Consider the following 72,089-nt stretch of genomic DNA (forward strand, 5'->3'; position numbering starts at 1 on the left):
CACCGTGTAACCGAAGAACAAACACTGAGAAAAGTCAACCTCACTAAAAGAAAAAAAAAAAAAAAAAACTACAAATGTGCAACATGACAGAACACCTTCCTTCAAGCTCTCCTTCTGGAGAAACTGCGAGGACCAGTGTTGGTAGGTGTAAGCAGGAACTGTGGGCTGGTGGTAGCTTTTCAGAAGGGATGTGACTAATGCCTTAAAAGCATCAAATTCTTTGAATTAATTATTCCCCTCCAGAAAAAAATAACTTTAAACGTTAAAATATGCCATGCACAAACACTTATCTGGTAACATTAGTTTTAATCGTGGAATACTGGGGGAAAAGTGAATATTCAACAGTAAAGGAATGGTTAAATAAATGGTTCTATCCCAGGATAGAACTGTATACAGTGACAAAGATGCTTTCCTTGACCAAATGCTAGTCAGGTTCCTCCGACTCTGTTTAGACTCGGTCTCATCCATGGACGTATCCTCAAAAAGCCCAGTTTTAGCAAGAACCCTGTTAAGTCAGTTTAGACAGACTCCTCCCTCAATATCTGATCCCCTTCTCATCCCCCTCCGCCCCCCAAGTGATGTCTGGTGACCCTGGCTGCCTCCAGCAAGGGTCCTGTTAGGTCAGAGTAGCCAGAATAACCCTAACCTCTCAGTAAAGCTCTACCCACCAACACTCCCGCCCCACTTTGCTCAATGGCTATAGATCACCAATTTTCCTGCTTGGATTCAGAGTTGAGCCCAATCTCTTCTCTGCTGCAAAACCTCCCTGTGGTAACCTCTACACCTATCGTAAAAATCCTGAATAAACTCTGCTTTGCTATGTTAACAAGTGTCATGAATAATTTCTTCTTTAATAATAGCCATTAAAATAGCATTTATGAAGATTATAAAAATAAATGAAAACTTTCTACTTATGTCAAACCTAAGGAGAAAAAGAGTGTGCACAGTTTGACAGTTACCATAAAAATGTTTGCATTTAGATAAAGACTGAAAATTAATATTGTGAGATATTAGCAGTGGTCTTGTTTTCATGGTAAAATCATGACACTTTTTTTCTTCCTTCTACTTGTTCATATTTTCCCATTTAACAAATATGTTATCACTTTTAATCATCCCACAAAATAAGACTATAGAATTTCTGCCAACATATCTTCTTTTCCCTTCTTACCCTTCAATGCACAATGGCCAGAGAAAACATAAGATTTATAAAGCAGGGGGGCTTGCTTCTGGAATAAGAAGCTAGAGGAAAAATATACATAAAATTTAAACAGTTGATCCATAGCTCTTTTCAAGAAGGAAATGTAGCATCAAGTTTTCAGATAAGATGGTTGAGAAGGGCCCAAGATCACTAAGATCCCTGCTGCCCTGAAACAATCCAATAATAAGACTGCATTAAGGAACCTTTTGGATTTCAGATACATACAAGGTTATGATAGGCACACTCCACCACCTAAGGTCAGTTTGGAAAATTCCTTAGCAGGTCGTGTGCTGCATCTGTGGAACAATCACCTAGACAAGAGTTAGGAGACCTGCTTTTCCTACGACCGTAACTGACCAGCCAGATGTAAGATTTACTCCTTTGGTGGTTTTGCTTCCTCATTTTTAAGGTGAACTCTCTACCTTGTTGTATTATTTTCAAGATTTACTCAGCCGCTCATGCTGAAGTCACCTTACATGTAGGGTATTCTATGTTTTATTTTTGGCCAACCAGATTTTGAGCCTTCGGCCTAGGTTTGGAGAATTCCCTTTGTAATTAATCCAGGTGGAAAGATGCAGAAAATGACACGCTCTGTCTTTCACTGTCTCCCTTGCTAGATGCAGGTATTGACCTGGGCCACTCAAACATATGCAGCCCAGACTTTGAACCTGGAGCAAAGGAGTCACAAACAGGGGGTAGAGACCAGGGACCTTTGTCTGAGGGGCACCTGGGCCAGCAGACACCAGCGGCACTACTGGTAACTCCAGCCTCGTGCCCTGGTGACACGGGTGGTAAAGAAAGACTGGCGTTTGCAGCTTAGTGGGGCAGCAGCTACTACGGTATGTCCTTTAGAGCAATTCTACGGCATGATTTGGGCGTGTGTTCCTCTGCCTGATTCTTTAACCTCCTGGAGCTCGTGTAACCTACCCAATATTCTTATAAATAATATTGCCTTTTTTTTTTTGAAAATGCCAGATTTGAGTACATTGCCTGTAACTGAAAAATGATGGCTGATGCAAATGACAGATAACTAGTATTTTTCTTGTAAAATGAAATATTAGTAGAAAAACCTTTTTTTAAAAAAATTATTCTTTCAAGATCTCATACTTTCAAACACATGCTTAGACAGATTAGCTATAAAATATGAATTCAAGAGATAATGCCACCCTGGTTTCAACCTAAACTTATAATCTAAGCTCCTTCACTAAAATAAGTATTTTGTTAATATTAAAGAATCAGTAATAAATATAACTAAGATCAGTTAGAATGATTTGATTTCATTTCAATTGAGGAAATTTTGAACACTGTTGATTTTTTAACATTATTGACTTCTTAACAATAAAAGACAATTCTGTTGACTAGATATTAAAAGCCCAGAATTTTAATATATAGGGTTAAGAAAAGTTCATGAGCTAATGTCCAAATTACTTGATATTCAACAAAATTCTAATAACAATGTTTTAGCAGGAAAGAAGGGTTTTTCAGTCTCTGAGTAGCAAATGACGGTTTGTATAATCTTATTGCCTAAGTCAATAAATTGCCTAAATTATGTAAATTAAATAAGGTTAAAATTTCTACTCAAACATGTCTACTAGACTCATACTTCTGGGTTTTGAATAATGAATCAGCGTATATCTCTGGGAAAATCAGTAAATAACTCTGCTAGGAATGTAAGATGTACATTACTGTGGGGACAGAGCCAGGAGTGCAGTTTCCAGGCTCTCAACCTCACAGGGAAAGGTGTTGGCTCAGGTAGTAAATGGCCATCAACTGTGATCGGATGGCCATCAGCTGTAACCAGTGAGCCATTGGCCACTAACATAACTGCCATGGCTACGCTAGCAGCAGATGGTGGCTGGCAAGCGCGGATTGTAGTTAGCAAGGGGTTGGTTGGTTGGCAGAGAAGCTGACGGCAGGTTGTGGATCGTGTGGCTCCTGCCTCATGTGTCTCCAACCCAGCCACCAGCGAGAATATAGTGGTATGACTCCCCTATCTATGGCTCCGTGGGTGTTCCTTTTCGGCCTCACCATGTCCTGCGTTCATATGTGGGGAGTGGCACCAGAGACCCCACCTGACACCCCCATGACACATGGCGCAGCGAGCAGAGTATGGTGCCGGCCAAAGCTCTCCGAAGGGCGGTGGAGCAGTTTGTACCTATGAACACTCAGTCTCAGGAAGATGAGGAGGAGGAGCTGCTGGAGAGCTGGACCCCTGCGGAGGGGCAGAAGGACTTGGACGGTTCCCCAACCAGCATAGGCCGGAGAAAGCGAAGGTCACTGCTACCCTATGGGCTGGGAAGTGCTTGCTGAGGCCCTCACCAACAGGTTGGGGAGGACTTGAAGCCCTTGCCCTGTGGAAAGGGCACACATTGTGGGGCCAGTGCACAGTCCTGGCGAATGACTGTGGACTATGGGGAATGGGCTCCATCCCTAATTTAATGAACCGCTTGACTCTTTGCTTGGGAACGTACCACCATGTGGTGGAACTGGCGGGTGTTTGCTTTTGTGTCTCGACCGGCTGCCGTCGAGAATGTGTGAGAGCCCTGGCTGAATCCAGGAAGTCTGGCTGTGCCCAGAGAGAGTGGCAGTGCCCTGAGAGCCCTGGCTAAGTCCAGGAAGTCTGGCTGAGCCCAGAGAGAGTGGCAGTGCCCTGAGAGGCCCTGGCTGTGCCTGGGAGGACTGGTGGTACCCTAAGAAGCCCAGGAAATCTGGCCATGCCCAGAAGGACTGGTGGTGCCCTGAGAAACCCTGGCTGTGCCCAGAGAGCCTGGCTGTGTCCAGGATATTGCATTCACCTCCCGGCTCCTCATACAGAGCCCCTGGTGGAAGATGCTTGTCATGTAGATTTTGAGGCGAGACCTTGTAGGGGTGAAGTGTGGGGACAGAGCCAAGAGGGTAGTTTCCAGGCTCTCTGCCTCAGTGGAAAGGTGCTCACTTGGGTAGTAAATGGCCATCAACTGTGATTGGATGGCCATCAGCTGTGGCTAGTTGGCTGTCAGCTGTGACCATTGGCCAGTGAGCCATTGGCCACTAATATAACTGCCGTGGCTACACTAGCAGAAAATGGGGGCTAGCAAGAAGATGGTGGCTGAGCTAGCAAGAGCGGATTGCAGTTAGCATGACGGATTGCAGTTAGCAGGGAGGGTTGCAGCCAGCAAGTGGGGTTGGTTCGTTGGCAGAGAAGCGGACGACAGGTTGCAGATCGTGTGGCTCCTGCTTCCTGTGTCTCCAACCCAGCCGCCAGCGAGACTATAGTGGTATGACTCCCTTATCTATGGCTCCGTGGGTGTTCCCTTTTGGCCTCACCATGTCCTGCGTTCATATATGGGAGCAGGAGCAGATATCCTACATGACATCCTGCATGACAATTACCATACTTGCAAGACTTGAAATATGAAAATATGTTTTCTTAAAAAACAAGTCAAACCAGAGTAATCTGAGAAGTCAAGGTACAAACTCATGTAGGTTGAGTGGCATGAAAAGAACGTTATCCACGCCATTTCGGAGTCTGGTGAAAGGAGCTTTTCCCCCCCCAGTATTGATAGAATCATGGGTACAATCACCTGAACATACAAGTACTTACTATAATATTGTGATTTATAATAAGAAATACATATTTGGTCTTCATCCATGTTCCTGGCTCTGGAACTCCTAAAACCCTGGGAATTTCCCAAGCGACAAGAGCCATAGGTGAAAACAGAGTTTTTGCTACTCATAACCAGCCTCTTTCAACCACTCCTGAGTTTATATTAATGAGGGGATTTTTGGAAAGCCCCCAGGTAATCACAGATGGGAGCTGGTTGCCAGAATCAATCTTGTGACTAGAGAGGGGAAACTTCCAGCCCCACCCCTCACCTTCCTGGAGAGGCGAGGCGCTGGAGGTTGGATTAACTAACCATCAGTGGCCAATGATTTAATTCATCACGCCTAGTAATGATACCTCCATTAAAATCCTGGAACTACAGATTAGAAGAGCTTCCAGGTTGGTGAAAATGGGCAGGCGCTGAGAGGTGGGAGCACCAGGAGAGGGCATGGAGGCCCCTAGTCCCTTCCCAGATACCTCGCCCTGGGCAGCTCTTCTATCTGGCTGTTCCCCGGTTAGATCCTGTGCAATAAATTGCTGACCTAGTAAGTAAACTGATTCCCTGAGCTCTGTGAGTTGCTCTAGCAAATTAATGGAACACAAAGAGGGCATCACAGGAAAGAAGTTATAGCCAGTAGGTCAGAAGCAGGGTGACAATCTGAACTTTCCACTGGCATCTGAAGTAAGGAGGGGGCAATCATGTAGTACTGGATCTTAAACTGTGGGCTCCGATGGCATGTCAGGTAGGTAGTGTCAGATTTGAACTAGTTTGTAAGACATCCAGCTGCTGTTGCAGAATTGCTTGGTGCGTGGAAAATGCATAGATTTGGAATGGAGTATTCTGTGATTAGACAGAAAACAGAGTTCTTCCAGACACATATGAGATCAGACAATTAAGATCGTGAACTTGTTGCAATGATGTTGCCAAACTTTTTTGATATTAGAGGGATTATTCATTATGAATTTGTACCAACTGGACAAACGGTTAACCAAGTCTACTATTTGGAAGTGCCGAAAAGGCTGCGTGAAAAAGTTAGATGACCTGAACTTTTCACGAACTATTCACGGCTCCTGCATCACGACAATGCACCAGCTCACACAGCACTGTCTGTGAGGGAGTTTTTATCCAGTAAACAAATAACTGTATTGGAACACCCTCCCTACTCACCTGATCTGGCCCCCAGTGACTTCTTTCTTTACCCAAAGATAAAGGAAATCTTGAATAGAAGACATTTTGATGACATTCAGGACATCAAGGGTAATACAATGACAGCTCTGATGGCCATTCCAGAAAAAGAGTTCCACAATTGCTTTGAAGGGTGGACTAGGCGCTGGCATCAGTGCATAGCTTCCCAAAGGGAGGACTTCGAAGGTGACCGTAGTGATATTCAGCAATGAGGTACGTAGTGCTTTTCTAGGACGAGTTCACACATTTCATTGTCTGACGAAATATACACACAGACACTCACATACATACCACACCCCGCATACCAACAGGCACATAAATGATTGCATTTGCAAGCTCACATAGCCATTGATAGCACATAAATTAATCAAAAACAGACACCACTGTCATTCACACTGAGTCCCCAATAAAACAAACTTTAAAATGTGTACCTTAATTAAGAAAAGAATCATCTAGAGGTTACCTAGTCTATTCATCAGCTTCCATATGGATGCATAATTATTTGTACCAAAATGCATATACTCATATTATATACCTTCATTATATACTTTCACTTTTATATTTTCACTAAAAAACAAACACAAAAGTCCCAAGAATTATTACGTTCTTCAGCTTGAATGTGGATCCGAGAGAATGAAGAAGAATTCAGAAATAATATAATGGTGGTGATTCAAGTTTGCTTTTCTCTCCTCTTGCAGAGTTTTGACTGGCCCGGGAGGTCAGAGCAGGGGGCCCCTGGAGCCCCGATGCCCACGCTCACTCTGGTGGCCAGTGCAACGCCGTTGGCAATCTGATCTGAAGGAACTGGAGACAGTGCCCGGTGGGACAGACGAACGCGGAACGTGTGCTGCATGGTTATTCCACCCTACCCTCACGCAAAACGAAGCCCAGCACTTGTTTAATTAAGCTTGTTGTCTCTCAGGGCCAGGACAAAGTGCGACGCTTTAGCAGAAATTTCCCTGAAATTCCCGCAGCTGCTGCTGGGTAACTCATGGGTTTGAGCTGAGGGGGCCATGGAGATGCCCCAGGGCAAGAAATGTGTGTGTGAGCGTGTGTGTGTGTGTGTGTGTGTGTGTGTGTGTGAACATACGTACGTGTGCAGGCATCTGAGGATGTGGGAGCATCCTGGCCAAACCTACTCTGTGAACACGTGGGCGGGAAGGCGGGCATACAGCAGGCCTGTGAGGGGATGAAAGCCAAGGCCGTGACTCCATGTACGGTCACATGCCGTGACCCACCATGGCAGGAACCTCTTCACAATGACACGGCACTTCAGGGTATTCACATTCCGGCCCTGTCGTCCTCTGTCGTCCTCAGTTCCAGCTGTGCCCCCACCTAAGCCCTGTTTGTACCCACTGTTTTCTATAGGATCATATAACCACTGATTCTCCTACCAAAAGTCATGGTCATTTCTTAAAATTCTCTTGGCTTCTCATTCCTCCACCTTCATCCTTAGAAAGAGCAACACAGTCTATCCCACAAATACGCCACAGGTACTAAAACAGACTAATGTAGTCCCTGACTCGTAACTACAGCACCAAACCACTTTCTTGTACTTCTCCCATCTCCCCCTGCCCCGGAAACGGCCACATGCTGCTGCCCCAGCCACTGGTGCATCATATCTTTCTCCCTTGAAACCTGGACCAGAGCTCATGACCAGCCACATTGCTACCTAAATCTCAGCCACCAGACTAGACCAGCGGGCCTCAAATGTGATTTGGGAGCCCTGGGGATCCCCAAAACTTGCCAAGGGGTTTGCCAGGACAAAGCTATCCACACAGTAACACTAAGGTGACATTTACTTTTCTCACTTTTTATCTCACCGGTATGCAGTGGAGTTTTCCAGAGGCTCCCTGGCATACAATATTCCAAAAGTTTGAATGTGGAAGCAGAAAGGAAAATCTAGCTCATTTCTATCAAGCCAGATAGACGTTAAAGAAAAAATAAATGTAAAACAAGCCACTTTTCTTACTATATCTGTTTGTGTGTGGGGAAAGATAGTTATTTTCATAAAAAATGGGTTTTATGTTAACATGTAGTAGGCTTATTACTGGTATTTTTAAATGAGTTAATAAATGTTTTAAATATCTCTGTCTTAATTTTGAATATGTTAAACATGGTTAGATGTAACCCACATTAACAAAAGCTCGGTGGGGTCCTCACTAGTTTTCCAGGCGTTCTGAGACGCTCCGGACTAGAACAGGCCACAGCCCCCCCGTCAGTACTGCACCCACTGCCTGCAGCACAGCTCTTTGCTTCACCAGTGAAAAGAGGAGGGCTCAGCTCATGTGAAATCCAGTGACTTCTGTGCCCACAACACTGCATGGCTGGAGCAGGCCGGGTGCTGGGCTGATTCCTGCCCTGCCATCATCATCCAGGGTTTGCTGGAAGAAGCAGAGCCACTGGGATGACACGTAACAAGGATTTGCTGTAGAGGCCCGAGCTCAAGCAGCCATGGGAGCTGGTTAAACAATCTATGTGAGGACGTTGCTCTGTCTGGTGCTGGAGCCTGATGTCATCAGGGCAGGCTGGCCACAAGGAAAACCAGGCTTGAAGTGGGGGAGCAGGGACAAGCTGGAACCCTGAGAATGGGCTGCAGCCTACTTCAGTCGCCCACCAGCCCCAGGCCTGCGTCTGGACGATGCTCGTGACCTCAGGAAAAGCTGACATCTGTCACCATGGAGCCGGCACGCACCTGGCCAGCAGTAAAGGCTCTCAGGACCAGATTGCTTCCAGTTCCCCTGCTGACCCACCTGGGCCAGCTGAGCCAAGAGATAAGCAACCCTAGATTCACAGCAGAACCGCACACCCTTTATTGATCTTCCAACATAAAGCATGAGACCAAGGCTTCACTTTCCCGCCCAAATCTCAGGTAAACCTCTCCTTCGACAGATGCAAACATGAGACTGTGTGAGGAAGGAAACTTGGAAACACAGCACCACGTCAGCAGACACTGCAAACCACCTCACTGCTGCTGGTTGGCATCCTGTCCAAACACGCCAACCTTCCAGAAGGATGTCAGTCTCCAACAATCAACCGAACATCCACCTGAGACTCTTTGTCCATCGTTTTCAGTTCCTCTGATTGCTCCCAATACCTCGCTCTCTCCATCAGTTCTCCTGGTAGTTGGTCTAGTGATCCTTTCCAGGGAAATCAAAGCCGTCCAGTAGGAGCACCCCATGCACCAAGAAGATCTCCCAATCCCATTTTTATCCTGCCCCCTATCTTGCTGTCTGGCACATAGTAGAATCTGAATAAATACTACTGAATTAAACAATTGATCAATGGCACTGGGTCTTCTGGATTCTGAGAGGCACCAAATCCCCCTGCCACATCAGTTATCCCTCTCACCTTCATTCAGTCATCAAACCTTCTTTTGTTTCTTTAAACATATTAAACACAATCATTTATACTGTTTTTAATAATTGCATTATCTAAAGTCTTATGGGTCTGATTCTGCTGTCTCTCATTTCCACTCTCACTCATAGTGACCTGTTTCTTTTTCTTTTTTAACTGTAAGCTCAGATGCCTTGGAAATTTATCTTTGGAAATTCACTGAGGCCAGAGTTGGAAATGGGCTCTGTATAGATATTCTGAATTTACTTCTGCCGTGCATCTGGAGGCACATGAACCTAAGACCAACTGAGGTGTGATGACCACTGATGTAGCATGCTTGGGGGCTGTTTATACACGTAAGAGCCAGTCTGTAGTTATAAATTCATCCCTGGAGGATCTTTCACTTCTACTGAATAGCGAGACTTCAGACATGCAAAACTGCTTGCTCAGCCTTGCATTGAGGGTAGAGCACTGTGTGATGTCACGGTTAGTCACTGGCCCCTCTTTAGACTTTGTCCTCAGGTGGGCCTAGGCTTCAGTTCCTGTTCCAGGTGTCACGTCACCACTGTCCATAAAAGGAACAGCCCAATCACGTAAGTTTGTCAGCTGCTCCCCGGGCAATAGTTGGCTTCATTGCTCTGATAATCTCTCTGAATTCTCAATTTTCTTATTATTTTTGGCTTCTAGGATTCATTATTTCCCCAAAAGGATATAATTTTTTTTGTCGTTTCTGTATTTCTTATCCAGAAATTCCAGTTGTTTTTGAGTGGGAGGATCAGTCAAGTTATCCAATTATCAGTCTGCTATAAATGTAGATTTTCATTCATTTGTTTATTTCAGTAAACATTTTAAACATCTATTTTTTGGAATGCAATTATAAGTACTACATAGAAACATAAATATGATATACTGTCTACCCCCAAGGAATTTAGAGAAAAGTGAGAGGCATAAAAATAAATCAATAATACAATAATGAACAATACAATATCATATAATTGGTGCTATACAGATATGAGCATGGGGACTCAGGGAGTACAAAGAAGGAGTGTTTTCTTCTTTTGGTTGGGAGTGGGCACAAGGAAGGTATATCAGTCAGCTAACAGGAAATATCATAGTGACCTAAAACCATAAGCATTTATTTCTCACTCACACAGTGATGGTTAAGCTGGGTTCAGCTCAACTTGTCAAACTGGTCAATCCCAGGATTGACTGAGCTTGGTTCCAAGGGTATAGTTTCTATATAAGTTTGCTCCACATGTCTCTTACTCTCCTGGGACCATGTCTTTCTCATGCTAGAAGCTCAAACTTCTCAGCACAGTAAGTAGAGACACACCATGCCCCATGGTTGTAGAGACACACCATGCCCCATGGTTGTGGAGACACACCATGCCCCATGGTTGTAGAGACACGCCATGCCCCATGGTTGTAGAGACACGCCATGCCCCATGGTTGTAGAGACACGCCATGCCCCATGGTTGTAGACACGCCATGCCCCTGGTTGTAGAGACACGCCATGCCCCATGATTGTAGAGACACGCCATGCCCCATGGTTGTAGAGACACGCCATGCCCCATGGTTGTAGAGACACGCCTTGCCACATGGTTGTAGAGACACACCATGCCCCATGATGCACATCATGGTTGTAGGCTCCAAACACACACGGTCACTTCTGCCCGCCTTCTATGGTCAAAGCAAGTCACCTGACCAAGCTCAGCATCAGTGGGATGAGGAAATACACCCCTCCCATGGAAGTGGGGTTTAGTGGCTGAGAGGGGTGAATATTTGGTGAAGAATAGTCTAATCTGACAAAAAAGGATTTGAGGATTCATGTTTAGTTTTAAAAGGGATTGGAAATTCAGTAGACAATTCCAGGAAAAAAGGAAGAGGAAATGTAAGAAAAGTAAAGTGTTTAGCAGTGTCTGGTATAAAATAAGTTCTCACCAAATTTAGTCCTCACTAAACAGATTCATGAGCTGGGTTAACAAAGTCAATAAGGCTGTACCCCACACCCACATAAAGGTAGCATTCTGCTATTGAAGAAGTACACAAGAGTCAGTGAAGAGCATTGTGTATGTGTTTGTTTGTTTTTTCAATTACAGTTACCATTCAACATTATTTTATATTAGTTTCAGGTGTACAGTGTAGTGGTTAAAAATTTTTATAACTTACGAAGTGATCACACCGAGGAGTCCAGTACCCACCTGGCACCACACAAGCCATCACAATACCATTGACTACATTCCTTGTGCTGCACTCCACTTCACTGTGCATGGTGTGTATTAATAAGCTTTATTCTCTACATAGCAAGAAGCCATTGAAAGGTTTCAAGCCAGAAGGATATAATCAGATTGGCCTTTTTATTGAGATCATGCTGAAATTTCATTAGATAAATTAATACTGCAGACAGGAGTGTATTTAAAAGATCCAGATTTAAAAAAAAAAAAAAGGATGAGAGGTTGAGTGAAGTCTATGGTAGTAAGAATAATAATAAAGCAAGGCTGAAATCAAGAGCTACTTAGGAGTCAGATCACTAAGCGAATAAAAGTAAAGTGTTTAGCAGTGTCTGATACAAAACAAGTTGTCACTAAATAACAGAAGTTACTATTAATAACAGCAATAAGACTCGATAACAAATTGTGTGAGGAGGTAGGGTGGTAAGATGAGAACGAGAGAGGAACGTAAGATGCTTTTCAAGTATCTTTCTCAAATAACCAGATCAACTATGTATGTCATTTATTGTCATTTGGACCAGATGAGGAAGACTAAGTTTGTAAAGAGAAAGATGATAAATTTGGTGTTGGAAGAAAAGACACAGAAGAAAAATCTCAAAAGTGACTGGAGAAATTTCAAATGAGCAACAATAAGATTGGCAGCTGACTTTGCAGCAGGAGTAATGGAAGTCAGAAAAAGATAATGGAATCTTATCTTCCAGGCGCTAAAGAACACCAAGACCTGCCACTCTAGAATTCTATACCCAGCAAAATTATACTTCAAGAATTCAGGCAAAATAAGGTACAATTCTGTTCACACTTGCATTATTCAAAATTATCCAAACCAAAACAGCCAAAAGATTTATCAACAAAAGAATGAATAATTAATTTATGGCATTTGAGTATGATAGAATACTACGTAGCTGTGGTTCTCAAAGTGCGGTGCCCACAACAATAGTGTCAGTATCACCTGCGGACTTGTACTAAAGCATATCCTCAGACCCCACTCCAGAATTTACTAAATCTGAGACTCCGCGGGTGTGAGCCAGCAATGTGTGATTTAACAAGGGTAAACATGGACAAACTAAAAATTCATATAACAACATAACTGAATACTCAAAGCATAATACTGAAAGAAAGGGGCCAGAATTATAGAACTCAAAACTGTATATTCCATTTATACAATGATAAAAAAGAGATGGAATGCAACTAAATTGTTTAGAGATACCAACTTGAGAGTAAAACTATAATGAAAAAAAGGAAGTGTTTAACATAAAACTTGAAATAGTAATTATCTCTTGGGAAAGGATTAAGGTGTTTAGATTAGGAAAGAATACTTAGGAAGATTCTGGATGTTGACAATATTCTACTTCTTAACTTGGGTTGTGATTACACAGCTGTCCACATTACAATAATTTATAATACATATAATTTTGTATACAACATATGTGTAATATGTATGTATATATATTTATTTTAAGAGTATGGAATATTGCATATCTCTTTAACCTTCACCCAAGTGTTTTATATTTTACAATAAAAAGTTCTTTTTTTAAAAAAAAAGCTAATAGGGATGTTAATAACAAGTAGAATCAAATCCAGGGAAATTTATATGAAAACAATCCAGAGTGGATCAAAGCTGTGAGAAATGGGGCAAAAAGGAATACAGCATTAAAATTGTAAATTGCATTTTAGAGATGTGTGTCTATTTTGTTCCCATTGCATATCTAGTGCCTAGAACACTGCCTGGCACATATAAGGCACTAAGGAAATGTTTGTTGAATGAACAGCTGAAAGCAGGAAAACAGGGTCTGACATCTGGCTGAAAATAAAGCAGAATTTCCCTCTATAAAACAGAGATATAAAGGTGTTTGGAGGCGGGGGAGGAAACCCAGATAACCAACGCACCTTGGCGAGAAAGAGCCAAGGAAGCAAATGGATCATCCCCTTGGTAGAAGATATGCCATCCATAATGACCCAAACAGGCAAAGGAGGTCCTCCAGCCCACAGGCTCAGAGAATCAGGAGAGCATGTCCCACCCACCATCCATGCAGTGAGAGCACTAGAACTTCCATAGCTGATGGGGGTGGGTGGGGGGCGGTGGCACAGAGCTTCAGGAAGCAGACTGTGTACTCCTTGTGAACTGCTGGGAAGAGAGGGAGGGGACGAGGGCAGATGGGAAGAAGCTATAGGGTGAACGCGCAGAATGACTTAAGATGAAATCAGGGACACCCCATTATTTAAAGAGTGGATGGAGAAAGTGGAGCATGAAGAGACCTTTCTCGTAGATCATATCACTGCCTCTTTAAGTCCTCACTTTCCAGTGGCCCCAGGCTTTCAAGAGTCATCATGGCCAGGTCACTCCCAGCACGGACTCACTTATAATCTCTAGCCATAGGCCAACCTCCTTCCTTTCACAGCATGGACCTCTGAGAACTTCCTGAGAACTCATTGATACCTTTGCATTTTCGGAGAGACACACATTTAATAAGATTCTCCCAAAGATCCTTGTTCTATCAAATCCTCTTATACAATAATGTTGAAGTGTGAACTACTTGTATTTTCTTGGACTTGACCAGCTTGCTCAGAGTACGCAGGGTACTCATGGTTCTCTGATCGTCTTCTCATCATCAAAACACCGTGATCCAGCAGCACACTACTCTATCAATGTGCCCTTTGTGGTCCTCACTCATGTGGCTGTACCTAAGGAGCCCCAGCTCTCCCCAGCACAGTAGGCGACTAGAAAATCTGCATGTTGACTCCAGAACTCACTTCTCAGCAGCAGTCTACCCACACAGTGCTTTGAACTGAATTTAACTCAAAATGAACACGCCAAAGACAGAGCAGGTCAGTTTCTTCCCCAACTCTCTTCCACATGCAGTTTTATTTTGGGGTTTTTTCATTTGTTTGTTTTTTCGTATACTTGAACAAAGCTCACACATCTCCAGTCTATAAATCCTGTGCTCCACCAGGATTAGCAAGGACTTTCTGGATACACAGGTTTTTGCCTAAGGTGACTGTGTGACCTCAACCAAAAGGGGACATATCTGATGTTTTGCAGGGTCTCATTATGAAAAAATTAGGAAGTGCTTCCCTAGGGTTTTTAGTTAGAAAGATCTATTTTGAAAGATTCTATTGGCTTTAGATTTATAGTTCATCTTCTCTGGGGATTTTTGTTCAGTTGAATTTGCTTCCCCAGACAGGCTGGAATGTTTCTATATGAGCCAATAAATGGAACTTCAGGGCCCATTAGGGGTGTTTAAAACGGGACAGAAGAGATTAGTTCCAAATATTCCCACGTAACTATCCCAGCGGGTAGACACACCGCTTCAAGCCTCATTGAGGGTTGCTTTAGAGCTTGTTCTGTGGTTTCGTGCCATCACAAAGCCATAGATTTATCTCCACTGTACGCGTCCCAAATTGGTTAACTCATGTAGAGTCCAGGCATGAAATGTTTGGTGATTCTCTCTGTTACATGGCCAAGCACAGAGCCACACGAAAGAAAATGCTTCTGAGGAGGTGAGGAGGAGAAGAAGGGACACGGCGGCATTATGTCGCCTGTGTCCTAAGAAGGGGCATCTGACCAACTGCTGCTTCTGTCTCTGTCCATTCCTCTCCCCTCCTCCAAATCTTCCCGTTCTTCTTGTCCTGACTTCTAAATTCTGCAAGCCTCTCAAAGGGCCCCACTGCGAGGTCTCCTTCCATGACACAGGAGCCTAGAACTCTCAGCATTCATTGTCCCGGGAGAGCCTGGGCCGCAGACAATAAAGAAGAAAAGAAAAACACTTATAACAAAGCACTTAAGTGGATTCCTGCTTCCAGTCCCCAAGCCCATCACCAGACATAAGTCAGATGCCCTGCAGCACTTTTATTGTTTCCCAGGGGTTTATGTGGTCCTGTTGGAAAAACCACCTTAAAATGCTCACATTTTAACTTACAGGAGCTACTGTGAAAGCTCTGTACAGAACACTACAGTCACAGCTGCCTCTTGAATCACCGCTCTGCTCCCCACATCCTTCTATGCCCCAGGGAACGGTTCCAAGGAGGAGCAAAAGCCTTCGAAACCCAAAGGGAACTAAATGGCCTGACCTACTCCTGTCTTATCTGCCCGAGCAAACAAAATCTTTGACTTTTCTGTTATGATAATCTTTAATGATGTTACATCCCCAAACCGTGACACTGACAACACTACCCAAGGGTTCCAGGGCCCCGCTAAGGCACTGATTAGTAACTTGCAGAGCGAAACAAACTAAGATGGGGCAGGGAGTCAGCGGGATTCCACGAGGCACTGATGCCACCTCCAACCTCTTGGGGAATTCATCCCATTGCAACGTATTATCCTCATCCTCGCCTGCCCAGAACATAGCATCTCAACCTGCAAACACAGCCCTGCTGAAATAACCACAAGGTTTTTATGTGTTTCATTGAGCTACAGAATTTCCCAGGAGATCAGCTTCTGTGTTTTGTTTGTTTGTTTGTTTCATTTTTTGTTTTGGGGGGGGAGTTTGTTTGTTTGTTTGGTTGTTTTCTTTGTTTCTTTGTGTGTTTTTTTTTTTGCTTTTGTTTTTCTTTCTTTCTTTCTTTTTTTTTTTAAACACAGTCTTTCTACAAATTGGGAATCAGGAACCTCCCGAATCCACCCTGTGCTAATTTGCTCTTCAGTCATGAATGGCACTTAAACAAAAACAACAATGCACTTTTCATTGAAAAGCCATTTGGTTTCGGGATTTTGGCAAGCGCTTTGGAAAACCCTCATGCTTCGTTCCCAAAACATAAATCTCAATCCTGCAGCCATGTGTTTTGGTCAAAAGAGGAGGGAAAGGGGCAGGAGCCGAGTTTCGTTAACGTGCTGCGTTTGGGTGATTCAGCTGCATCCTTTCATCCAACCTTTTTCTCATGTGGTTCAAGTTCATAATCAGAGGGAAAATTGTTCCAAAATGCAAATAGAGTGTCTGATAAAGGGGACTGCTGTGGGGAAAGCCTCTATGAGAAACACTACCTTTGTAAAAATACAGTAAGCATGTTTTCTCAGGACAGCCCCAGCTCATTGTCCCTTTGAAAGATTCAGAACACCCAGAACCAGTATATCTTTGTTAGAAAAACAGCTTGTTCAGTTAGACCGCTTGGCTTTAAGTCACGAGTGGCATCAACGCCAAGACTGGATGGTCCCAAACGGAGACATAAGTTGCGTAATAAACAAGAGCGTGGAACAACTCATGTGGGAATTGTCCACCAGCTAGACACGGGGTTGCTTCGGGAGAGCATTGCTTTGGAGTTAAGATGGCTGTAAAGTAAAGGAAGTTGCCCTGAAATTACTCCACACTCGTTTCACAGTGCCACTGATATTCTGTGGACGCAGATATTCTTTTGAATCAAGAGTGTCCTCTGTGATCTGGTGGTGTGCAATTCTCTGGTGTGTTCTCTTCATCCCATCTTCTCTCCCTCCTTTGCCACCACTGGTGACAGTAAATTTATCAAAAATGCACTCGTGTGACCATGCTCTTCCTTCTCTCTATGGAATTCCTACTTAGACTTAGGATTCAACCCGCATGCCACCTTCCACACCACCTCCTAACCCAGGAATCCACAACTGGGAGCCAGGGCTCCAATGAGGCTGGAGAGTTAGTCATTAAGAGGTTGGCAGGGAGCTTCCCCTAGACACGTCTACAATTGGAATTCTAACGAACTTGTCTCGCCAGTTACACACAAGTGGCCATCCCCTTGACAAAGGGAACAATCTTTATAGAAGGTTTTGAGGGAAATAACAAGGATGCAAAACCAGATGGTGGTAGATGGAAAGACAAGATGAGGGAATGGACTTCTGACTCTCAGAGGGTAGAACTGCCAAGATGAGGAAAAGGAATGACAGTCCCGGTGCACTGGGTATGCAAGAGAGAAGAGGCCCAGATTTTGATTTGGGGAACTGGGTCCCTGGCCCTATGAGTCTCTAAGAAAAGGGACAGAGTTGGTGGGGGAAATAAGGAGTTTTATTGTATTCAAAGTCTTTGTTTTACTGGAATTCTACTTTCAATTCTCAGAAGAACGAGGCTATAAATCACTTTTTAAATTAAAAATAACAATAAAGAGATGGCACCATTGTATATGAACCAGTCGTCATCCCTGACAGGTGGAGAAACCATTCTTTGAGAACAGGCACCTTCTCCGACTCCACTTTCTCTCTGTCTTGCAAACCAGCATCAGAAGGCGAAACTGGGAGGCCAGGGGCAGAATGCTGCTTTGGAAATCTGCGGTGGAAGCATTTCTTTCTCCGCCTGTTCCCTTTGCTCTGGCTGTCACAGGTGCCATGTGCTCTTCCAACAGCACAGCCTACTTTCTGAAACTACACAGATTAAAAAGAAAGACCCGTTGGCATCTTCCAAGACTCACACCAGCTCTTCTGACACCGCTGCTCTCCAGTCATTCTGTATCTTGCGCTTCAAATTATTTCAGAGCGCTCCTTCTGAAAACCATCACCTCATCTGTTTCTCTCAGCTTGCAACTTCCAGGACTTGCTCTTTGGTTCGTTTGGCGGGTGGCGGCAGGCTTTTCTTTAAGAATCTGAGTTACGACACCACTCTCGAGCTATGGCCCCCAAAGAAACTGACTGGGTGATTGCATTCAACTCTGCTCTCACCTGATGGTGGCTGCTCACAGCCGGCATGAGTGGGCATGTGGCTTTCCCACCAGTCAGTACACAGGAACGGATTCCTCCCCAAACGCCCAATACAGAACGTAGGGTGTGAGGCCCAGCCTGCACTCTGCGGGAAGGGACGATGGGTAGGTTTGCTGTAGCAGTCTGGATTTAAAAACTTGAACTCTCAGATCAGACACACCAGGTGTGTCTGAATCCCCAACTACTCAGTTGTGTCAACGTGGACAGGTAACTTGTCTCCATTTACTCTCACACCTGAGAAACGGATATTAAGCACAGCATCGGCCCCAGTTTTGGTGTGAACAAAAATCAATGGTGAGTGTAACGTGCTTACAGTGATCAGCACGATATGGGCTCCATTAACAACAGTCGTTAACCTAAATTCCTGTACCAGAAGGTATGTCACAACGGAAAACCCACTTGCATACACACACAAAATACATCCATTGGTCCCCTGATGTGACAGTGTATGTTTCACTTCATTTCAATGACTAAATTATGTCCTATCTGAAAAACTCCAGCCTGAGTTTGAAACAGCTAGTGAGGAATGACTGAAACGGGTTGAGCTGGTATTTTTCCTCACCTACATATATATCCATAGAACGTTCTCTGCCCATCCGTGTTGTCTCTTCTCCCTCTCTGAACTCTGTAGTACTGAGACCAGAACGGGCTTGAAGGACAGAAAAACAAATCAGGGATACATGCAATGAGCCTGACACATGAGAGCCAATTTTCTGGAGCTCTGAGCATCTGACCTCACTGGACGGTAGTGAGGGCAGCTACAAAATCATCTCTACGTCCTCCCCCAGTGTCACGTTCTACCATTTCAAGAAGACAGGTTTGGATTGTAAGTCGTAGAGAGTGGTTCTCAAACTTTTGTTGGACAATTCATCTGAGGAGTTTATTTAAATACAAATCCTATGACCCCATAACCAATGTGGACTCTGAAGGATTAATGCCACATCTGTCCAAAGTTCTTAGCACCTGAAATGCTTTCTCGCAGGTGCCTCCTGCTCAGCTGTCACCTCTTAAGCCCTGTCTGTATCGCTACCTCCCACTCTGCCACCTGCTTCTGTCCTAGTCGTGCCTTTTCTTTTTCCTTTTTCCTTTTTTTTTTTTTTTGCAGTTACTAAAATAAGCTACAGAATTAGAAATAGGTGTGTTACTTCAACTAGTAATTACTTTTCTGAAAATGAAAACTAGTGGGTCTATTCTAGAAGTTAATGAGCTGACAGAGGAACAAAAGTCACCCTACGGTGCATTTCAAACTGCATTTCAGAAAAGTAAAAGCATGCCAGGGCCAGGAGACTTGTGAAAACAGAGGGTGACCCTGGCCGCCATCTCACAGCGCCATCCGTGGTCACCAGAGACTGGAGCAGACCTTTCTCGTGGAGAGTAATGATAATTTTTTAGAAGGTTTTCTTTCACTTCATGACTCTGCTAAATTGGTTTTCTCTCACTCAGTGCCACAGGAGAAGTGGACAGCCAACCACGGAGAATGCAGGATCCACTCCATGTAATGAGGGAGCGCAAGTCTCCTTCCGTGAGGAGTAGAGGGGCTGATCTCAGGGCTGCAGTCTGCAAAAGCCCAGGTCCTGACATGTCATCTTATCAAAGACTGTCTCTTGGGTTTAGCCCTCCCGGGTGACATTGCAGCAGCTGCCCCACTCGTGGCTGAGGTCTTTGTTATCCCCTTCCACTGGGGGACCAAGGAACTCGAGGGATGCTCAACCGCCCCACCCCACCCCCTTTGAGTGAACAGAGCTTCTGTAATGGGGGCTGAGGCTGAGGGCACGCATCCCCGCTGCTGATCCAATCAAGTGGCCACCGCAGTGCTGGGAACGGCCAGCACCACTGTCTACTGCATACAGACCTGCAGTAGGAGCGGGCTGCTGTCATGATTTCAATGACAAGGGGCCAGCTACCACCTGCTCCACCGTGATGGCACCGTGATGGCACCGTGATGTGCAGGGTCAAGATACAAGTCGCTGGGCATCCCCCGTACAACAGCCTGTCTCTTAACTGGGATCAGGTCCTGGCTTCCTGGAGGTCTGTAGCCAACTTTCGAGCCCAGATTGCACTGTTTCATTAGAAGCAGCACATACAAAATAATATCGAATGTCAACTATAGTTGACAAATAAAATTAAGTAATTAAAATAAATCAAAATTACTTATTTAATTTTTAAAAAGAAGCATCTCTTTTGGCACTAGGCTGGATAATTTCTCATTAAATTTCAACATAATTCTGAAAGCGAACCTTTTGTGTGTCCCTACCAGACAGGAAGGTACCAGGTGGGCAGGTAGTTGGTCCAGCTGCACAGATAACCGGTCAGTCCACACAGAAGGCAGAGCAGGGCTAAGCCCAACACAAAACCCGAGCGCCCATTCCCAGCTCCAGCCTAGCTCAGAGGCCGTCAGCTCTCTAGATGCCGCAGCCAAGCACTGGGGACCTGAAGGAATCACCATGCCCTCTCTGGGCCTCAGTTTCCTCTTTTGTGAAAATCAGAGGATTGCTACTCAGTGTGATTGGCGGACCAGTGTTCACAGACTGTATTCAATTTCTTGTCCCATCGCCAGACAGGATGTCATCCTCTCTGAGCTTTAGGTTCCTCACCTGTAAAATGGGGATATTGCCATATCTTAGATTTGGGGTGAAAATTAATGAGACAATATATGCCTAGTGCCTGGTAGAGTAAGCTATGCATTCTCAGTCAGAGGACCAAATCTAATGTCCATAGTCTTCACCTTAGACTTTGGGCTCTAGAGCATGTCACAAATGGCATCAATAATGGGACATGGTCTCACCAATGCAGGGAACCTTCCCTTCACCCTGATACATCCCCAGACGTAATCTGCTTAGAGTTGGTCTCTGTAATCAACAGAAGACACCACCCCAGGTTTGAGCAACTCAAACACAATGCAGGAATTTTCTCTTTGTTCAGAGACTTGGGTTATTGAAGCCGACTGTCTTCCCCCCCATGGGACGCCCTTATTCATGCGGTGGCACTGACCCAGCAGCCATCACTGTGGGGTGGCAGCAAGCCCCGCTGTGTGACCCCTGAGCAGCTGTTGCTCCAGGTATGGCAGCCCAGCTCCCTCTCGCAGTTCCCATAGGATCTCCAGGGCTGGTCGCTCCCTCCAACAGCCCCTGGGGTCCTGGAACACTCGTACCTTCCTCCCAGCATGAACTCTAAGGACAGTGGCCCCAAACGGTGGCCTGTCTGAACTACACCACCATCACCAACAAGGGCAAAGATTATGCAGACCCCTGGAACGGCATTGGCAGAGCCATCCCAGGAATGTCACACAATTGGCACCCCTCACTGCCCACCTTCCGAATGGTTCACCTCCTAAAGCACAGGCAGCTCTCCAGAGCTGGAGCAGGTGCACCGATGCTCAGCTTGAGAACTTGAACTCTGCCCCCACGTGGTTCTGAGGCACCTAACTTCTTCACCTGGAATACCAGTGCCATCCCCAGAAGGCCACGTGACCACGTGGACAAGCACCGGCGCTGGAGTCGGAAATACTTAGATTTGAGTCCTGACTGCATCCACTAATAGGTGGATATTTTTAGGTCAGTTACTTATTTGTTTTCTCAGCTGTGAAACAGGGATGACAGTGATCACCTCACAGGGTAATTTTAATTAATAAGTGAGACTATATAAATGTAGTGGTATATAAAAATGTAAATAACTCCACACTAGAATACAAGTGTATCTACAAACTAATATATGCATAATCTAGAGAGAAATATATTTCATGTATACTGTATTTATATATACACAAATATTAAATATTGCATCATAAATATATATTACATAATATTTCTTCATATATGTAATATATAATGATATAATACTCTGTGATACATGAGAGAGACAGAGAAAGAGAGAGAGCGAGAGAAGGCAGTTGGCCCTTGGAAAACATACAAGCAATGCTAGTGATTACCATAATTACTCAGGAAAGCACCAGAGCAAATTTGTAATATTGACCTAGCTACATGCTAAAAAATTATTATTTTTTTTTTTTTGCAATTTTCAGTTTTAGATCTAGACCAGCCTATTAGTCACACCATGACTGGGCAGGAGGAAGTCAGTCAGGGATACAGGACATGTGCAGCACACAACTTTCCCCAGCTCTCACAAGTGAAGTCCGCTCAAGGAAATTCTAAAAGCAGCCTTTTCTTTAAGAAAGAAAATCACAGAAGAGACGCTGTGTTTGGGTGACAGGAGTGGAGCCACAGCAGGTCCCGTTTCGAGGTGACCCAGTGCGGCTTGGGGAAAGGGCTGCGCGTGGGCACGGAACTCGGTCGTGTTTATCGGCCCCTGGCGGACCTTCGCATCCCGCCTCCGCCCAGACGGAATCCAGTCTGAAGTCTGAGTCCACACAAAGCGCCAGAGGCTCCTTGCCATCAGGAACAAGAAGCTGGTGTCCTAAAGTCCGCCTTGAGGTTTGGCCAGGGAGCTCTCCAGAAGCATCCACCCTTCTAGCCCATCCAACAGAAATCAGCTCCTACTTTTATCTAAAAGAATTAATAATGAAAGAACCCAAACTCAATGGACACTATTTCTAAAATCTTTAGATTATGAAATCTAGTAACTTAATTCATTGGGAAAAAAAACCAAAACACTGAGCACATGCCGAACCAGCGGGAGGTGGACATAGTAACCCAGACCTCCAGAAGATGACAAGTCAGTGAGGAAGAAAAACACATTTTCTCACCACGCGCATCAATAGAGTAAAATAAATGCATATTTAGAGGAGCGAAATTGTACGATGGAAACATTGAGAAAAGATTCCTTCAAATTGTATTTCAGTGAACCTACTGCGTGCCACGTTCTGTGCTTTACAACAGGAAGGAGACATGAATCCGATTTTATCTTCACCTCTGAGGTCGTTTAATGTCTCTGCGAAGACAGATGTGCAATAAATTATAAGCCAATGTGATTACAGTAAAGAAGTGTTCAGAAACTAGGAGGAGTCGGGAAGTGGGTTCAGAGCATCTGTGAGAGCAGGGAGGGGTCCTGGAAAAAGTAGAAACAGAGGTGAAGGAAAACCCACCAGCTGCTGACCTTGGGCACCTTAAACCCAAGAGGAGATGAAGGCATCCTAACGCTGTTGGCTACGGCAGCCCAAAAATGGGTCAGTTCTTCAGAGTTCGGTTTATTGGAGTCTCTTTATTCAACACCCCTGATAATTAGGCTTGGTTCTCTGCACTGATTTTATCCTCTGTGGGCACATAAATGTAAAGGTTAATATGATTCCCTCTCATCCCCACTCTGTTCTCAGAAGCAATACCTGATACTTACTTTTTACAAATCAAGTCCACGAAACTTAAGCAGATGCCATTGTTTTATGGGCTACTGCAAGGCCATCAACCTTGGAACACACTTTTCTAATGAAGATGAAAAGTGTGAAAGGACAGTGCCAATACCCCCATTCTTGTCAAAACAAGTAGATCGGAGTGGAATAAATTGGCTTTAAATGTCATCTGTCACATGGCCGCCCAGCACAAGCTGCCTGTATGACAGCTATAACGAGGGAAGACTGAAGCAGCAGATCAGAAAAAGACAGAAATCGTTCTCTTTGAAAGGGCTTTCTTTATGAACATTGCTATTGAATCTGAAGGTAGTTCTTTCAACTTTGTTTATAAGTAGAAGACAGCTTCCTGCGTTGACGTTATAAAGTGCTGCGCAGCAAGTGAAATAAACCTCTAGCCTCCCTTATCTTCCCTTGACAGTTTTTACTTTTGCGTCAACAAATGCCTGTTCTCACCGATCCATTTCCATGCAAAACGCTTCACTTGTAAAAGTCCATATTGATAATTCTTTTCTCAATATGACATAGAAAGTAAAGAAACGTTAGCCACTGACTGGAGTGTAAGTCCTTGCAGAAATGATTTGTTTTGTTTTATTATTATTGGATGGCTGTTTTTCATTTTTTCAATTGTTTTCCCAACCTTTTTTTTTCATTAATTTCAGGTGTACAAAACAATGTAACTATAATTTAATATACATACAGTCATAGGATGTGGAGTACAGCATAGGAAATAGAGTCAATGGAGTTGTAACAGCTGTATACGATGTCAGAGGGGTAGTAGATTGGGAAGGTGGGGGTTATCACTTTGTGAGGGGTATAAATGTCTAACTATTACATTGATTTGTTTTGTTTTGGGTTTTGTTTTGTTGTGGATTTCTTTTCAATGTGCCAAATATTCTTTTTATTATCTTCCCTGTTTGAATACTAATCCTTTTCACTTTAAAATGAAGCACTGTATATATTTTAATTACAAAAGCATTGCATGTTTACTGTCAATTATCATTTCCTACAAAAAGAAGAAAAAGAACAGAAATCAGATGCTATGCAGAAATGACTAATTCCTGGGCTGGGTGAGGGAAGGTAAAGATGAGACTGGGACACACTGTCATCCCAGAAAGTTAGAAAATGCTCAAAATAATGATGAGAACACACCAAAATGATACTGAAACCAGCAGGAAGGGCTCCCACTGACCAAATCTGAGAATCTGAGCAAGAACATAATGACGCTGTTGCATAAAATCGGAGTCCATGAGCCTGTGCTGATCGGAGTAAATGAACAGTAAGTGGAGAGAGGAGACTGGTTTTCTTACTCCCTCTGCAGTACACAACTGATGAATGTGGACGTGACCGTTGTTGTAGCACCTCAGCCAGGGAATGCCAAGTGATGTGGGGCCTGTGGATGAAAGTTAAAGAGAAGTGCAATATTCTCTACTCTCAACACACCTTCCCACAATAAATGTAACTTTCTAAGAGAGAAACTGAGCAGAAACTTCCTTCATCGAGTGATTACCGTTACCTTCGCCAGTCATGGGACACATTGCAAGTACCTGTCCTGTGATAAGATGCAAGGAGAAGAACATACTGCCACATCAACGACATTACTGCCAAAATTGCATAACCTGAATCTAATCATCAGACCCACGCTGAGGATCATTTTTCAAGGTAACTGACCTATAATCTATAAAAATGTGAAGGCCATGAACGTGAAGAAAAGATAGAAGACTTCCAGCCAGAAAGAGCCTGAAGAGATAGGACAACTAAATTTGACATGTGAAACTGGATTGGATCCTTGTGCTCCAGAAGACACTATTACAACAACTGAGAAACGTGAATGGAGTCTGTAGGTCAGAATATAGTACAATATTAATGTTGATTTCCTGATTGAGATTCTGTAGGAGAAAAGCCTAGTTTGTAGGAAAGATCACTAAAATATTGTGGTTGAGATGTCATTTAGGATTAGATTCCTATTGTAACTTACTCCCAAATTGCTCAGAAATAAAACTCTTTGTACTAATCCAGCATCATTTCGGCAAGCAGGATATTATTTCAAAACAAAACCAAAAAAGTGAGAGAGAGAGAGAGAGAGAGAGAGAGAGAGAGAGAGAGAGAGAGAGAGAGAGAGAGAGAGAAAACGTAAGCTGGCAGAGCTGATGAGGGAAATTAAGGAAAAAATTAAAATTGTGTTATAAATTTCAAAACCGTATCTGTCACAGAATACAAAATTGATGCCGTTTAAAATTAAGTCAATGATGTTACTTAATTTTAAAAAGTCAAATACATGAAATAACTAAAAAAAAAAAATGTATGGAGGGCAAACAATAGAGACCCAATATGTTCAAAATTGTTTCTGGAAAAGAAAATATAAAAAAGGTAAAAGAGGGGTGGCCAGTTAGCTCAGTTGGTTAGAGCATGGTGCTGATAACACCAAGGTTGCTGGTTCGATCCCCGCATGAGCCAGTGTGAGCTGCGCCCTCCTCAAAAAAAAAGGTAACAGAGAAAGCATTCAGTTATATGAAAATTTTCCAGAAACAAAGGACACATGAATCTGTAGACAAAAAAGACATCCTATATTCCCACTAGAATTGATAAATAATTAACTGCTCAATTCAAGGAGAAAGAAGAATCCTTAAGCATATTGACATAATAACAAATCACCAGCTATTCAGGGAAAATCTCAGCCTCAGGTGTCTCAACAGGAATGGATTCCACAGAGAAGAAAATATGATTTACACTACGGTAATTTTTTAAAAAGTGATTTGCAAGTATCCTCTGGCAATTTAAAAGTTCTCATTTATTTGTAAAGGAAAAAGAAAGTATTCTCATATATTTAAGCACTGGGGGTCTACAAGTTTCTTAGACTTCATAGGGAATATATATTTGCAGACTGTACCAGAGTCTGCATGTTTTTGCCCCAACATAAAAATGTCCCCTCTTTCTTAGTGATGGGGTCCCTAATTTCAGCCAGGCACATAACCATCCAAATTAAAAACCACACTTTCCAACTTCCCTTCCATCCAGCTGTGGCCATGTTGACCAAATGTTGGCCAAAAGCATGAAAGAAGTGTTCAGTGCTGCTTCTGGGGGGAGCGCCCTTGGGTGGCAGGGGTGGGGCATGCCCTTTTGTCCCCTTCTTCTTGCCAGGAGTAGAGTGCCAGCAGCCTGGAGCACTGAGGACGTCACCAAGTGACTCTCTTAGCCCTGGCCTGACTACCTCCAGGCTTCTTCTGAGAGAGAGACATGCATTCCTCTCTTGATTAAGCCTCTGTTGTTTTTTTACTTCAAACACCTGCAATGAATCTAATCCTAAATGACAACAATAGACACTAAAGGCAAATAAAAGATTAAACCACAAATAAGGGAATCATTTGTGAAACAAAAATTGCAGTAAACATTAAATTCAATTAAACATAGTATAAGTCAAAACAGTTGGGGTAGAGTTAAAATGCCACTGCATGCTGTTATAATTCTTGAAATAAAAGATAAATAATGTTGTGTACATACTTTGGTGATGGTGGATTGGGACAAAATCCAGACTCTGGCAACAAACAGATATAGCAAATATATGCACAAGGGTAAGAAAGAAGTGGGTAAGTAAAATGGGCTGATGTGTTCTTCTTTCACATAAAATGAAGCTGGAGATGGGTAGCCCAGACTAATATGGTTACTTCAATTTGGCATAAGTAATAGAGACTGATTATGACTTTCTGCTTTTCTATCTTTGGCATGTGGTGTCCATTTCAAGACTGCCTCACGTTCGTAAGATGGTTATTGGAGTTCCAGCCATCATATCTTCTTCCAGGCAGAAACAATGGAGGGGAAAGGAAAGAAATGCTCACTTAAGTTGTCTCATATCCTATTTCCCATACCTAAGTTAAAGAGAAGATGGAAAATATAGTCTTTAAGCCAAGCATATTTTTGCCCATCAATAAAAAGAGGGTTCTGTTCAGAAGAGGAAGATGAAGAGGGATAGAGATGACTAGGAGTCTCTGACTTAGAAGTAAGTACGACAACTTGTGTGATGACTGTATATTCACGAAATTAATAAAAGAGAAAAACAAACCCAGGAGGCTCTTTAGCAAAGTGCTAATCTATAATACTTCTAGTTGTTACATAACATTAAGAAGAAAATGCACTGCGGGGTGTCACGGGTTAAATCACGGTCCCACAAAACTTCCTATGTCGATGTCCTTACCCCCAGTACCTCGGAACAAAACTTTATTTGGAAATAGAGCTTTTCCAGAAGTAATTAGTTAAGATGAGGTCACACTGGAATAGTGCAGGCCTCTAATCCATTATGAATGGTGTCCTTATAAAAATGGGAAGTTGAGACACACGTGCACAGAGGGCCAATGCATGTACAGACAAAGGCAGAGATGCAGTGATGCTTCTAGAAGCCAGGAACGCCACAGCTGTCCAGCAAACCACCCGGAGCGGGCGGGGCCTGGAGCATTTCCTTCCTCACAGCCACAAAAGCAGGCCTATCAACACCCTGATCTCGGACTTCCGGCCTTCAGGACTGTGACAAAATACATTTCCATTGTTTGCGCCCCGCCCCCCTTTCACCCTCCACCCCCGCCCCAGTCTGGGGTGCTTTGTTGCAGAAGGCTGAGCAGACTAATATATTGGGGATAACTGTTTTTTCCTTTACAAATTTTTTGCTTGGTATGACTAGCTTTAAAGGATTATTTATATATTTTATAAGGAGAATAAACAATAAAGATTTTTCTTGTCATTTGCAACAATATTGATGGATCTTGAAATTATTATGATAAGTGAAATAAGTCAGACAGAAAAAGTCGTAAACCATATGATTTCACTGATATGTGGGATATAAAACTAAAAACAACAAAGGAGTAAGACAAACAAATAAACATAAATTCATACACACAGACAATAGTTTAGTGGTTACCAGAGGGTAAGGGGGAGGAGGGTGGTAGATGAGGGTAAACGGAGTCAAATATATGGTGATGGAAGGAGAACCGAGTCTGGGTGGTGAACACACAATGTGATATATAGATGATGTGTTACAGAATTGTACACCTGAAACCTATGTAACTTTACCAACCATTGTCACCCCAATAAACTTTAATTAAAAAAAAGAGTTTTCTATAAATAAAATGAATGAGGCAATTTCTAGTTTTTGTTCTATTCTGCAATTTTACACATAATAGGAATGATTGCTTTTAAATTTCTGAACAAAATTTAACAGTAAAGCTACCTGGACCTGAAACTTTTTAGAGAGGCACTTTTTTAGTACCTTGCAGTTCTGTCCCAGGGCCCTAGTCAAGTTTTGTTTTTAAGTTTCAGCAAATCATGATCATTTATATTTTCCTAAGGAAAAACAATCAATTAAAAGATGGTGGTGATGATGCCTATATTTTGATCTTCCCAAAATCCACAGATAAAAGCAGAGCAATCAATTATCAAAGCTCTATAGTCAATGTTCACAACAAAATTATATTATAAAGCAAAATGAACAAAGTAAAAAATATTTCAAGTGAAAATACTGAAGATAGGCAATAAAGAATTAATATATGTTTTAAAAGAGTCCCTAAAGAAGAAAATCAAAGAAAGGGAACATAACAACACAAAGTGTAATTCAAAAGAACTTTTCTAAAATTAAAAAATCATTTGAAACTATATATTGAAAGAATATAAAGTATCCATAAATATCAACACAAAATAACCAACACCAAGACATTTACTATTAACAGTACTTCATCTAACCAAAAAAAAGAAAAAAAAATCCATTGAGCATCTAGGTAAAAAAATTACTTAACTTATAAATAGGAAAAAATATAGATCATCATCAGATTTTTTCGCACTGATACTTTATACCTAAAGAGAGAATTAAAATACTAGTTAAGATTGTCAAGAAAGAAAATGTGAGCCCAGAATTTTACACCCAGCAAATCTGATCTCCAAGTATAACATATACTTGAATAATCCAGGGACCACTGCTTCCGTAATAACCTCCCAGAGAATTACAGAATACATTTCAGACAAAGAAAATGACTCAGATGATGGCACGAGCCCTGGTGGTTAGGTTGAATATCCAGTTACTTGAAGAAACGAAATTAAATGAGAATTGAAAGGGAGAAATTATAGTATAAAATGGCTATATGATCTGACAATATAGCTATAGAACAAGCATGTAAAACAATGCGGGGTGGGGGCAGCATATTTAAATATTGTTATTTTCAGGAAACCGTAATTCAGGGTAGTCGTATTAGTATTGAATCTGACATGTCTCTGTAAAGTGGGATAAAGCAAATGATTACACAATGTTTTAATTATTTTCCTCCTATATCAGGAGTCCACAAACGATGACACGTGGGCCAGCTGCATATTTTTGTAAGTAAAGTTTTATTGGAACACAGCCAACACCCACTTGTTTACCTTTTGTCTGTGGCTGCTTTGCCATGACAAAGGCAGAGCTGAAATTTGCCAGAGATGGTATGGTCAGCAGGCTTGAAACATTCAGCTTAAAAAATCTAGCCCTTAAGAAAAAGTTCTCTGATGTTTGCCCTACATCCTTGAAAACCAAAATTCTCCATGCAAAAGAAAGGAGATACAGATGTAATGTAAGTGGTCAAACAGAGAGATTACTGCCCCAAATTTGAATTGTAAATGTCAACGGAAACTCCTAGGTGCTTCATTGTTTAATTCAAATGTGGGTCTGTCCTCTGAAAGGGCCTAAAGCCAATTATTGGCAGCAGCAAGGGGCATCCCTAGCACCCGGATGCCACTTAAAATGCCATTTCCCAGTTAAAACAAAACAGGGGCTGCTTAGAAGATGTGGCTGATTCCGGGGCTGGGGCGGGAGGTGTACGAGATGGGTGTCCGCATTGTACGGAATTGACTTTTCCACAACAGAAATTTTTTTAACTTTAATGAAGCCCAGCTTATCGATTCTTTCTTTCGTGGACCAGGCCTCTGTTGTTGGATCTGAAAAGTCATATTGGCTCTCTTTTCATGGACACCAATAATCCATAAATTGGATTACCTTTCTGGTCGCCCACATCATAATTTTTCACTGCCTTGGTCTCAGGTTTCTTTATTTGCTTTTTGGGTAAAACCTCAAAGCTTCCAAGTCCTCAGGATGTCTCTTTCTCATGCTGTTTATTTTTTCTTTGGAATCTTTGGGGAATTAGTCATAATCTTTGACTGACAGACAACACACTCAACATTCGTCCATGCACAGCTCATTTTATGTATGTATGTGTGTATCATTTCATATATGTATGTAATTGATCAGGTATTTTTAATAATACATCAAACATGTATAAATCCACTACTCAAAGTAAAAGCTAGGACATTGCTAAATGCTTTTATCTTTCATATACTTCCCACCACTGTTCCATCCCCTATGCCTCTTCCCAAAGTAATTCAGCATCCTGTTTTTATTATTCCCTTCTTTCCCTTTTGTATGTTTTTATTGCATCCATATCTACTTTGTTATTTGTATAAGCTTTTCAGCCCCTGCGTTATCATCTTCAAGTGAAAAATATGTGCTGACAGTCCCTGATTCTAAAGCATCATAAGGCACAAACATCTCTAAAGTGCTCATTAAGAAAGACAGGATAATTATATTTCAGTTATTGAGTTGACATGAAATTACTTGGAACTCAGACTGTGTACACACACACACACACACACACACACACACACACACACCAGTACACACACAGATTCACGATTGGGCACATAGGAAATGGCTAATGGCATACATTATTGAGGAATTTAACACAGGTCCCCAAGCTGGAAAGGGTCCAACTATATTGGAATTTAACTCCAGTGTCATATAAGCTCCAAAATAATGGCTCCAAATTTCTTTTTAAATGCTACTTACAGAAGAGTTACTCTGTTGAAATTTTGTATTATGCATTCTTTTTTCAGTTATTTTTTTTTAGCTCATCGTATTATCCTCTTATTCCTTGAAGCCCATGATGCTACAAAAGGAATATACTTCTGCCCTTTGTTCATTTAGAAATTAGGCGGCTGGCTATCCACTGTAGCTTTCTGGAGAGCTAGCTGCCCATGCAATATTCTGGGAGGCACACCGAAAAAAAACCTGTCACCCATACTCTCCTGCCTCTTTGGGTGGTGGGGTCAGAAAGTTTCATCTTTACAGTAGACTTGTTTTGGCATTTTGGGATGGCTTCAAATATCAAAGTCTGCTTTTAAAACTGCACATAACCTCAGGTAGCACTGCATCATAAAGTCACACCGAAGTTCTAGCCGTCCCCATCCCCACACCATGCATTTCATGTTCATTCTGTCTGCTCTCCTAAACAGCCCTCGTCAGTGCTCTGACGGCAAAACCTCTCCCATCTTTCCAGCCAGCTTGAATGTAACGTCGTCCTCTGCAAAGCTTCTCCCACCTTCCCCTAACTGAATCCATCAGTACCCTCTCTTTCACACTAACACATAGGACCTGTGGGGGTATCACTAAGTTATAACAGGACAACAGGACATACGTACATCCCTTATATACTTGGTGACTTCCTCATGGTCCCAGCTTTGAATGCCTGACTCCTTTGTTTGCATCTCAACACTCTAAATGCCTCATCCTGCCTCTTACAGTCAGACGCAACCAGGAGACACCCACTGCTTTAAATGCCCTCCTCCCACTGCTCCATCTGGAAAGCTACGACTTGTCCTTTACAATTGAGAGTAAAGTGTTACCTGCTCTTAGATCCCCTCCCTTCCACCTCCACCGCTCTCACCCGTTGGCATGGGCTCCATCCCTGTGACTCCCTATGGCTGAGAGCAGGGATTCTATTTCTGTTTCTCCCACTAGAGTCTCAGCCCACCTAGTGAAACCTCAATAAATATGCATCCAATGAAGATTTTTGCAAACAGTGCCTCCGACAAGAGGCTAATATCCAAAATATAAAAGGAACTCATGCAACTGAACAACAAAAAAACAAACAACCCAATTGAAAAATGGGCAGAGGACCTGAAGAGACATTTCTCCAAAGAGGACATACAAATGGCAAATAGACATATGAAAAAATGCTCAACATCACTAATCATCAGAGAAATGCAAATAAAAACCACAATGAGATATCATCTCACCCCAGTTAGAATGGCTATCATCAACAAGACAAATAGTAACAAGTGTTGGAGAGGCTGTGGAGAAAAAGGAACCCTCATACACTGTTGGTGGGAATGCAGACTGGTGCAGCCGTTATGGAAGGCAGTGTGGAGGTGCCTCAAAAAATTAACACTAGAATTACCATATGATCCAGCAATCCCTCTCCTGGGTATCTACCCAAAAATCTGAAAACATTTATCCATAAAGACCAGTGTGCTCCAATGTTCATTGCAGCTTTATTTACGGTGGCCAAGACATGGAAACAACCAAAATGCCCTTCGATAGTGAATGGATAAAGAAGTTGTGGTATATATACACAATGGAATACTATTCGGCGGTAAGAAAAGATGAAATAGGACCATTTGTGACAACATGGATGGATCTTGAGATTATAATGCTAAGCGAAATAAGTCAGACAGAAAAAGCAGAGAACCACATGATTTCACTGATATGTAGTATATAAACCAAAAACAACAAAAGAACAAGACAAACAAATGAGAAACAAAAACTCATAGACACAGACAATAGTTTAGTGGTTACCAGAGGGTAAGGGGGGTGGGGGTGGGAGATGAGGGTAAAGGGGATCAAATATATGGTGATGGAAGGAGAACTGACTCTGGGTGGTGAACACACAATGTGATATACAGATGATGTAATACAGAATTGTACACCTGAAATCTATGTAACTTTACTAATAATTGTCACCCCAATAAACTTTAATTAAAAACAAATATGCATCCAATGACAAACATAGATGAACTGAGGAATTGGTGACTTTGGCATCACAGAGAAGACGATTCAAATCTTCTGCAAGTTATGCAATCTATGTGAGATTCAGTCTTCTCACCTATAAAACATGGCCCAAAAAACACCCACCCTTCAAGGGTTTTGAAAACAAACATAACTCGTGCATAAACTATCTTGGACATAGTGGTCAATTCATATTTATGAGTTTTCTTCATGCTTCAGAAAATTATTTGATCAATGAAGCTGATTGGAGGTGACCCAGCAGCCACTGGAGGGCAAAGCCATATGTCACCACCCATGGACACGCACTGGGCTGGGGGACTGAGAGGTTCAAGATGGGAGCAGGCGGGAGAATGAAGAACTTGCTCCTTCCTGTGAGCAAACTCAAATACACATGTGTACAGGCAACAGTCACTCCTGAGAGACAACTGAGGGCTGAACAGCTTCTGACAACAAACAAGAGAAGGAGACTCAATAGGGGAGGCTGTGGAGCCCTGGGGGCCCCCTGGGAGCTGCAGGAACTGTCAGGGCGGAGGAGGCGGTGAGCACCGTTGCTTATGCCCCTCCCCACTTCCACAGGTGGCGGGAGCTCTACTGGGGGCTTGGTCACCACAGCCGGCATGTTCACAGCTACATCATCTGAAGCCTTTTGCTCCCAAACAAAGGAGCAGAGACAACAGCGCATCACCAGAGCCACCAGGCCTCCTGGCAGAGAGCTACCCCAGGCCAGGCAGGCCAGTGCCCCAGGTGCCATAAGTGCCTGCTGGGCTCCAACCTGCTTCCCCACACTACCTGGCACACTGAGCCTGCACAGAGGTCAGCTCTACATGGAACCATTTTGGGTAAAACAGACCAGAGAGAGACCAGACAAAGAAGGCTGGAGACTGCGGGAATTCTCCAGGGTCAGTGAGCACCATCGTTTACGTCCCCTCCATGTCCATGGGGTCGGCAGGAGGGAGGGGCGTCTATCCAGGCGCTCTGACCTACCTGCAAGGTCTCTGCAGCGTGTTCCCAGACATCACCTGAGCCTATTTTGGCCCTGAATAAAAGGAGCAAGCAGGATCAACAGCCTTACTGCACACACCTGGCCTCCTCACCTGGAGCCATTCCAGCTTGGTGGGCCACTTCCCGGGACTCCTTGGGCACCTGTTGGGCTCCTACCAGCCTGCCCAAACCATTCGCACACACAGCCTACACAGAGGCCGCTTCTACGTAAGGCCACTTTTCTCCAAGACTAGGAGACGTAGCTCTTTTATTTAATTCATATAATCAAACATAGACACTCAAACAAAATGAAAAGACAGGAGAATATCTCTCAAATGAAGGAACAAGAATAAGTGAAAAAGTGAAAAGCTTAAGGAAACACAAATAAGTAATTGCCTGATAAAAAATTCAAAGAAACAGTCATAAGTATGCTCACAAAACTTAAGAGTGGAATAGAAGAACTTAGGGAGAACTTCAACAAAGAATTACAAAGTATAAGAAAGAACCAAGCAGACCTGAAGAATACAATAACTGAAATGAAAATTACACTAGAAGAAATCAATAGAAGTTTAGCTAATGCAGAAGAACAGATCAGCAACCTGGAAGACAGACTCAGGACATCAACCAATCAGAAGAGCAAAAAGGAAAAAGAATTTTCAAAAAGGAAGATAGTTTAAGGGACCTCTGGCATAAATTGAGTCCAAAAAGTCTAAAAAGGGTGGTGATTAAATCCTCCTTCACAATGTTAAAGCAGTTCTGTGTAAGCCTACCCATCTCCAGGAATAATGTCCTCATTCCTTTATGCAAACTCGAATCACCAGTATTATAGCTTGCTTTGTAAGTGCTGTGTATGATTTAATGAATGCTTTGTTGTGTTTTGGCAAAAGATGTGATTTTTTTTATCTTTATTTTGTTGAAAACGTTTGGCTACATGAGTGCAGTTACTGGCACTAGTGTGCCTAAATACGGTAACAACAGTCTTATGCCTAGAAAACATCACCTGAAAAGTGCAAACCCAACAGTCCAGGGGTGGATTTATTTCTAATAGTTGTCATGACACCCAGCTGTGAAGCATAGCTTTAGAAGATGGTACTTATTTAGTGACAGCCTTTTCAATGGCCTTAGGGATCACAATTTGAGTGAGTAGATGGAGCATAAGAGTAAGTACAAACTCTGTCCTAGAAAAAAGTGTGACTAAACAAGCAAAATTCTTAAAGCATCTACATCTGAAAACATCAACCATGTATTTAAGATCCACTGGCGATGGGAGAAGGAAAGAAGGGCTCAGATCCCTGTTCAAGGAGATTGATGAATTAAATAAACATCAATTCCATTGGGAGGGACAGCAAAGTTTTGTAAACTCTGTTCAGTTAATAAAACACCACTTTGAGGCAGCATCAAGTTAGACCTCTGAACGCCGGGTCTGCCAGACGGAATCTCTTTTCTCACTCCCACTGCCGAATTGTTTGATTTCCCCCACTCACTCCAGGACCTTTCTTGGATACTCAAGTGTGATTTGGAGCGTGAAGACTTGCGTTCGGCTAATGCCCTAGTCCCCTTCTAACAAAGCAATCTTCCATTTGGTTCACCTGTCTCCCTCTCACTACCTTCTATGTGGCAGAGTCTCAATAAACTTCTGTTGGATAAATAAATGAATGACTGTAGTTATAGAGCATAAAGGAAAAGTTGACTGAGTTCATTACAGAGATTAGGGGAAACTTCACAAAGGGTGCAGCAATTAAGCTGGACAGCACTGCTTGAAATCTGAAGAGCTTCTCCATGCTTCCTGGATGAGGCTCAGACTGACCTTCATAATGTGGTTGTTCTCGGGGTGTCTTCCGCTCTCTGCGGGGGTCAGTGACCAACTCACTCACCACCCTTTTCAGATCCCTCCCTTTATCTCTTTATCTTGCTTCCTGTTGTTTGCAAACTCATTCTCTCTTCTGAAAAACTCACGTATCCATCCTTCCCCCAAAGCTTCAGACACTGGGAACCCCTGACAGCTCTACACCATCACCAGAGGTTGGGAACACCTTTTACTTGTGGCCAGTGTGAAATAGCACTTGAAGCTAAAGGTGCAACAAAGATCCAGCAGCAGCTATTCTTCTGTGCTTAGCTTTTCAGTTCTCAAACTCCCTGCCTTCTCCTGAACCAACATTAGGTTACAAGGCAACAGGATGTCATGTCCATTTCCCAGCCATATACTTAAAAGATGCATTTGTGGTGTTTTTGGTTTGTTTTATTGTCATTTTGTCGGTGACTTGACTCTTATTGGAACACACATACTTCCGTTTGCCTGGTTTCTTCTTTTGCCTTCAAAGCCATTCCAATTCATTACCATTCCAACCTATACCACTCCAATTACATTTCTCAGTTTCCAAACTTTCAAAACAGTTTATGTTTTTTCTTGAATAACTCCATGATGATTATTACCAGCAAGTTTAACATGATTTTTCACTTGTAAGTCATAATGGGGTTAAAAATGTTAACTCAGAACAGTTCAAAACTAAGTAGAAAACCTGGCAAATAAACCACAGACTCAGATTGGTGGGAACAAGAATGCCCAATCACGACCGTGGTATCATCCTTTGTCGACAGCATGTTTGACGTGCACAGCTTGGTTAGAATTTGGGAACATTCACTAGGCTGAAAGCTCATTTCAAATAGCAATTATAAGTGTGGTATCAGAAATCAGAGTACCTGAATTCAGATCCGGCTTGCCAGCGACTAGCTTTGTGGCCTTTGAGAGGTTAATCTAATCTCTCTGTGCTACAGTTTTCTCATCTGTAAAATGCAGATCATTAAGTGAATGCTTAGGAGGCATTTAACATCATTTTTGGCACACACTAAGTGCTCAGTATATGTTCGTCGTCATCACCCCTCCTACTTGTGCTGCTACTGCTATTGGGGAAGTTTATATTAATCCTCTGTAAGCATTTGCTCTTTTGCCAACACAAAGCACGGTACTCGGCCCCTACTAGGCATTTCACTGAGTATTTGGAATGAGTGGATGGATAAATATGTAGATCGGTAAGTTGGATTTACTAAGGTAGATAGAATGGGAGAAAATTCTAGAAATATTGACTATCATGAAAGGGGTTGCCCAGGGAAACGGCAGAGGAGAGGATAAAAAAGACTTAGGGGAAAATGAGGGCAACTGTTCAGTAGAAGTTCAAAGAGGAACTTTCCAATTAGTGAGCAGTGAGAGCTCAGCCCTAAGAGTGTGGGTGGAGAAGCATGTGCTTCCTACTTATATATGTTTATTTATCAGATAATTAGAGAAGTCGACTGGAAGCTGCAGACTAAAACGGGCATAACAACAGAGAACTGGAAAGAGAAAAACCACCTTATAAGACATATGGGGAAAAGTACCTGGTCCAGGGACAAGCTTATCTGAGTTGGGTCCAGAATTGAGGGTGACGTAACATTTGTTTCCTATGCCAAACAAAACTTTTATTTCCAGTGTCAAATAAAACAATCCTTATGACTGTTTGCAGTTTGTACTGTGGTAAATTATTTTATATGAAGTAACATGGCAGGATAAATGGATCAGAGGTCTCTAACAGACTGAAGAGCTACCGTAGTGGGAGCTGGGAGAACAACAGTGACAGAGATTGCTCTAAACAATATCGTGTCTACAAAATACAGATAACACTAATAACACCTACATGAACTGGCATCGTTGTGAGCAGTAAATGATTGAAAATATGGAAGGGAACATCATCATCCATCATCTGTGTTAGCTGTATTATCATCAAGTTCAGAGTTAGCGTCATTACTGATAATGACTAGTTTTAGGGTTTGACTGTAAAAGTAGATGGTCAATGACAGTGGAAGAAAGATTAATGGGGCTAAGGAGACAGAGACATGACGGGGGCAAGATGGGGGGTCAACAGTCAGATGCTAACGTCTCTGAAGGATGCCAGGCATAAGGATGGAAAGGACACCCTCAACCATGAGCTCAATCTTCAATACTTGGAGGAAAAATGACTAGAGAAGTAGGAGGAGAGCACTGGCATAGTCAGATACCATGAACTTCAGAGTCTCTAGAATGTTCTCAGGAAGAGGGGAAAGTGGTTTCAACTCCACACTGGGGTGACAGAAGCTCCAGGACCTGAGGTAACAGCTAAGAATAAAGCCTCCAGCTTCCAGGGCTCTAAGAAAGTCAGTGTTCTCAAGGAAGCAAGATTTCAGTCCAGGGCGGTGAGTGAACTCAAGATTAGATTGAAGACAAAGGGGAGTTTGCAAGTCAGGACATGGGGCTATCAGAGAACGGTGGCAGGGGGCGCTATGGGGGGAATTCTGCATGTTCCCCAGGGTAGGGGAGTGAGGCTTGGGCTTCCAGTGGAGACTGAGCTGACCTGGGCCGGGAGGAATGGGGAGACTGATCCTCAGAGTCTCTTCGAGAAAATTGGGCCAACAGTTTAAGCTCTTATCGTCTTTCCAGAAGCAGGATTAATCAAGGAAAAGGAAGACACCTCAGGTCTTCACCAGGTGATAGCTGCAAAGGTAGGAGGAGTATGAAGAATGAACATACCTGCAAAAAGAATATTTCTCCCTCAATTTGTCCTTTTAAATCTTATTTTGAGAATGCTAGGAGCCACACAACATCGGGCTTGTTTTTATGGGATTTATCATTTACTTCTTACCCCTCTAGTCCGTGGTTTGGTCGCTAGTATTGAATCATTTGTCTTTTCACTCAACCAATATTTACTGTGTGCCTGCCGTATATCAAACACCATGCTGGGAAAACAAAATGCACTAGCTACCCCCAGCCCCTGAGGCATCTGCAATCTAAAGAAGGAGATGGCAGTCAAATCAATAATGATAAAACAACTTGGAAGCGCCTGCCTTCTCCACTGAGCAGAACATTTTCAAGGTTCAGCCCTGTTGGAGCACACGTCAGTACTTCTTCTCTTTTCATCCCATTATACGGGTGTAACTTATCCATTTTATTTATCCATGTATCAGTTGAAGGACCTCTGGGTTGTTTCCACTATTGGGCTGTGGGACGATGAAATTGTTTTGGAATTGGTTGTGGTGATGGTTGCATAACCCTGTGAATATACTAAAAGCCAGTGAATGATACTTTAAAACGAGTGAATAGTATGGTATGAGAATTATATCTCTATAATGTTGTTACCAAAAAAAAAAAAAGACAGTGGTAGAGTTACGCACAGGTGTATTATATATACATATATACTTTAAATTTTAAATTTTTTTCCCGTATGTTATGATGTTTTGACATCTTAAATGCTGGGGAGAAACTGCCTCTCCCTGAGCAAGGCAATTCTTAAGGGCTCAGCCCACCTAGGAGCAAGCCTTTGATATGAAAACCACAGAGCCCAGACATACAGCTCTCCTATCTAGTCCACACACCCCAAGAAGCACTATTCCCCTCCCCGTTCATCCCTGGGCCAGGTGACTGGTGAGTAGAGACCACCCCTGTAGCTTAAAGCACACCCAAATTATTCAGACTCTGCCAGGCCTTGCCTTTCCCTCTGAAACCCCAACAGGAGGTCCAGCCTTAGCTTTCCCCTCCCTCCTGCCCCTTCTGCCTCCTGACCATCCTTGTGCTTCTCCATGTGGCCCAGTATGATGTGTGGTGACCCCTTCTCTGACCTGTGAAAACAGTAAACTCATCCTTCCCAGCTGTGTTCTCATTTCCTCTTGGGCCCTCACCCACTTTCCCATCCATTTCCAACATGGGCATTCGTAGGGCGCAGGATATCAAGACAGCACAAAGAAGAGGCAGCCAGTTGGAGCTGGTGGTTTCAGGAGGTCATTGAGTGAGGCCTTCTCAGGAGAGACGACTCTGCACTACGTCTGTCAGATGAGCAGGAGACAACTGGCTGGAGGGGCACTGGCGGGGGCAGGATGTCAACACTTAAACACTCAAAGACGTAAAACACTACATCGCTTGCAGGGGGCAATGTTGAATCGATGTAGCTCCAGAAATGATGTTGGTGCATAAAGTAGGAATGGGGAGCCACTGAAGGTAAGTCACTGCACTTGGGCAGCTCTGGGAAAGACTGAGCCCGGGAGACCAGATAGGAGGCACTGAGATAACTGCAAAACCCAGGAAACACAGAGCAGGCGAAACGAGTGGGTTCCACGGCACTGTGGAATCCAGAGGCAGAGAAGCATAAATCATGGTAATTAGAAAACCCACCTTCAATGAAAAGGGTACTGAGCTACCTTTGTCCAAACAACAGAGTTCAGCAAATTTAAAGCCACCACTCTAAATATACAAGCGACAAAATTCAGCGGATGGAAGGGGTCGTTTTCGGCATCAGCGCTAATACACTTTGCATGTTGCACTTTAAAGAATGCAAAACTGTCCCATTTTATCTGTCTCATTCTCTTCTGTATCGTAGTGACAGGAGAAAATGGGCATCACACCTTTGTTTTGGTAAAAGATTTGGTTCTACCCCCAGACTTGATGCAAATGTGGGGTGAAACTTCCTCATTTGATTACTAACACTTAGAATGCATCCCACTCTGGTAACACAAGGGTGGGTTATGGTGCGGTGTTTCTATATATATATAAATTTTTTTTTTTGAGGAAGATGAGAAAAGGAAATAGAAAACAATAAAAATAGTGGGGTACTTCAAATGTCACTTGGAAAGTGCATGGAGAAAGATAACACTTTGTCCCTACACCAAGCTCAGAATTTTGATTCAAATGGAATCTGAAACAAAATGAAGCTACAAAAGTCACAAAGTGCTTAAGAAAGAGGATATACAGATAACAATAAATCCACCCCTCTTCTCCACGGAGTGGGGAACAATTACAAGCTTCTCTTAAAAGCACAGCTATGGCTTCCCTTTTCCATACAAGATTGGTTTCCTCTGCAATGAGGACCCCACACTTATTTGGCATGAATTATTTTTAGCTTATCTATGTAGGCTGGCATTTAATGATCATCCAATGTCAGAACTAGACAGGGCCAAATTATTAAAGTAAATACTCAACTAATTACTGAGTAGTCTCTATTTTGCTTAAAAATCCATTTTATATCCACTGTTCATATACAGCGCATTTTCAGGAAAATCTGCCAGATAATTAATATTCACTAAACACCCAATCTGTCAAAAAATGGGTGGAGAGCTGTGGTTCCTAGTACTTCATTGTGTGGTTGTAACATTAGGAGAGTCAACAGGTCAACCTCTGAGCTTGGTAGCTGAGCAGACCCTCATAACTGCCCGCCAGCACTAGACATTACTCTTTTTTTTTCCGCCAGTGCTATAATTTTCCTCCAGTTGCTATATTGTTGAAAATCATTATGCCACTAGACCAGGGGCGGATGCATACTCTGTGGAACCTTGGAGCTCATGCAATTTGGAGCGTAGGTCATCTTTAACACCAAAAGGATACAAAATCACAAACACAAAATTGAGTACAGGCCTTGTAAGGGGCCCATGCAAGTCAGGGGCCTTGGAGCTTACGTTTCATGTGAAATCCACCTATACGGCACACATAGCACGATTGAACTAATTTGCTGCCTCCTAGTAACTCTTTCGTTTATTGATTTACACCCTCTTTGTTTTAAGTATGGTTTTTTACAAGTGTAAGCTCTGGGAAAACTTGATAAGATCCACAGTGGTTTTGGGTGGATATTTATTTTATAAATATAATTGTTACGCAGGAGAGGAGATGCAGCAAAGTGCCTCTACCCCAGGCCACTTCCCAGGAAAGAGCAAGTCAATGTTGAGGATGTGGAATGTGGAGTCCTGACTTCACTAAATGTTGCTGCATACCCAACTCAACAAGCACGTGTTCCCCATGACTGCAGCCTAGGCCTTGCCCAGCTCCTTACTCCTGGTGGTCTCTCCTATGGCCATGCCACCGTGCAGTCATCCAGGGCTTAGCTGACATGCCTCGTGGTTGGAGGGGCCATGGTCTAAGGGGCCTCTGCTCTCCTGCTGGTGCCTTTCTGGAAGGACAGCCTGGACTTTTGCATATAACAATCAGGTGTCAAGAGGGTAAGTTCAACTTTGCATATATTTATCGAACGTCAACTTGTGCCAGTTTAACTGATGCCCCAGTGGACAAAGCTATATAATGGCAAGTTCAGACTCAACACTGGAGGGACTGAGCGTGATTGTAACAATCCACTATGGTCAACTTCAGGCTGCAACAGACTGGCTCCCCCACATTCAAAACACACCCACCACCAGCTTGGACTCCAAATTCTTGATCACTCATGGTATCAGGCTTGATGTCCACTACCTAATTATCTGCATCAGGCCCCAGTATGAAGGAGAATCTTCAGGTACAGCTTTACTTGATCCAGAAAACTGTTACCTAAAAAGAAGTCATTTGATGCAGCGGCACCCTCCCAGCTGATACGGACACAGAACAGCCCGGAGGAGTGGCAGCCTCGCGTCGCTGGCCCGTAGCGGGCCTTGAACCCAGCCACCCCATGTGGTCAGAGCAGACAGTGTCCCTGTATGCCCAGTGCTGCCTCCTTTGGTTATGGCTCCACCGTGGGAAAGCGCCTTCCTTTCTCCAAAGAAACAGCCTGGGTTTGACGCTGAGGAGCTTTCCTAGCCTGCCTCCTCCCCATCAGAAGTTGGAAGACGAGAGGCCTCCTGTCACTTCGAATTATCTCAGCCCCTTTTAGCCCAGGCTGCTGGCACTTTCACCAGCACATCCCTCTTAAAGTCTCTGTGGGCTGTCCACGGAAATTCTGAGGTTTGCATATTTTAAAATCTACATGCATAATTCTTTCTGAGATGACATTTTTCGACATCAGACATGTCCGACTGTGTGGGACAGCGACCTTGCAATTCTTAGACACATTTCTATCTAGAGGAGAGGATCACTATACAGCATCTTAACTCATTCTGAGGGCATAGCAAAGGCTCTTAGAGCCACACTTGGAATTAGCCTTGACCAGGAGGCGATGTCTTACTTAGGGAATCTTGCCCACCAAGAGACAGGAAATGTCTTACTTAGGGAATCTTGCCCACCAAGAGACAGGAAATGTGAGGGCTGTTTTTCACTGGCAAGTCCTGCCCTTTCATGGCTCCTCTAAATCCTGCTTGTAGCCTGGAAAGCTCTCTCTAGCTCATTTCTCCTTCCTATACCTTAGCGCGTGCAGCTAAAAGAAGCCACTTGGCATTTGCCACCCTGCCTGGAAACCCTCAGCCAGGCTCACAAGTGTGTTATGTACATATTATATCTTCCAAGGCATCGCAGATGGCAGTTCTGCATTGTGTCACTATTTCACAGCACGCGTGGCCTTTTCAAGCCTTTAATCCCTCACCCCTACCCCACCTCCCTGGTGGTGCACTTTCCCTTCCTCCAGCCTTTGTTAACGGCTCCTTGCCACTTTTCAACTCTCTCCTGGTGCCCCATACCAAAGTCGAGGCTACGTTTTAGGTTTTGTTTTGTTTTTTGTGGGGTTTTCTTCACCACCACCTTACTTCTAGGTACCAATTTCTGTTTTAGTTATCTATGGCAACATTAAAAATAAAAATAAAAAATCACCCTAAAACTCGGTGACTTAACACTCCATGATTTATTGCTGACAGTTGAGCAGTTTGGATTGGGCTCAGCTGGGCAGTTCTTTTGCTGGTATTGTCTGGGGTCCCCAGGCAGCTACGGTAGGCTGGGCTCAGTTAGAACAAATGAGCCAAAGGGCCTCATCCCACATCTGGTGGGTAGCTGGAGCTGTCAGCTGGGCCCTGGGACAGCCCAACTTCCTCATATCAGGTTGGGTTCCAACAAAGCACACTCCAGAGAATAAGCATTTATCAGCCTCTGTGTGACATTTGCTAACATTCAAAGGCCAAAACAAGCCACTTGCCAGACCCAGAGTCAGTATCAGAGAGGACACTGGATCCCAGGTATGGGTAGTAACAGGCTCACTTTGCTGAGATCACCACCGTAAGTGTCTTCCAACCACCTGTGTTCCCATCACCCCTTGGAAAACCACTGTGCCCCCCTAACTACACAGATATTTCTCCCCACCTGAGGGGAGCTGACAGCGCCAACATTAAGTCAGTGATGAGAGCATGTGGAATAACTGAATGATAACCAGAGACTGGAGTCTGGCAAACCAGAACCTTGTGAGGTAAAGACCACCCCACGGAATCCTGAACAGGAAAAGTAGGTTTGGCATAGCAACCTGGAGCCGAAAGCCCTGAGAAAATTGGTAAAGCAGGAAGTTCCCCAAAAGCTAGGCAGGTGAGAGGAAGACAGGTTTTGCCTAAGCTGTGAATTGTAGGAATCAAAGTCCCAAAGTAACCTTTAGTGACCAAAGAGGACTCAGAAGTCTGGGCAGATCACCTGTGTACACATTCAGAAAAGGCAGGTGTCACCTTAGGTCTTGGAACCACACTCAGATATATGAACAGGAATGTCATCAGAATCCTTATCTTCAGGAGCAGTCCGCAATAATAAAGTCAGGACCTCAAGGGCTGCAGATGGGCTGGATGTGTCAGCACTGTCTAACTGAGCAAAAGTCATGCACTCAGGGCCAGTACTGACTCATGCTGGGCAGTGACAACCGACACGGAATTCTCATCACTTTATTTACATGAGTCTTCGTAATGTTCGTAATGTTGCCTCCTTTTCCCTTTCTTTTAATTTATTTATTTTTTTTAAAGTTCTTAACTGTTTGGTTCCTCATTCAAATGTTTTTTTTTTTTTTTTTAAGTAGTAATTTGAAATCGAGAGTCTCACTGCCTTCCAGGTTCCTCTCATCCTATAGTTATTTAAATTGAAGTCGAGTTATGGTAAACAATTTGTCCCAATAGCTTAAACAATCTAAGTACCTGCTGTACACTGGGAACAAGGAGGCTCTGTGGCTGCCTGAGGGACTTCCTGTCCAGTGGGGAAAAGGATACAATGTAGCGAGATCCACCCCGAGCTGCGGTGTATACAGGAGGCTCCAGGAGCACGTCAGTGGGACACGAGATCCAGATCGGGGAGGCTCAGGGCGCGTTCCCAGAGGAATGGGCACCTCCACTGAGGATTTAGGGAGAAAAAAGACTTAATCAGGCAGATAACGTCAGGGACGCACGTCCGAGGCAGCGTTCTTCTTAAACTCTTGCTGAAACAAATGAGGATATAAATGCGTGTGCACGAACATGGCGACCGTATGGAGGCCTGAGAGCACTGCCACCGCCTGCAGGCAGTTCAGTGTCACAAGGAAATGGACCAAGAGAGGTTGACAAAAGCAGCAGGGTGCACAGGAGCTGGACATAGTGGGCCATGGGTGCCGTACTCAGGAACCTCCATTTTGCACAGATGTAAGCCAAGGAGTGACAATCAGGCACACTTTGCAGTGGGTTAGTTAAAAGGAGGGGGTGAAGGCGCTGGAGAGGGGGCACAGAGACAGGAGACCAGCCCAGTTCTTCATCTGGGGCCATGGGTGTGGTCCTGGAACCCAGTGAGGTTGCAGGAAAAGCGTTGTGTGTGCAGTTTGTATGTGCAAATGTGCACTTGGTGTGGCTCTTTTCCAATGTTTAAATTTAAAGGGCCCGGGATACAAAAGGCTTTACGATCATCGTCTCACCCACCTCTGAGCTCGCGCCGTTCTCTCGTTCCCTCCATTTCTAACTCCACATTGTCTCTATTAAATATTTTGTTGAACGCACCCCAAGCACACATTTCCGTAAAGTAACCTGCTTTTTACCTCTGAAACCGACAGGCAGCACAGAGCTGTTTTCAGTCTCCATGTGGGAGGATTCGCCCTTGCTCCCCGGCAGCCAAAACACTGTCTCTAAATTTCCTGATCAGGACAGCCTCCCCTTAAACTTCCCGCAGCAGGAACACAGGCTGACCTCTGACAAATCCAACACACAGAATGAAGAGGCTCCTTCTCCAGGACACTTTCCAAGGCCTGGCACGTGGCTCTCGGTGAGCGCTGCTGCCACTAGGCTCTTTGTAAACGTTCCTTCAACAGTCTGTGATGTCTCTATAAAAGGAAGGCCATATCCAAATGCAATCTGCATTTTCTAGTGACTGCACACCCAGCAGAAGGTACAAATACAGGAGGAAGTGGGAGGTGTTGTAGGATGTGGGGAGTACAGCATGAAAAGTAAATCATTGAACACTGACGCAATTGCAGTCAATTCTTAATTAATCAGGGTCACTTATGTGGGTGGCACGGGGAGGGGAGCATAGGCCAAAACTACAATCAAAATAAAACTCCCATCAATTAGTACTGGTTACAGGGACAGCTTGACGCTCGGTTAGACAACAGGGAGCTCAGCTAAGTCACCTGTCCACAGGACACAAACGTATTTCCTTCCTCCTAAAGCGTTTGCCTCCAGATGCTAATCTGTGCTTCAGCTCCAGCTAACCCTGCGTCTCCACCTCCACACCGCTGACATACTGGGTAATACACTCAGGCTCTCTGACCATGGATGTTTGTTCTCTGTCCCCAGCTGACCCGACCGCAGAGGACCGAGTAGAGGCCTGAGGCCCGTGCTGCCTTAGGCAGGGACAGTGGAAGTCAGACCCTCAAGTAAGTTGTGCTTTTGCTGAGTTATACATGGCTGACTGTCAGAAAGCTACTAGCTCAGTCTTACCACCACCTGGGATAGAGAGGTCTGTGGCGTCTGCTCCAGGCGGGGAGGACTTGTGGGGATGTGGCACACAGCAGGCCTGGCGGGATGCTGGAATTTGGACAGAGGTTCAGGAGAGAAGGATTCCAGACACAGTTAGAGCAGGCACAAGCTTGGATGGTGGGAACCCACAGCACAGGTGTGCAGGAGGCTGGGGGAGCACCGAGAGGCCAATCTGCCCAGGTAATATGGGGCCCAATCGAAGACAGCCCCGAATGCCAGAGGGAGTGCTTTAGTCCTCATGTCTTCTCACTTCAAATGCCAGCTTAGAAAACACTGACTGTATATACCCAAAAGAACTGACAGCAGGGTCTCAAACAGATGTTTGCCATGTTCATAGCACCATTAGCGAAAAAGGTGGAAGCAACCCTAGCTGCCCACTGATGGATGAACGGATGAGCAAAATGTGGTCTATATGAATTAGCAGAGAAGCGTGACCAACAGGATATAGAGATAGTTAGAGGTGAAGACATGATATAGAGATATGATGTAGATATAGACACAGACATACAGATACAGATATAGACATACAGAGATGATAGAGATGGAGACAGAGACATAGATACAGACACAGAAGAAGAGATTTCTTACGGGGATCGGCTCACCAGATTGCAGAGCCTGAAAAGTCACATGATTTGCCATCTACAAGCTGGAGACCCGAGAAAGCCAGGGCGTAGTTCAGTCTGGGTCTAAAGGCCCAAGAACCAGGAGCACTGCTGTCCAAGCGCAAGATGGGCGTCTCAGCTCCAGGGGGAGAGCGTGAACTCCCCCTCCCTTCACCTTTGGCTCCATTCGGGCTCTAGGTGGATTGGTGATGCCCGCCCTGGTTGGGGAGGGTGGTCTTCTTTACTGAGCTCTCCGATTCAAATGCTCGTCTCTTCTGCTAACCCCCTCACAGACACACCAGAAACAGTGTGTTACCAGCTCTCTGGCACCCTGTAGCCCAGATAAGTTGACACATAAAATTACCCATCATAACATACAATGGAATATTATTCAGCCTTAAAAAAGAAGGAAATTCTGACACACGTTATAGCATGGATGAGCCTGGAGGACAGTATGCTAAGTGACCTATGCCAGTCACAAAAGGACAAAAGTTGCATAATTTCACTCATAGGAGGTACCCAGAGCAAATCAAATTCATAGAGACAGAAAGAATGGAGGTTTCCCGTTCTGGGGGCCGGGGTAAGAGGGAGTTATTGTTTAATGGGTGTTACAGACTTTATTTGGAGAAGATGAGAAAGTTCTAGACATGGATGGGGGTGGGGGTGGCTGCACAGCCATGTGACTGTACCTAATGCCACTGCACCATACACTTAAACATGGTTAAAAGTGTGAATTTTATGTTAGATATTTTACTACAATTTTAAAATATTTTTTAAACAAGCATTTACTGATTACTGGCCACATCAGGAGTATGGTGGAGGAGGCAGAACTCAGAAGGAGAAAGACACCCGCCCCGCTCCGAAGCCCTCCCTGCTCTGACCTGCAATGTCTGCAGGCCAGCTCGTGCTGTAACGCACAGGGGCATTTCAAATATGCTGTCTAAGGGCACATACGCTTTCAAAAGGACCCACCTCAGAGAAGGTTCTCACTTGTCATGAAGTGGCAAAGCTGGAGTGCCGTGGAACGACCCTCTCTCTTCTCAAACGTCAAACCTCTGACGTCATCTGCCCTTACCCTGGCCGGCTTATGGTAGATCCCAACATAGGAGCACAGACAGATTTCTTGTGGCTTCTATTAAATCACCACGACAAATCTGAATTAGCCATGCGACATGTGCATGCTGCTTCTAATTACAGTCCTCTTTTTGCTTATTTGCTTGATGACAGCAGAAAATAGAAAACCTGGTTTCGACTGCTCCGCAGCAAGGCCCAGGAGCCATCCACGCTCTCCATGGCTAGGTCTCCTAACGCCTGAGTTCTGTTTTCCTGATCGGGCTTGCTCTCCCCACATCAGAGCAGAGGCTGGAAGCCAGGAATCAATTCAGCGGAGGCCTTTCAAATGCTAAATTGTTAAGCTATGAAGCAATCAAACAAAGATGAATGATAATTTCTCCAATAAACAATAGAATTACTCTTGGCAAATGAAATCAATGCAAAAGCAGTTTTGTCTGCCCTGGACTTTGATTAAAAAAATAAATAAAAGGTGGCCTCTACATCAATTTAGAAGTTAGAAATGATAAAGATTATTGTGGTTCCCTCATCCCCTCTTACTTACTGAAGTATCAAAATTCATTTCAGCTCACATTTGTGGCATCTCTCTCCAAAATCCCACCAGCACATTCAAGGGTTTTGTTTTCCGAAGAATATTGCAAGTAAACAGGTCTATTTGGGGATGTGCATCATTTAGAACTTGTTATGGACTAGAGGTTTGTGTCCCCCAAAATATAAATGTTGACGCCTTAACACCCAGTGTGATGGTATTTGGAGGTGGAGTACTTGGGAGGTAACTGGTTTAGAAAAGGTCATGATTCTCTGGCCCTCAGATTTGGACGGGGTGACACCACCTGCTCTGCTGGGTCCCCAGCTCATGTAGACGACAGATCCTGGGACTTCTCAGACTCCAAAACCGTGTGGTGTGAACAAACTCTTGATAATAAATCAAATGTATATATGTATAGATATGTATAGAGATAGATATATCTATATCTATATATTATATAGAGATATATATACATGTATATGTGTGTGTGTGTGTGTGTATATATATATATATAAAAATATATATACACATGTATATATTCTGCCAGTTCTGTGTCTCTGCTGACCCCTGACTCATACAAGCCCTGAGAGTTATTCTAACAGTTCAGGTTTACATCAATCCCGCCCCTACCAAAACATGGCTAAGGAGCTGTAATGCACCAAGTTGTTTAGCAGCAGTCACATGCTTCATCCCTTAAACTGGGGGTAGAATCTGCTTTTCTGAAATCTTGTTGACCCCCAGTCAGAAATTATCAGCTACTAAGAAAGGAGAAGTTAGGAAGAAATACTCAGGAGACAATCGATAAACGTCCCCTGCAAACACCAGTGTTATCTGACTCATCCATAGCACAAAAGAACATTTGGCTTCTAGACATTTAAGGGTAGCTTATCATTTACTCAATGTTTCTTAACTAGAAATTTGAAAAACAAAAAATGAATTAAAGAATGAAAAGTCTCTTCAATTATGTTATGAAGGATCTAAGTAACTTCTGTCAAGAAAATAGTTCAGTGCATTCATTATTCTTTTAAAACTCTTTTGCCTGTAATCATTCGTGTTATGCACTCATATTTTTGCGCACACATAGGAATGGGCTATGGGACTAAGCTCTTCAAGGACTCATAGGTGCTGGAGGAGTGTGTAGGAACCACAAGCAACCAAGGTTTCCAACTCAGTCTTTGCGATCCTTCGGCCCTGATGTGGTTCATTCAATTGAGTGTGTTAAGTTTCTTAGTTCCTCCCAAGATTCTGCAATGGTCTTACTTGCATATAGTTACCAAAGAGGTTCCCCTTCTGACCAGAGTGACTCAGGCGGCCACACATTAGGGTCATGGCAGCAATACCCACTCAGGTGTCTGCCAAGTACTTCCATGTCATCTTCACTGAGGTAGGGGACTCTCGAGGGCTCCTCCTGTCATCAAGAATTTAGGAATCTTTGACCCCAGGTCAAGCCAGGTAAGCAGCATGCCTTATTTCCTACAAGTGATTGTACTTTGCACTTCAGGTTTCAGACCTAGAGTCACTCATCTGAAAACTGAACCAAGAGATCTCCCATTTAGCCCACAGAAAGGGTCTGAAAGGCAAAGGGCTTGTGGTCAGTCACTAAAAGGACAGAACGAAATGTGAATTCCATGACATCGTGATCCCGGCCCCGTCTTCCCAGCCAGGGTGACACGGCGGGGGGCGGCTGGGGAGGGGGGCGTACGTACTTATGGAAGCAAACTGACCTTCCCTACCCTCGTCTTCCATGCCTGTCCCTCGCTACAAGCCCAGGTCCATGTTTATCACCGATCACCACCTAGGAGGGATCCTGCCCCTTCCTCCACTGCCTGACACACAGCCCTGACAGCCCCCAGATCTGCATGCGGGATTCATAAACGTGCTAAGAAGGGAAGTGCGAGGAAGTGCTGAGCTGGATGTGTCACACTCTTGGCACCTGTGCTGCGAGTGGCCCTGTGCATGGAAGGAGGTCAGACACCCAGCCCCACTCTCTGACCTTACGTTGGACAATAACCCAATGAGATGGGTCCCTGGCACCCCTGCCTTGCTCCCACAGCACCCTAAGCCCCTTCATCCCAAGCCACCTTGTATCCTGCTTCCAGACCTCTTTCTTTCCTCCTCACCCTTTCTGACACCTTCCCACTGTGTTTCTTACATGCGCCTTGTATTACGTAATTTGCAGTCACTCACGATAAATGCCCAGGTAAACCCGGGACAGCCCCCAGGGATCATAACTCAGAACCAACCCTAGGCTCCCTTTGACCACCCACAGGATGCCACCATCCAGACCCTCAGTTCTTAAAATCATCATCATCATCATCAACGAATGGACTAAAGTGAGATTTAATTAACTTGATTAAAACTAATTTTAAAATTGTATATATCCTCATTTATAAGACTACTATGAGACATAGGAGATGTAGATGTATTTGAATGTCTCCTTTTTTCTCTTATTTCCATAATATTAAAAAAGAAAGTTAACTACACTTTCCTGGAATTCCTAGTCTATTAAAAGTATTAAATGGTATAATTTAACAATGCATGGATTTCTCATTCTGAGATATTCTATTCCTGGAAACCATTCAATTGAAATGCATAATTATCCACTGGCCAATGTGGTACAATGGATAAAACAACCAGCTCTCTGTTACCTAAGTCAGTCATCTGCTTGTATTCCCCACATATAAAAGAGCAACGACATCTCACCTACAAATATTTAGTGAGAAATGACGATATATTTTTAAATTATTTTAATATCTGAAAGCATGATACCCACGTGACAGACTCCCAACACACACCCCTTACAAAGGGAGAGCTGGCATTTACATACGACTATATGGTCACGGGAGGTGGAGGACAGCAGAGGGAGCAGAGTCAATGGAACTGTAACAGCTGTGTATGATGGCAGAGGGGTAGCGGATTGGGGATGGTATCACTTTGTGAGGGGTGTAGATGTCTAATCATTATGTTGTTTTGTACACCTGAAATTAATACCAAAAAATTAATTTATTTTTTTTTTAAATGAGAGCTTTCTTTATTTTCCTGAAGTACGTGAAAATTTTAGAAGCTTGGCCCTAAAAGAGTGTTGACAGGCCCCTTCTGTTCTGTCATTACTATTACAATTCAACATAGTCCAGGGGAAACTGGCTGGGTTTCCATTATATTCAGGGCGCTGGGCCTTTGGTTTCTAGTTATTTGGAGGCTGAAGTTGGGAGCAGAAAATAGTCTTGAGATACACACCTGTCATTCAGGTCAGTGTCTGATAGTGAAACACAATGTGAGCCTGGAAAGAGGGCTCCCCCTGTGGAGACAAATGACATGGAAGGTCACCGCTGCCCCCTGGCCCCACTTTCACTGTCCCACAACGTTCGGAAGTGAGGAGGGTAAAGACACATGAGGACCGTGACAATGCGTTCGCTGCTCCCAGCCCTGCCAGAGCTCCCTGAAGAGCACAGGTGACATTTTCTGTTCTAATGTGCTCCATCTTTAACACAGACTGGGGATAGAACCTGCATTCTCTGCTTCCTCCAAAACCTGTCTTCGCACCTTGTGTGAAGAGACTCAAGAGGCCAGGGTGAGCTCTTGAGTCCCTTCTGAGGAATGCAGGTGTCTCTGTGCCTTCCCCAGCAGCCCAGATCTCTGTCAAGACAAGGAAGCAAGTTGTGCAGTGGTCAGTGCTGATGGAAAAGAAGGGACTCTATCATGTAGGACGTGACTGACTGACGTGTCACCTCACTCATTACCAAGGTCAATTCGGCGAATGAGTGTCTACATCCTTCCCTGGGAACCACGGGAGAGATGCCTTCTCTCTTTCAAGGACCCACACAACTGCTCCCAAAGATCTCTTTCATTCACCTTCATGACCCACTTACTCCCAATATGTTCTGCCATGTGATCATTTGGTTTCTGGGCCTTCTCCACCCTGTCGATGCCCATTCGCTGCTGTCTTTCCCAAGGAATGTTCCTTTTACACTACGTTTCTTCAATCCAAACCTGATTGCACAAACTGTATTTCTTACCTCTCAATGGCTGAAATTGTAGCTCTGTTCAAAAGAGCAGAATCAGCTAAGGCAGCAGGACTTTTTCCCCAAAAGAGGACTAAACAGAAGACTAAAGTAGAAAAGCCTGGAACAATGCAGCAGAAAATCAGGAAGGAAATCACAGTAACTGATCAGCTTTACGAGAAGGATGTCTCAGGGAGGCATCTTAACGATTAGGATGGAAAAGAGAAAACAGATTCTTTAAAGAACCCCAGGAAGAAAACATGTGCAACACACCCGAGGAATCGTGTTTGGGTACTCCTTGGTGGAGACCAGCCGCCTCCACGCAGCTCTCCTGATGGACACTCTTGGTGCAGAGTGCATCTCACTGCGCCTCTCTGGTCAAGGCACTTTAGTTCATACCCCGCTGTATGGCCATTTAGTACACTTCACGTCAGCTTGCTGCTGCAGAAGATTGAACATGAGTGAAGTATCACTGTACTAGATTTGCCGTAATTTAGTCTATTTCTTTGGGGTCTTTTCTCAGCAAAAGAGAGAATGAACAGTGCATCCTGCTCTCAGTAACCAGGTAGGTACTGATCACTGACTAGCCTCTCGACACCTCATTTCATCGGGTTGACTTCTCTCAAAAGAAAACCAGCCTCCAAGTGGAGGGTAAGGCTGGGCTCTAGGCAAGGATGTGCTGCAGGTGAATAATAACACAAAGAACAGATGTTTTTAACAAATCAAATACCTATGCCACTACTCCGTTGTGCCAGGAATTGTTCTGATTTTACAAATATCGCTTGCTGAATTTCACAACCACTGTATGAAGTGGGTGCTGTTATTACCCCATTTACAAAAACCACAGCTCAGGGAGTTAAGTGACCTGAGCAAGGTCACTCGATATGTGTGTCCTTGGCACCCAGTCTGGTCCAGTCTACATCTCCTGCGACAATAGTGCCGCATGTGGCTTTGAAGTGTGGGTAAAAAAAAGAAACAAAACTGGTTATTTAAACTGCAGATTTATTGTATCAAATTAGTTTACTGTCACCAAAAGAAAAATGTACTAAATATTAAGAATGCAATTCAGAGGTTATCTCTTTGAATCGCATTTTTGAAGTTATCCAGTTCCTTAGTCAACAGATGAAAGCAACTTGAATAGCCCAATGTCATGTAAGCTTTCAGACTATTTTGCTTTATGGTTTCATCATATTTGCTTTTTTCTCCCCAGGAATACAGCAGAGGCCTTCAAAATAAATTGCTCTCAAATAAGTAATGCAATATTTTATGTTCTGATCTTTTAAGAAATCTTTACCCAATTCTGTGATGTATCTAAAGATAAAGACTATTGTAGAGTATGAAGTGACTTGTGGTACACTTCAATGAAATTTACTAATCAAGAACTATTTACATAAAAAACACCAGAACAGGCAGGAAACATAGCATAGTGTTATCTTAAAGCAGCAGCAGTCATCAAAATAGTCAAGATAGAATCAAATTAAGACCGATAATTCTTTTGCAATATCACCTTGGACTGTGCCAAATAGATAGACACTGTGTTTCAGAGGGGATAACAAGAAAAACTCGAAGATTATCTAGCTGGAAACCCTAAGATTCGTGGGGGATGTCATAGGTTTGAAGGTCATATAGTAAAATTTCAATTAAGTCAATTAGATTTATTGCCTCATATTATTCACCCTCGTTATTAAGAACTGTGGTTTGGTGCAAGTCACTTAACCTCTCCAAATTTCAGTGTCCTCACTGGTAAAGTGGTGAAAGCCCCTTTGTCACAAATATTTACTGAGGATTAAATTAAAAGAGGTGAAGCATCATTATTCTTTTAGGTGAGGCAGCTGCGGGGATGGTTTTTTGAGTCTGGCTTTAGGACCTCAGTCTATCACTTCTTGAGAGAACTGGGGCTAACCTCTAAGCCTCAGTTTCTTTATCTATAAATGGGACAACAATAATCTGTATAGGTTATTAGGAGAATTATAAGAACCAAAGTATGTAAACTACATTAGCATAGTGCCTTCAATAAAGAAAGCATTCAATATATGTTAGCATATATTATTATCATTGCCATTGCTGCCATAAGGTTGATTTTTTATTTACAAATTAACAAAAGTTGTTTTTGATGTTTTAACTTACTGTGGGTACTAAATCTCATGTATCTTTTCCCCTCCCCCACTAATCAATTTCTCAATTGCACTCATTTTAAAAGTCTATTCTGAATACTTAAATGAACATGATTTGTTTGAGATGCAGAATTGATCATTCAGAAAAAATAATTTGTAGGTCTCCCTTACCGTTAAATTGGGGCCATATGCCTGGGTCCAGGCTAGAGGAACTGATAACTAGAATGTGGTTAGAAGTTATGTATGCCCTCTCCTGGCCTGGCTTGAAACCCCCTGGAGAGTCCTCCCTATTGAGGATGGTGACATCACAGGATGAAAGGAGGTTGGATCCCTGAGTCACAGCCTGGAAGAGAGACTCCCAAGAAAGCTATGCAACCCATTCGGGACTTTGAAGTGCACTAGAAATACACTTTTATTGGGTTGAAGCACTTAAATTTCATGTATTGTTTTTAATCACTTCATGGCCTAGCCAACTCTGACAAAACTAGCAATCAAGAAATAGAAGTAAAAATATGCATGAGTAGTAAGATAAGATGAATTGAAAATTGGAGGGAAAATAAACAATAAGTAGAAGAAACCTGAGGAAGAATGGAGCAAAGGAGTGAGAGAAGACAAAGGGAGCTGAGGGCAGTACCCTCACACGTGGTGCTTGATGACAAGTGTTTCAACAGTAGTCCCTCCTGCCCATGGGGGACACATTCCAAGACCCCTAGGAGAGGCCTGAAACCATGGACAGTACCAAACCCTAAATATACTATGTGTTTTCCTATACATACACACCTATGATATAGTTCAATTTATAAATTAGGCACAGTAGGAGAGTAACAGCAACTAATAGTAAAGAAACCACAATTATAACAATATACTGTAATAAAAGTTATGTGAATGGGTTTGGGCCAGTACTAAGTAAACAATGGTGACTTGAACACAAGCCCTCTGATACCACAACAGTCAACTGGTCACCACGGCGGCTACTAAGTGACGAACGACAAGTAGTATATACCCCATAGAGATACTGGACAAAGAATGATTCATGTCCCCGCAGGACGGAGTGAGATTTCATCATGCTACTCAGAACAGCATGCAATTTAAAACTTGTAAATCGTTTCTTTCTGGAATTTTCCATTTAATATTTTCAGACTGCGATTGCCACGGGTAAATGAAACCACAGAAAGCAAAACTGTGGATAAGGGGGGAATGACTGACTGTATAAAAAGACTCAGTTAAATTACTTTAACATGAATCTGTTAATTGAACTGAATTGAATTAAGCCAGTATCATGAAATCTCAGATCTAGTATTGATTTTTATAAATAAAATTTAAAAAATGGAAGACTGTTCTGGTGAGAGTCAACATGGAAGATGAACAGAAGGAGGAGGGATCACAGTTTTATTAAACACGACTGAAAATTAGAGATGTTCAGAGCTGAGAGGCCCTTACGACCATTTGGTTTGATGTCTATTCTACAGCTGTAAAAAGAGAGCTGCAGAGAAGTGAGGTTGTTTTCCTTTAGTCAAATTTTAAGTTTTTGGCCTAGAACAGGGCCTTCCGAACACCCAGCTACTGTGCCATAATACCTAGAGAGAAAAAGAATAGCCCAAACTATTACCTAGCTGGGTTTAAAATTAGACTTCGTAACAAAATAAGTCACCATAAGAGTCCAGTATAGAATCTCTTAATGGACTATTCACAAAAGCAATAATTATGGACATTTCCTTTCATTACTTATGCCAAGGAGACTGTCTCAATCTGTAGATGCTTAAGAAATACACCTTTCGAGGAGACTTCCCATGAAATTTCCCCGGGGGAGGGGGCTGGGCGTGCATATAGCGAAGGTACAACGTCACTAGCATTCATCAGTGTTAGCGCCTTCAGTCGTTGCCCCCAGGAACTGTCATGAAATCACTGCTGCTTTGCCCACTCAAGGTGGAGGTAACAGGGCATGGTGTCCTGTAGAAACAGGCGCGGTGCTGCACCACGGCTCCCTTTCCTCCTGAGAGGCCTTTTCATCAATGAGTGTGCCACCCTTGGACGCCACCAGCCACCCACCAGCCACCCGGGAACTCTTCACTAGTCCGGATCTATAGACAGCGCTTCCGGTTTCAAACACGACTTCAGCGCCGCTTCTGCAGGTATCTGGGGCATGCCTTGGCAACGGTATCTTTCGGAAGGTTGCCTGAAGCTCCCAACAGCCAGGAGAGTGCAGCTTGCTTCCTGTTCCTTTTAAAGGACAAGTGCTTCATTATCGCAGCAACAAAGCCCCACAGCACCTCACACGTGTGGGGAGAGGAATTTTGAAAACAGAAGCAATTTTCAGGTGAATGCTGCCCACATGGAAGCATTTCTCTCTGCTCTGAACTGCTTCACTCAACACAGATATGTTAAGCGAACTGACATTAAACGTAAGAAATCAATTAGATTAGATTTTGCTTTTTTCCTTCAGGGAAAACCACCCATAAGTAAAATGCTGTGAACCCAACTGTTTCCCTTTAGAACATGAGCTAAAACACTGCGATCCACTGCCTGTGTGTGAAATGTCACTGTTTGCTCTCGCCCAGGGCCCTTTCATCAGAATCATTGTGCAGCCTGGACTAATATTCTCACTGCCTCATTGTTCTCCAGCTGCTCCCACTCCACCTTGGAGAAAAAGAGGCAGGTCTAAAGCAAGTCCCGGTTTCACATGTGTAAGTCCCTCGTTGTTTTCTAACCACATCCTGCAGCGTTATTAATGCCAGGCAGTCACCACTGTCCCCACTTTATAAATGAATAAAGAGAAGTGCGGGGGAAGAAGCATCTCAAAGTGCTAAGGGCTACTCTGGAGACACTGACACTGACGGTGGGGAGGGGTGGGGACAGACAGAACCCAGATGGCCCAGCCCTAGTCTGTGTGCCAAGGTCGCACCACCAAGGATGCCAGGCAAGGCCAACACATCCTTGTTGTGTTGGATGTCAATTCTTGTGATAAACTGCAATATTCTTTTTTGTTAAAATATTCCCCAAATTTGCAAAATTATATGCACCCCTATGTGTACTGCAGTGCTATTCACAATAACAAAGATATGGAAACAACCAAAATGCCCATCGATAGATGACTGGATAAAGAAACTGTGGCACATTTACACAATGGAGTATTACTCAGCCATAAAAAAGAATGAAATCTTACCACCTGCAACAACGCAGAAGGGCCTAGAGAATATTATGCGGAGTGAAAAGAAGTCAGAGTGAAAAAGACAAATACCATATGGTCTCATTTATATGGGGAATCTAAAGAACAGAATAAATGAGCAAACAAAACAGAAATAGACTCAAAGATATAGAGAAAAAGACTGATGGTTGCTAGATGGGAGGGGGGTTGGGGATCGGGGAGAAGGTGAGGAGATTAGAAAGTACAAATTGGTAGTTACAAAATAGTCACAGGGATGGGAAATACAGTATAGGGATTATAATCAATCATGTAAAGACTATGTAGGGTGTCAGATGGGCACTGGACTTCTCGGGGGATCACTTCATGGACTGTGTATATGCCTGACCACTGCGCTGTACACCTGAAACTAACATAAAATAATGCTGAATGTCAACTATAAATGTGTATATATACATATATATATATATATATATATATATGTATATATACACACCACACAGAGGGTGTCAAAAAATGTATACACATTTTAAGAAAGGAATAAACTATTAAAATTACACTGATGGGAACCACTTTGAGCACCTCTTGTAATTGCAGAAGTCAAACGTGACTTGTATTCATCTTTTGTTATTGGTATATATTGAGTATTACAATTTTAATAGTTTTTTCCTTTCTTAAAATGTGTATACAGTTTTTGGCACCATCTGTATGTATGTGCGTGTATGTGTGTGTGTGTGTGTGTGTGTATATATGTATATATTATATTATTATATTATATTATTATATTATATTATATTATATTATATTATATTATATTACATTATATTACAGCTGGTCTTATATTATAGTACAAGAAGACTGGGACTTATATTAATGTTTGCTCCAAAAGATGCATTAGAGCTGATTGTCTGACTAGGTCTTAATTTCGGGGAAACATGGTGTGTGTGTGTATATATATATATATACATCTATATATATATATAAAATAATAGCTATGTAAGATGTCAGAGGGGTAGTAGACTTGGGGGTTTATTACTTTGTGAGGGGTGTAAATGTCTAATCATTATGTTGTTTTGTACACCTGAAAGTAATAATAAAAAAATTATACCCCAAATTCTATTTGTCGTATTTTTTTTACTTTTATGTTTTCCTTTTTTCCCCATTTTATCGAGGTATAATTGACAAATAAGTATTGTATATATTTAGGTTGCAAAATTATTTTTGAAGGTGTCCAGTGTGATGATTTAATATATGTATACATTGTGAAATGACTACCACAATCAAGTTAATTAACACATCTATTACCTCACACAGTGGCTGTGTGTGTGTGTGTGTGTGTGTGTGTGTGTGTGTGTGTGTTGGAAACACTTAAGATCTATTCTCTCAGCAAATTTCAAATATACAGTAGAGTATCATTAACTACTATAGTCACCATGCGTACATTAGATCCTCAGAACTTACGCATCTTATAATTGAAAATACATACCCTTTTACCAACATCGCTTCATTTCCTCCACCCCAGCCCCCAGCCCCTGGTAACCTCTGTTCTCTCTGATTCTAAGATACTGACTTTTTTAGATTCCACATATAAGTGAGATCACACGGTATTTGTCTTTCTCTGTCTGGCTTATTTCACCTAGCATAATTTCCTCCAGGTTCATCCATGTTGTCACAAATGAAAGGACTTCCTTCTTTTTCATGGACTTCCTTCTATTTCATTTCATGAATAGTACTCATGTGTGTGTGTGTGCGTGTGTGTGTGCGTGTTTCACAATTTCTTTATCCATTCATCTGTCAACACTTAGGTTGCTTCCATGTCTTGGCTATTGTGAATAATGCTGCAATGAACATGGGTGTGCAAATGTCTCATCAAGATACTATTTCTTTTTTAGCTTTATTGAGATATGAACATAGGAAGTGAGACAATTAAGTTTGTGAACTGATCCTAGAAAAAGTGCTACATACCTCATTGCTGAGTATCACTATGGTCACCTTCGAAGTACTCCCTTTGGGAAGCTATGCACTGACGCCAAAGCCTAGTCCACCCTTCAAAGCAATTGTGGAACTCTTTGTCTGGAATGGCCCTCAGAGCTGTTGTCGTATTACCCTTGATGTCCTGAATGTCATCAAAATGTCTTCCTTTCAATATTTCCTTTATCTTTGGGTAAAGAAAGAAGTCATTGGGGGCCAGATCAGGTGAGTAGGGAGGATGTTCCAATACAGTTATTTGTTTACTGGCTAAAAACTCCCTCACAGACAGTGCCGTGTGAGCTGGTGCATTGTCGTGATGCAAGAGCCATTAATTGTTGGTGAAAACTTCAGGTCATCTAACTTTTTCACGCAGCCTTTTCAGCTCTTCCAAATAGTAAACTTGGTGAACTGTTTGTCCAGTTGGTGCAAATTCATAATGAATAATCCCTCTGATATCCAAAAAGTTTAGCATCATTGCAACAAGTTCACGAACTTAATTGTCACACCTCGTATATTGTAAAGATCTAATCCCTTAACTTTCAAGTGTATAGTACAATATTATTCATTATAATCACTATGCTATACATTAAAGCCCCAGAACTTATTCACCTTAGAGATGGAAGTTTGAACCGTTTGACCAACATTCCTACCTCCTCAATCCCCCAGTCCCTGGCGACCACCAATCTATTCTGTGCTTCCATGAGTTCGGCTTTTTTATATTCCACATATGAGAACATACATATTCGTCTTTCTCTGATTTAACTTAGCACAGTGCCCTTAAGGTCCATGCATATTGTTGCAAAAGGCAGATTTCCTTCGTTTTATGACGGAATGGTATTTCAGTGTGTGTGTGTGTGTGTGTGTGTGTGTGTGTGTGTACACATTTCACATTTTCTCCATTCATTCATTTACTAACGGACACTTAGGTTGCTTTCATGTTTGGCTCTTGTGAATAATGCTGCAATGAACAGTGGGAGGAGGGAGAGGGTGCTGAAATCTAGAGAGTAATTTCGCTTGGATGTACACCCAGAAGTGGGATAGCCGGAGCACACGGTAGTTCTACTTTTAATTTTTTGAGAAATCTCCATATTATGTTCCATAGTGGCCGTACCAATTTATAATCCCACCAAGAGTGCATAAGAAACTCTGCAATGGCACCCAAGGCCCCTTGTGATCTGAGCCCGGCCTGCCCCACCCACCCTGGTTTCCAGGCACCTGCCTCATCTCACCTGTGTGAGGTGTGAGGCTCCAGCCACACCTCAGGGTACCCTCTCACCTGGATGTTCCGGTTCCGCTTCACCTTACTCTCATCCATCCTTGATGCCTTCCTTTACACATCACCTTTTTGCTCTCTATATGCTTTCCCTTCACAGTATGTATCACAATGTGTACACACATCTGTGTCTTTATGGTCGTTTTTACATGACCCACCCACACACATACACGCTCTAAAGCTGTAAGCTCGAAGAGCACAAGCACCGTGCCCCACAAGGCACCCAAGGAACCACAGTGCCTGCTACACAGTACGTGCTCCATAAATATCGCTGATTCTCAATGACAACATAACTTATTCTGACTGATGACAGCAGGGAAGAGAGAATTTTAAAGCGGGTCTTTCTTTTAAAGATCTCTTTTTAATAGTTTACGATGTTTGCACATTTCTGTCATTTATATTTTAATTCTTTATGACTAGATTACATCCAAAGATTTCTCTTTGGAAGCTAGGAGACAAAGAAGAAGGGGGAAAAAAAGAAGAAAAGAAAAGAAAGAATCCTTATGGTAATTAATGTTGGTATTTTGTGAAATTTGAAACGGTACAGTGTCCAAAACAACTTCTGGTTTCATTTTATGTTCAATCACTTAAAAGAGAAGTTCCTTTGTAAAACATCCCATCTCTCTGGCCATTCACTGAAGATTTACAAGTACCAATCACTTGACTGGAAGGGAAGTTAATGCAAGAAAATAACTGTGACAAAAAAAAAAAATTTTAAGATGAGTTTTCACAGCCTCTTCCCTCCTGTTTTTCCTAACTTTCCCTTCACTACATTTCAATATCCAACCTGCTACGCAGTTCGTGGAAAGCCCTGTCTCTACAGCTCCATTCTTGAATCTTCTAAAATCAGGCTCACTTGAACTATACAAGAAAGGCCAAACGTCTCCCGAGGAAAACACGTAGAAAAAACAAAGTATGCCAGGCCCATTCTGGGCTGAGTCTGACCAGGTTTTACGGAGTTTTAAGAGAGAGAAAGAGAGAGACGAAGGCATCTGACAGGCTGTCCTGGGTGGGGTCGGCAGACCAGACACGGAAAGATATTAACGCTGTACTTTTTGTGCAGGAACCTAGTACTTTTGGCCTTTTTCAAGAGACTGAGTACAGAGTTTACATTATTTAAAATTCTATTTGGAATGGAACGATGCACGTCTCAGTGTCCATCAGAGGTAAGCGTGGGCCGTAAACACAAACCCAGCGTTCCTCCACTTATGTGAGATACATGAAGCCAATCAAGGACGTTAATTTATAAATGTCACAAATGTAAATACCTAGTACTTATGTAACCTGATCTCCAAAATTTTCTGACCTGTCCAAAACGTGAACGGTCTTTGATTCAGCCGGTACACAGTGAATAATCTCTGCGTCTGAGAGCTGGAACAGGAGGAGGTAAGGATGAAATAGAGATACCATCTTTTAGGGACTTACCCTACAAACATGCCGAATTTCCAGACAATTATTAAAATGTATAATATAGTGTTTTTTTTAATTCTCAAAGTTCACAAAAATCATTGATAAAATAAACTGTAATTATCAGGAAAGTTTTCTCAAAGAAGATATAATGTGAAAAAAGGTGGGACTTAAGTAGGTGGAAGGAAGAGGTGAGGTACCCGGTTGTGGGGTGGGGACTGGATGAAGAAGGACTAGAGAGAATTGTGCAACTGGCTGCTGGCAGGCCCTACAGAAAAGGAACGAGAAACACGGCCACGTGATCTCAAGTTAGGGGGCCTCGCACATAACAGTCTCTTCAGTCCAGCTTTTACTACTGGGATTTTCTGAGCAAGGAGCACTGAGATGAAGGATGGGTTTGGGAAAGTGTGGAGACTGGACTCGACCACTCATTCCCACATCCTGCTCAGAGGCAGCTTGTGGCCCAGCTGACTGGTGGGTTACAAAACTGACCTCAGAATTAGGTTCCTTAGTCTTTTGTTAGATGCAAATGGTGACTCACTCCAAAGACATTGACCTAAACCCCAGGCTGCCACCGTGACGCTGTATCCATCCCAGTTTGCCCAGGACTGCCCAGGCCACATTTGTCCTGGTGTAATTATCAACAATGCCCCCTCTCAAAATTGTCCGATTTGAATGACATGTTATATGGGCCCCTAAGTGACGGGGTTTTTAACCGTCATCTATGAAGTTATTTTCCAATGTTATTAAACTTTGGTATTGTATTACTCAGGGTTCTCCAGAGAAAAAGAACCAATAGGATATATACACAAGATGAGATGTACACATATTACTAGAAGGAATTGGCTCGTTTAACTACGGAGGCTGAAAAGCCCCCCAATCTGCTGTCAGCAAGCTGGAGACCAGGAGAGCCGCTGACTTAACTGGATCCAAAGGCCTGGGAACCAAGGGGTGAGGGCGGCAGGGGGGCGGCGGAGGGCGGGTAAGGATGGTGTATATTTCATTTGGGTCTGAATATCCGCTTTACTGAGTCCACCAGTTCAAATGCTAATCTCATCCAGAAACACCCTTGCGGACAAACCTGGAAACATCTAGCTACATATCTGGGCACCCCATGATCCAGCGGAATGGACCCATAAAATTAACCATCACACGTGTTTACAAACTAAAAGCTGTCCCTTTGCAGGAGAGTACTAAGGATCATGACTCAGTCCTGCAGTGAGGGGTCTGGCTGCCCCTCAAGTGCACAGGGACCCACAGAGCTGATGTTGTGGAAAACATGTCGTCACGTATCAGCTCATCACCAACAAGCTCCTGAGTTGCCTGTGCGTTTCAGTGGCGGCCATTGCTTGCTTTTCGGTATTCATTGGTAGCTTAGCTTCTGACGAGCACCCTGTGCTTGCCGAGTTGTTGGTTTCACCCTCAGGGCTGTGATGCAGATTAGGTCCTCCTTGGCTTTGAGCCTAGACTTGAAGAACAGTGTGAACTGCAGTACAAGTAGGAATCACTCATGGTCCTGCAGCTAAAGCCCATGTACATGTAGCCCCCACTCACGCCGCAAACATACTTGAATAACGACCCTTCCTTACTGTCGCTGAATTCTTTCCCACTGAGATCTGTGGAAGGATGCAATGCATTCATCATCACGGGACTTTGCCCTAAGTAGTCAGAAGAAGTATGCGAGTCTGTGGACCACACACAGGGCAGGGCGGGGGCCGGGGGGGGAGGGCTTCTGCAAAGCTAAGAAGTGAGGACCCCAAAACAGGGCAGTGGCAGTGGACAGAAGGAACAGCTGACAAATGTTCGATGACCCCAGAGAGATGCTTTCTACATCCAGCCATTCTTCTCAGGAGTTTTGACAGAATCCAAATCTGAATCCATATTTTTTTGAACATATCAGTGACTGATCGATACAAAATAATTGCTTACAAACTACTACCATAATTGGCATTGAAAGGATTTGCTTTCATTCCCCAATTTTCTTGATTTGTCTCTATAAAACTGATGAGAACGTTAACAAAACAAAGAAGTAACTTGACTCTAATCAAGAACCTTCCTTGACAATTTAAACACTTTCAAAACCAAGGTAAGAGAAACAGTGTTATGAGTCCCTATTTTACCACAAAACAAGCCATGTAATGCTCAACCTGGTTCTTTGTCTAAAAGTCATTTTGTATATGTAAAAGTATATGTTATAATTTGTACCCAACAATTTCCTCCAAAGACTATTTCTACTTTTTTACTGAGAAAAAAAGAACGCCTTCGCTGTTTAGAAAGGGGCATAAAAATAAAGCTCTTAAAGCTGATTTTAAAAGTCAGCAATTTGGATATTTAGTAATTAGGGGCAAACTAGTATTAGTTTAACAAATTTTAAAAAAATTACTAACCACATATTTGGAGAAATTTTTCAGATTGCAAACAAAGCTATAAAAATAACCTAATTGACCCTGTCTGCTGCTGACCAAACAAAATGTTATGTTCACAAAATCTTGAATTTCCCATGCTTTGGAAACCAATAATACGTTCTGAAATTTGATAGAAAACTAATGCCAGTATAGCAAAGTGAGTGATACACTATAATCGTTGAAGGCCAATGAGTAAATCTTTAAAACATTTCAATCTTGTTAAAATGTATTAACACCAGAGAAGAAAAGCGTTTTATGTGTCTACGTTGTTTTGCAGTAATTATGTAGTATATAGTTATATATCTTCCCCGTCCCTGTAACTTCCTCTAAGTGATAAAACAGGCTCCGGCCAGAAACACCGAGAATAGGAACTTTGTGAATTCATACTGAACTCACACATCTATGAAACTTGGCACTATTTGGGCACTGAAATAAAGCTGGCTTTCCAGTCACACCCATGGACAGATAATTGACTGCAGGAGCGAATACAAGCGTGTTGAATCACAAGGCAGCAGAAAAGTGCTTTGTGCAGTCATCATGATTTAATCAGCTTCTCCTTAGCCCCCTGTGCATTTTGTTCAAATCTGAGCAGTTCCCTGAACGTCTGCCAGATTCTGGGACTAGACTGAGACTGCAAATGCTTATAGGGAGCTGGGAAGCAATCTAAGTGCCACCAGCCCAGCAAGGACACATCCTGCTGTGATGGTGACAAGCTGAGCAAACAGGCAGAAGGAAGATGCAACTCCGGACAGTGCCCTGCGGGTCCTACTGCACATCCTCCCGGAAGATAACACTCGGATACCCTGAGGGTTAACAGCACAGACCCAAAGCCTTCTCCACCTCAGAGCTGGGTCTGAGTGTCAGTAATTAAAAGTCTTACAAAATGAGCTGTTGATCTCAGTCAGAGCTAAGCAGTAGGCATTCTGCTTTCAACACTACCAAGGGAATCCAACACTGCCAGAATTAAATGAATCTTTTAAAATGTAGCTTTTCCATCCATCCATCCATCCATCCATCCATCCATCCATCCATCCATCCATCCATCCAACCAATCATCCATCCAACCAACCATCCACCCATCCAACCATCCATCCATCCATCCATCCATTCACAAACATCAATTTGATGCCAACTGTGTGCTTAAGCCTGGGGACCCAGAAAATGATTAGACCAGGAGAAGGTTCCCTGAGCTATTGCAGTCCACCCTCAATGACTCTTTATAACTAGCCCGTAAATCCTCAATCTGAAGATGATCCTCCAACCACAGTCTGTTGAAGTCAGCAAGCACTCTTCCCAGTGAGACCTTTTATTACTGTCTTTTTTTGCTGCCTTGCATGCTTTCTTCTCTTCCCACCCCATCTGCAACTTCTCTGAAGACTTCATGGTCTTGCCCCAGGGAGAAATGACCCCTCTTCTCATTCTACCAGTGATGATGTGGACACCGGTGTCCTTCGCCCACACACTGCCCCCGTGTGTAACCGGTCCCCTCTGCTGACCCTAGAGACCATCTCAGTGGTGATTCAGCCCCACGTCTCCTTGTCTGGCTAGCACCCTGCTGGCATAGAGCAGATATTAATACATAATTGAGTTCATCAATGATTATTCTGGACAGCAATGTCATTTAATTTGTGTGTTCTCTCCGACTTTGTTGAAGTTGCTAAACCCAAAGAGAAGAAGCCCAAAATAGGTAATGAAATACAAACTGGGGCCTGAAGGTGCCCTGAGTGAGACGTGGTCACACAAAGATAACCTATTGAGAGTACTTTCCATGTACAATGGCCCTCCATGGATGATCGTATCTTTGGTGATGGGAGCAATTGAAGACAGTGGCGTAGTGCGTGGAGGAAGGAAGGAGAGCGTGGGAAGGGAGAGACAGACGGACTGAGAACGCTGCAGGGCTGTGTGTGGAGAGCAGGGCAGTCTGGGCGCGGGAGGAGGATGGTCAGTCATCACACGTGATTGGAGGGAAGGGCACTCAGACAGCTGACCCCTCCCCAGTCATCCTCATCCGTCCTCGCCAAGGTAACGTTAGGTGTGCTAGCCGGTAGCCAGGAGCACGTCTCACTCAGGAAATGGAATCCTCAGGATGCAGAATGAACTCCACACATTTAAATCAGTTGCAAAAGCAGAACCACAGTGAGCAGTTCTTTAAACACAACACACACACTCTCACACATGTTCTCTTGCGTTCTCTCTCTTTCACACACACACACACACACACACACACACACACACCCCCCAAATCTCCTCCCATTGTAAGCTTACTCTTCTGGTGGCTTGAGTTTAGGAAATTGCCTCGAATCCTTCCCCCCGCCTGGGACAGTAGAGAAAACATTTTTGGAAGTAGAAAAGCAAACAGGGGGGCTGACTTAGCAGAAGCCAGAAAGCTGCCTCTTCAGCCTGAGTGTCGCAAGCCAGGAAGCCCTCCCTCCCCCCATGTCCCTCCAGAACCTCCCAGTGGCTCAGAGTTGGTGGCATGGCGTTTCTATCCAGTCAGCTGCCTACACTACGCAGAAGAACTCATTTTAAGTGACACCTCATTCCTACTGTCCCCACCAGAAAGTATGCCAGGTGCTAAGCAGCAGGCATTTCACTTTCAAAACTACCAAGGGAATCCCGAAGTGCCCTGTGGACGCACTGAATTCCCCGTGGAGGAGTTACCCTAACACGTCCACTGTGTCTGAAGACACTTACGGTGCTCACCTAAAAATGAGGACGATTCGAGTTTGGGTATGAACGGCAGTGAGCGTCTCCACCTGGTAGTGAGTAGGAGGCGTCACTTCCTCCATCCACTTCCGGGGCCTAGAAGCAACATCAACACGCAGGAGGCAGCTCTCGGTTCACTTCCTGTCCCAGAACCCAATCTGTCTATAGCTCAACTGTATTGTTGTAACATGAGAGGGAGGAAGAGACAAGACTTCTGACCCCCTGGTTCCCCGAGGGTGGAAGGTGTGTCTTAACCTCTCTTTTCCGCACCACGCTGAGGCAAAAGCAAGCACAGTGCACTGCTTGTTGACACGAGAGTTACAGCAGCTGTTTCACTAGGTAACTTTTATTTTCTCTCTTTCCTGATGTTATTCTTTAAGTAGAAATAGTGAGCAGTGAAGCCCACTTCAGAATGCCCTGTTACATTTGAACACTGAGCAGAGAAAATAAGAAAGCGGTATTCTTTTGTTTTCCTTTTCACATCCTAAGCCATCCTCAGGACTGAAGTTTCAGTCTGTTGGAAAGAAACACAGTGGCTTCCCGGAGCTCAGAGGCACCGCTCAGCCATCTCTCGCTGTTGTACAAAATGCACGAGCTAATTACACCCTGGGCCTCTAAAACAGCACGAAAATAATAATAACCTGTAATACGGCTCATTCAGAGGTCATGGCTAACTTAGAGGCCACCCTCGTCAGCTGCTTAAGAATACATTTCTTCTTATTCACTTAACATTTAGTCAGTTATTTAGCCCTCAGACAGCTCAAACAGCACTGCAGGTGGATAAATACGTATTTATTTATTAAAATACTTCTTTCACATGGTGCCACAAGCACATAACAGCACAAATGTTCTTCCTGGACTCAAGGTGCTTCCCCATCAATGTTGGAGGCAGAGGGGGGAAAAAGAATATTCCGTGACTTCCATTGCTTTTATTTCTGCATGAGTTGGGAAAGACCTTGTCATAAAAAGAAATAATGCCAGGTAGACAAGACTTGCCCAACACAGAAACAACAGGCCTCCTATTTGGGGACATCTGTAGCTAAGCCACCATTAGTGACAAAGGTAAACAATCTTTCTCAAAGACAGCAACAAGGCAGGCTAGACCAAGACCAGGGGGTTGGAAGCAAAATGTCTCTAATTTCTAAGCTGAGTTGATCTTCAAACAGAAAGAGCTGCATTGTCCCCAAGTCAGCACACAGGCGTGGAGCACCAATATTCTCAGGCACAATACTGGGGCTCGTGGTATTTAATTTTATGTGTCAACTAAGGGACACCTAGAGAGCTGGTCAGACAGGATTCCTGGGTGTGTCTGTGAGGGTGTTTCCAGAAAAGATGAGCATTAAAATGGTGATCTGAGTAAAGAAAATGGCTCCCCAAAGGGGGCAGGCATCACCCAACGTATTGAACCCCCATCCCCCGCCCCATAGAACAAAAAGGGGGAAGGAGGGTGAATTTGTTCTCTCTGCTCGGCTTGAGACATCCATGTTCTCCTGCTCTCAGACATCAGAGTTCTTTGTTCTCTGGCTTTCGGATCCAGGTAGGGACTTACACCATCATCCCCCCAATTCTCAGGCCTTCAGACTCAGACTGAACTACACCACTGGCTTTCCCGGGTTTCCAGCTTGCAGACGGCAGATGGCAGATGGTGGGATTTCTCAGCCTGCATAAGCACGTAAGCCAATTCCTGTAATAAATCTCACACATATCTCTGTATATCCTACTGGACCTGGTTCTCTGGGAACCCTGGCTCATACAGGGCTGTTGATCCAGACAAGTGTAATGTAGGAGATTTACCTCCCCACGTTAGGCACAGAGGCTATACCAATGAGCTCGGCAAATGTGTCCTGAAGAGCTTTGTGCAGGAACCCCCGGGAGCACAGGTGATGGGCACCCGCCCTAGGCTGTCAGGTCCAGAACATGCAGCAGAGAGCCACATGGGGACTGGGCCTGGAGGTGTCCGACAACAGGACAGCCAGGAGCTGACAGTTCTGGAGCGCAGCGGTCTGTCTTATCCAGCACTTAGACCAAGCCCTGGATGTTGTCAGTGCTCGCTGGCACCTGTGGGGCTGAGCTGTGTTAACATGAGTGGAGAGCGTGAGGTCTAACTGATGCTGCTTCATTGTAATTAAACAAGAGACTTGCTGACCGAACGAAAAAAAGCTAAGGATAATATACAAAGTCTGACAAGTAAGTTCACGAACTTGTTGCAATGATGTTGCTAACCTTTTTTGATATCAGAGGGATTATTCATTATGAATTTGTACCAACTGGACAAACACTTCACTAAGTTTACTATTTGGAAATACTGAAAAGGCTGCATGAAAAAGTTTGACGACCAGAACTTTTCTCCAACAATTCATGGCTCTTGCATCATGACAATACATAAGCTCATACAGAATGATCTGTGAGGGAGTTTTTAGCCAGTAAACAAATAACTGTATTGGAACACCCTCCCTACTCACCTGAGTTCCAAAATTGCTTTGAAGGGTAAACTAGGCGCTGGCGTCGGTGCATAGCTTCCCAAGGGGAGTACTTTGAAGGTGACCATAGTGATATTCAGCAATGAGGTATGTAGCACTTTTTCTAGGATGAGTTTGCAAACTTAATTGTCTGACCTAGTATATGTTATGTGTAACATATAATGCAATCGTATATAATATCATATATACAATAATGTTATATATATTATATACAAAATATATGATACAAGCTAACATATAATTTTATATCTATTACATAAATTCACCATGAAGTCATTGAAATAGGCAGAATTTATTACTTGACGTGTGGAGATGCAAAGGCACTGGGGTGTGTTAAAGGCAGAAAAAGAGATCTTTGAAGGTCACTAAACAAAACGTATAAAGGGAGCAGGCAGAGACTTCTGTGCTACTCTTGCTCACAACATGGAAAGTGAGTCAAGTGTCCCGTCGTCAGAAGGGAGCATACAAGTTAAGAGAAATTCACATAAAAACCCACCGTAAACCGCCCAGGTTTTCTGTAGGAAGAAATACGGCCACTCCAACAGGAGAAAAATGCCGTCCTTTGAGATTTTAAGGACTCACCAGTAAAAGTAACGCTCTCTTCTACTCTGGACATACCACTGAGGAAGGACAGTGAAAATGACTGTGGTGATACTTAAGACATAAATTTTCCAAAATGATGCCAGCTTTTCCAAGTCATTCCAGTTGTCCAGAGCATTTCACATCTGACATAGCACCTCCTCCAATGAAGCAACATATACCATATATCTATATCGATATCCATATCTATGTCTATATCTATAGGTATCTAGATATATCTATAGGTATATAGATATAGACATGGATATGGATATCGATATTCAGAGGGCACCCAAAGCATGTATACACATTTTAAGAAAGGAAAAAACTATTAAAATTGTAATACTCAGAATATACCAATAACAAAAGATGAACACAAGTCACGTTTGACTTCTGCAATTACAGGAGGTACTCAACGTGGTTACCATCAGTGTAATTTTAATACAGTTATTTCTTTTCTTAAAATGTGTATACATTTTTTGGCACCCTCTGTGTGTGTGTGTGTGTGTGTGTGTGTGTGTGTGTGTGTGTAATTTGTCAGTGGTAACATTAAGTGCACTGTGTGTAAAATGAATTGAGGTCTTTAGAGAAAGGTTGCTGTGTGAATAAGTGGTATTACCATGTTTCTATCTGATATAGAACTACTTTCAATCATGCTGTTGGAAACAAAAGTAATGTGTTCAGTTATCGTTAAAGTTTCAAGTCATTCTTCTGGAATTTGAATTCAATTACGTTCTGAGATGAACATGAAATCAACTGACCAGCTGGATGTATGGCGATCTTATTTACCCAATTCTCTTTAAATTCCACACTCTCATAAGAAAATCAAATTCCTCTTGTGTGGTTAAACATCCGAGTGAACTTTAGAAGAAGAAAAAGGAATTATTTGAAGCATGCTCCCTGAAAGG

The sequence above is a fragment of the Rhinolophus ferrumequinum genome, chromosome 4 (assembly GCF_004115265.2).
Source record: "Rhinolophus ferrumequinum isolate MPI-CBG mRhiFer1 chromosome 4, mRhiFer1_v1.p, whole genome shotgun sequence".
NCBI classification, from domain to species: Eukaryota; Metazoa; Chordata; class Mammalia; order Chiroptera; family Rhinolophidae; genus Rhinolophus; species Rhinolophus ferrumequinum.